Below are 72089 nucleotides of genomic sequence, written 5' to 3' on the forward strand. Positions count from 1 at the left end.
GATGCCCTTCCTGACACACGAAGTTCTCAGCAGATATTTTCTCTTTGTGCCCTGATAGAGAAACATTGGTCTCTGCCTAGGATTGAACTCTCCCATCTTTTGAGTGGGAAGCGAGTATCTTCATATCTAGGCTGCTATTCCCTAACCCTGCTATTTTAATAACTTACCTGGGACAATTTATTAAAAATTCCTGGAAACAATATTCCACTGTGGTTTTACTTGCTCCTGTGTCATTCTGATCCTTAGGGAAAAAAAGCCAAGGCTAGTATGTGTATCCTAAAATAACTGATAAAACATAGATTTTACCTTTACTATAGTTAATGTGATCCTGTTATGCAAACAATACATTGTTCCACACAACCAATAAATACAAGGAAAACAACATAAATATTAATCAATTTTTTTTTAAAAAAAGACTCGGTTACTAACTTGTATGCCTAACATTTCCATATAATTTGTTTAGTACTGGGGTTCCTTGTTTAACAATTATCTCATTTAGCAACCATTAACAGTGATTTTTTTTTAAAAAAATTAATCCTCTCATTTATGATCTTTGCAGGTTTGTAAAGCAAAGGAAAATAAGATCGTAAGCACAATCCCAGTTTCACTTAGTGACCTCTTCAAGTTTTCCTGATCTTTGCACTCCTGATATTTTCTGTTCCTTAACCTCTCTTTTCTAACCCCTCCTTGGTTTGTTTTTGGTTTTTTATCTTTTGCTTGAAACTTAAAATTTCTGGTTACTAAACAAGGACTACCTATATGTCCATCCATCAGTAAATACCTCTCTTAACACTTCCCTGATAAAAAGGGTGGAAAGAATTCCTGAAGCCATTCTCAACTGTTTTCCCTATCACATTTTTCAGTAAGCTACAACTAGCTGGGGAATTCTAGGAGTAGAAGCCCATATACCGGTATCTTAAAAGTAGATGAATTTGACAAACACTAATTTAGTTGTAGCTCTTTAAAAAGAATAAACTTGCTAAACCAATATGGTAAAGTGAATATCAAAAAAATTATTACCTGATTGTCTTATGTTCATTTGAATAGAAAGATGAAACATCAAGCTAGATATAGCATTTTTCTATGAAAAAAGCATAATTTGAATTGAGAAATTCAGACAGGAAGAAGAGATTTATCTTCACTCTGAGGTTCTTGTTTATCTTTGGAAGCAAAGCATACAGTAATCATATTAGTTCTTCCTTTGTCAAATAAAGGCTAACCCTAACCTTTATTTTAATTAGAGGTGGGGGGAGTTCCACTCCTCACAATATGTCATAGCCATAGCCAGGATCCCTCGGTTTCTCAGCCTCTAATCATCATCAGTTTAAATGCAATCAATGACTTCTTGCCACATCTGGAAACACAGCAACTAAGTAATTACAGCTTAATTGAAAGAATTTATGCTAGTCCTCAAGTTTTTATTAAGCCACTAACAAGCATGGCTTGAAAGATGTTAAGTCCTTCATTTCTCCTATCAGCCAGGATAAGGTCATCATTGTTAGATTTAATTATGAACTCTTAAACAAATTTTATTGCCTCGGGAATTAGATTTTAAAAACTGGCATTTTATTCCACTGCATATAACTTAGCAATATGAATCAAACTGCATTGCTTGCAAATATTGACCCATTCTCATGTTATGAATATCTACAAGCTTCAAGGGCTTCCTTATTAATTTGCAAAACAATGTTCTTGTGTAGTGCTCTGCTTCTACAGATCGAATCTGCCCACTGAAAAGAGAAACTCAGATGGTTTAGAGAACAGTGTTGTGTGTAAAAGCAGAAATCATTCAGGTTTGCAATGCTAATGGGCAAGGTCCATTTAGATGACGTGATTTCCATTGGATACTCCCTCAAGCCTTTTGTTTTGAGCATCAGATAGGGTCACCATATCATATGGCTCCAAGCTGGCAACAAAGAGGTACTGGAAATTCTTAACGCTTTTTTGGTTAATATTATAGAATAACTTAGCTACTGCAGGTCTGAATTGGAAATACTTTCAAATTATAGAAGATAGAGCAAGGTCGAGTAATACCTGTGCAGAGTTGGAAGGGACCTTGGAAGTCTTCGAGTCCAACCCCCTGCCTAGGCAGAAACCCTATACCATTCCAGACAAATAGCTATCCAACATCTTCTTAAAGACTTCCAGTGTTGGGGCATTCACAACTTCTGGAGGCAAGCTGATTAATTGTTCTAACTGTCAGGAAATTTATCCTCAGTCCTAAATTGCTTCTCTCCTTGATTAGTTTCCACCCACTGCTTCTTGTTCTACCCTCAGGTACCTTGGAGAATAGTTTGACTCCCTGTTCTTTGTGGCAACCCCATAGATATTGGAACAATGCTATAATGTCTCCCCTAGTCCTTCTTTCTATTAAACTAGAGGTAGCCAGTTCCTGCAACCGTTCTTCATATGATTTAGTCTCCAGTCCCCTTTTTTATTATCTTTGTTGCTCTTCTCTGCACTCTTTCTAGAGTCTCCACATCTTTTTTACATCGTGGCGACCAGAACTGAATGCAGTATTCCAAGTGTGGCCGTACCAAGGCATTATAAAGTGGTATTAACACTTCACCTGATCTTGATTCTATCCCTCTGTTTATGCAGCCTAGAACTGTGTTGGCTTTTTTGGCAGCTGCTGCACACTGCTGGCTCATATTTAAATGGTTGTCCACTAGGACTCCAAGATCCCTATCACAGTTACTACTATTGATCAAGGTACCACCTATACTGTACCTCTGCATTTCGTTTTTGTTGCCTAAATGTAGAACCTTACTCTTTTCACCATTGAATTTCATTTTATTTGACTGAAGGATCAGGATTACTCAACAAGTAGTCCCCGTCTCTGTGCATTTAGTGATATTATCCACTAGAGAGCAGTAGTGCACTCCAGTGCTAAAATAAATCCTATCACAATGCAAAACGTTGAGCTAATTTCTTGAATAAATTTGTCTATGTTGCTTTTCCAAAGCTGAAAAATGCTAAATTCTTCATTTCTCCTATGAGCCAGAATAATCTGTTTCTTGTGCATGTAATTTAATTTAATCACCTTCCTTCTAGTACTGTTTTTGTTAGATTATCCACGATGATGATCATGTCTGATTCTTGGCAATTCTGTGGTCCAGGTCTTCCCACATCTTCTGATCTTGCAGAACTTATCTAAGGTTTTCTATGCACTGGGTGGTATCAGCTTTGACGGGGTCCAGCCATCGTGTTCTTTGGCAGCCCAGTTTCCTTTTACAGATTATTCCAATTCCATATCAATTCCATTTTCCTCTATTTTTCCCCCTCCTTGACAAATGATATGCAAAAGAGGCATTTACTTACAAGATCTTTCACATATGAAACTACATTCTTATAGGGACACTTGTGGATTGATTTGTTTATTAAACACTTTGCATAACCTAAAGAATTCTCAGCCGAATATATCAAAAAGAAAATTAAAAACATAATAAGTAAATCACAACTTTTACTGTAAAAAGTAATCACAAACAGAGATAACATCAAAAAAGCCATGATAGGTGCCCACAGCCAGTCAATTAGATTCCAAAGCATGTTGAAACAGTTTTGATATTTGATGTCTGCTGTTTCTTAAACTGCAACAAGGTGGGAGCTGCACATACTTCTATGGGGGAGAGTATTTCATAAAGTGGCAGCAATAGAGTGTAATGGCTGAAATCAGATATAAATTTCTTTCTAGGACCCCTCTGGCTTACTTGCAAACATAACTGGCAGGGAGCAGGTTCCTCACCTGACATCACCCTGAAAAATCCAAAGGAACTTAGCAAAGAAATTTTGCTCACCACTTACAAGGATAAAATGAAATTGAGTAGAGACAGTTGGTTCCTAAGCAACCAACTAAGACAAAATCTAATAAGGAAATTGCACAAACTAATTTGGAGATAAGCACTTAATTGATCAATATTTCTCACTTGCTAACAAGAAAAAAATGATTATTTCCAACATCTGCATGCTCAAGGAAATGACCATTGTCTTACCTGAAGGGTCCTTTTCAGGGTGCTGCAACGGAGAGTCCAAAGAAGGGGTTAAACACAGCCAATCTGCCCAGAACTGAATTGAAAACTTTAAGCCACGCCTCTGGTGCCGACTCTCCTCAGATTTATTCAATGAAGACGTGGAACAGTTGCGCGCTGAAACTTCAACTGGAAGTCTAATATGGAACAAGTCAAAAATAGTCCAACAACAATAACAGAAACAACAAACAACACTGTGATTTCACAAACACCAGCGGAGAATAGACCCCAGGGCGGGGTGGACTCTCCGTTGCAGCGCCCTGAAAAGGACCCTTCAGGTAAGACAATGGTCATTTTCCAGGGCGCTGCTCTGGAGAGTCCAAAGAAGGGACATGCCCAAGCTAACTGTCACTAGGGCGGGAAGGCTCAGCCATCAGGGTCGCTCTGCTGGTATGGATGCCCTGAAGAACACGCCTCCCAAAGGCCCCTTCCGCCGATGCAAAACTGTCCAGTTTGTAATTTCGGACAAATGGAGACAGAGAAGTCCAGGTGGCCGCCTTGCAGATCTTTTCAATCGGTGCCTGTGTAGACCAGGCAGCTGTGGTGGCGGCGCTTCTAGTCGAATGTGCTGTGATATTGCGAGGCACAGGAACGGACTGTAAAACGTGGGCAAGCGCAATGCAGGCTCGCAGCCATCCGCCGATGGTAGATGAAGAGACCTTCTTGCCTTGAGAAGCTGGTTGAAAGGAGACGAATAGAGATTCGGATTTCCGAAAACTGGCCGTGCGCTTGATGTATCTGCGAATAGTCCTGCGCACATCCAGCATGTGCCAGCGCTTTTCCCTCGGGTGCCGAGGATGCAGGCAAAAATCCGGAAGGACCACCTCCTGCGCCCGATGAAACCAGGAATTGACCTTCGGAATGAAGGAAGGGTCCAGCCTCAGGATTACTCTGTCGTTACGAATGAGACACAAGTCCTCTCTGACTGACAAGGCAGCCAGTTCCGATATGCGACGAGCAGACGTGATAGCGACCAGAAAAACCGTCTTGAATGTGAGGTGTCTGAGACTGGCCGTCTTAATGGGCTCAAACGGGGGCCCGATGAGGGACCGCAACACTACATTGAGATCCCAAGATGGGTATCTGTGGACCACTGGGGGTCTCAGGTTGGTCGCTCCCCTGAGGAAACTGCGGATGGTCGGATTCCGGCCAAGAGATGCGTAGCCCTCAACTGAGAGGATGGTTGACAGGGCTGCCGCCTGGCGCCTCAGGGTGTTAGGTGCCAGGCCCTTGTCCAAACCTTCCTGCAGGAAGTCCAGGATGACAGGAACCGAAGCAAGGGGCGCAGACGTACCATGAGCCGTGCACCAGCTGGCGAAGGATTTCCAAGTGGCGTCGTAGATGCGCGTCGTGGACTGCCGTCGTGACGCTTGGATGGTACCAATCACCTTGTCTGACAACTTGCCTCTGCTTAGGAGATCCCTCTCAAGTGCCAGACGGCCCACTGCAGCCACTGGGGTTCTGGATGTTGAAGGGCCCCCTGGCTGAGAGAGATGTCCTGTGGAGGAATCCGCCACGGTGGTGTGATCGAAAGACTCACCAAGTCTGCAAACCAGGTTCTCCTGGGCCAGTACGGTGCTACCAGCAGCACCTCCGCCTCCTCTGCTGATCTTCCTGATGACTCTGGGAAGAAGAGGTAGCGGGGGGAAAGCGTAAAGCAGACCTTTCGGCCACGGGCCGTGCAGCACGTTGACTCCTTCCGCCCTCGGGTCGTGGAACCTTGTGAAGAACCGCGGAAGATGCGCGTTGGCCGCGGTGGCGAACAGGTCCACCAGCGGGAGGCGGAACCTCTGGGACAGTTGCTGGAACAGCAGCGGATGTAGACGCCACTCCGAGTGGTCGACTGTGGATCTGCTCAGCCAGTCCGCCTGGGTGTTGCTCGTGCCCGAGATGTGCTCCGCCTGAAGAGAAAGGAGATAACTCCCCGCCCATCGACCCAAGAGCTCCGCCTCCTTCATCAGGGATCTGGAGCGCGTTCCCCCCTGTCGATTGATGTGCGCCTTGGTGGCGACATTGTCTGTCATGATGCGCACGTGGTGGCCCTGAACGGTGCTCTGGAAGCGCTTCAGCGCAAGCCTGACTGCCCTCAGCTCCAGCCAGTTGATGCTGTGAGCGGCTTCGGAAGGGGACCACCTGCCCTGTGCGAGCTGGTTGTGGCAGTGGGCCCCCCAACCGAACAGGCTGGCATCCGTTGTGATGGTGAGCCTGACTGGCTCCTTGAATGGCGACCCCTTTAACAGGGCCGGAGACAACCACCACTTTAGAGAGCGACGTACCTCTGCTGGAACTGGAATCAGTCTTGTTGAGCTGTTTTCGTTTGTTCTTTGATATGGAAGCAGGAGCCACTGTAGGGGACGGGAGTGAAGTCTCGCCCAAGGCACGATTGACAGGCACGAGATCATCTTGCCGAGGAGCTGTGAGAGCTGAACCACCTTGACTAGACGTGACTGCTGCACCTGAACGACCATCTCCCGAAGGCTGGCCACCCTTTCCGGAGACAGGGATACCGTGCACGAGGTGGTGTCGATGACGGCCCCTAGATGCTTCTTTCTGGTCGTGGGAACGAGATGACTTTTTTCCAGGTTGATGGTGAACCCGTGGTCCCGGAGCGCCTGCATGGTGTGTTCTAGGTCGCTGACAGCTTGTTGATGCGATGATGACAGAATGAGAACATCGTCTAGGTAACAGTGGAGTCTGACCGGACGTGACCGTAGAAAAGCCGCCACGGCTGCGAGAACCTTTGTGAATGTCCTGGGCGCCGATGACAGGCCGAATGGCATTGCCCGGTACTGGTAATGGAGGCCCGCGTAAGAGAACCTCAGGAACTTGCGGTGGGCTTTGGGGATAGGGATGTGGAGGTAGGCCTCTTTGAGGTCTATGGACGTTAGTATATCGCCTGGCCTGATGCACCCCAAGATGGACTGGAGGGACTGCATCTTGAACCTGCGATATGTCACGTGGTGATTGAACCTCTTTAGATCTAATATCCCCCTCCACCCTCCTGAGTTTTTGGGGACCAGAAACAGGATGGAGTAAAACCCTCTTCCTTCCTGGCCTGCTGGGACAGGTTCTATGGCCCTGATCTCCTTGAGGTGCCTTATCTCCTGTTCCATGAGGGATCTTTTGACTAACCCTGAGGGAACTGGACACCGGATGAAGTGGCGGGGAGGGGGGGACCAGAATTCTAAAGTGAGACCCATGCGGACCGTTTGAAGAACCCACTGGTCCGACGTGGTCTGCTCCCATTTGGCGTGGAACAACTGCAACCGCCCTCCTATGGGAGCTGACCTGTGATGGTCATTTATACCTCCTAATGGGTCGGGAGCCGGAGCCCCCCCGAAATGGCCGCTTGGAGAAGGGCTGCTGGCGACCTCTGTCTCGAAAGGACTGACGGTCCTGAGACCGCTCACCCTGCTGGGGATACGCCCGATGATAGGGGGCGGAGCTGGTGGAGGGCTCATTGTTCCGAAAGGCCTGCCTCCTGTAAGAGCCAGGACCTTTACGATCAGGCTTTTTGGTGACTGATGGCATCACTTTCTTTTTGTCCTTGTTTTCCACAAGGACTGGATCAAGGACCTCACCAAATAGCTTGTCCCCTTTAAAGGGGGCAGTAACAAGCTTCCATTTGGAGCGCATATCCACATTCCAGCTTAAGCCACAGGAGGCGTCTGGAAGTAACATTAGACGCTAGGGCACGCGAGGCAAACTTAGCAGCATTCAGAGTGGCATCAGCAGTGTACTCTGTGGCTGCCATGATTTTATTGATATCCTGCCTGACTTTAACGTCCTTGGCAGGTATCTTCCTCAACAACTGCCTCAGCCACAGGAGAGCCGCCCTGGAGAAAAAGGAGGCTGAAGCGGAGGACTTAATGGCCCATGCAGCTGCCTGATGGGTCTTGTGACAAGCAGTTTCGGTTCTCTTGTCCTCAGCCTTGAGCCCCTCCAACAGGTCAGGAGGGAGCACAGAAGAGGAGGTAAGAGCCGCTACAGGGGGATCGATAGGAGGGAGCTTGAGCAGCTCCTCCAGGCTGGCATCCACCGTATATAGCTTCTTGTCATGGCTGCTGGGGGTAGCCATGGTAGCTGGCTGCGCCCACTGTCTTTGAACTAAATTGAGGAACATCTTGGGTACAGGAACTATTTCCTGGACCGAAATGGGTTCCTCAAAGAGATCCCCAGATAGATCATCAGGGTCTACAACCACCTGAGCTGGGGGGGTGGACCCCATGTGAGTTGAGATCTTAGCCTTATCTAAAATGGTTTTGAAATTATCCAAATTAAATAAGCCTGAAAAGGCCGGCTTTTTGGCGGGGCTTGCCTCATCCCCAGAGAATTCAGCTTCCTGCCTAGGAAGAAATTCCTCTTCTTCCTCCCAGTCTGACTCATCGGAGGCCACTGAAGAATGCAGGGACGGAGGTGGAAGGCTAGGAGTCATCTCTCTGGAATCCTCCTGGGGTTGCAAATGGTGGGTCTTGCGAGTGCGCTTGCCACCTTTTCGCATGCCTGCCTCAATGCCCTGGGAAATGGCCCTGTTAATTATTTCCTGCATTTCAGTGGATAGGTTAGGCCCTTGGTCCTCAATGGGGCGAACCCTTTGAGTGGGCCCGGGGATCGGCTGTTGAGGGGCTAAGGGCCCCATTGGAGCTGGTCCCTCATCCATATCAGAGGGACAGGCATAGAGATCTGCCTGATCAGCCATGGAATGGCCTGGAGAAGTTGCCATGGCCAAGGAATCCCCTTCCTCTTCACTATCAGAAATGGGGCCTCCCTGGGCTGGAGGAATTTCCCTGGAGGGCTCCCCAGGAGACACCGAAAGGGAAGATTGGGCCTGCTGTTGGGCTTTGGAAACCTGTATTTCTAAGGCCTTCTGTCGCCTTAATGGATCTTTGTCTAGGCCTGAGCCCTGCTTGGGGCCATGCCTGGAGTAAGGCTTACTCCCTCTAATGGCCTCCCTGGCAGCTTTCCCGGCCTGTCTTACAGGGGCTCTGGAAGAGACACCCTCAGAAGTCTCAGGGGCCTGATCTGCCATGGTAACAATCACTGGTTGGGACAGTAGGGGGATGGGAAAACCACCACTCACCACCTCCAGAAAGCCCACCGCAGCACGATGCTCCTGAGGAGACAGAGAAACTGCAAGGCCTGAAGTAGCTTGGAATTTCTTAGGCGCGAGCAGAATTCGCTCCTAGCGCCTGCAGGAGAGTAAAGGAGGCGACCCAGCAGGCCACGATCCCACGCCGCTATCACTTGCTTGGATTGGGGCCCAGGTCGCCGGTCACACCGGGCAAGTCTGACTCCACACGGCTCCTGCAAAGAGCCAGGCACCAGGCAGCTGCGGCAAAAAACTTTTAAAAGTAAAGCCGGAAGATTGCGCAATCCAAAATGGCGGCCGGAACTCACCGGAGCTTTTGCGCGCCAAATTTAAAGAGGGAAGAAGCCAAAATGGCTGCCCTGGAAGCCCACGCAGCAATTTGACTTGCTAGAAGCACAAATTGCAACGGAGGGCTTCCAGTGGGAATCGGCCCCCAGTAGGGGTGCCCCAACAGCGCTGGCGTCGGCACTCCGACCCACGCGCTTCCCCCAACAGCTGCCTGTGGCTTCTAGGAGCCAGAGCAAAGCCCCGGACTCCAGGAGAGCCGAAAGGGTGAGAAAAACCCAATTAAAAAGGGAAAAAAACAAACTTAAATTTAAACTCACCAGCCTGCTCTAAAAATCCTTAAATATGCTGTTTTAAAAAATTATTCTTCCTCTGGAGAGTCCAAGGAATCAATCTTAGAACTGGAGAAATCTTAAAGCGCGTCTACTGGGCTAGCTGAATTGAAAAAATCTGAGGAGAGTCGGCACCAGAGGCGTGGCTTAAAGTTTTCAATTCAGTTCTGGGCAGATTGGCTGTGTTTAACCCCTTCTTTGGACTCTCCAGAGCAGCGCCCTGGAAAAGCACGATTTCTTAACAAAAAACAAAAACAAAACAACCCCTGCTCGCTCTATGCAGCCAAATTTATCCAGTTTTTCCTGCATGGTTCAAGATCCTGACAGTAAATCAGAGCCCTAGAATTTCCCTTGTCACAACTCAAAATCTTCATATAAGATTTTCCTTTCTGTTCTCTGTTTCTCTTTCTTTGCAAGTTAGAGCTCAACGATCATTGTTCCAATAAAGTGAAATCATCTTCCTGGGTATGGGGCTCCATCTTTTGCATTTGGGGCAAGAGAAAGGGGAGGAAGTTCTTGATTTCACCAGGTGGGCAATTCGTCTCAAGCAAAACTATTCAGGAGACTATTCTTTGCCTTGAAGTATGTTCTGAAAAATCTTAAGACAAGATTTAGGCTGCGTGTTCTTTTGTAAAAAAACACTGATGAGGTTATTATCTTTCCTGGCATGTTAGAACTGGAGGTAATATGCAATGAAACCCCCCCCCCAAAAAACACCAACCCTTACTGTAACTTGCAACATTTCTTTGCAATCTGTGGAATGTCCAAAAGGTGCTTTTTCAAAAGGCAACTGGACTTTGTTTTTCCTTGAAGATGTTTCACTTCTCATCCAAGAATGAGAAGAAAGCATCTTCAAGGAAAATGAAGCCCAGTTGCCTTTTGAAAAAGCACCTGACCTGGATCACTGAGAATCTCCATAAATATTCAGGGAATGGCATCAGCCTACTCTCTTGGAGTCATCTAGTTCCTATAAGCTTTCCCAACCTATCCTTTTCATATCAATAAAAAGCAGCTTTTCTTCAAAACATATTCAGTTTCCTATATTTTTGGTGCTCCTGTCCCTGTTTTGTTCCTTCAGAATTTTCGTGTTTAATTTTTTGCTATTTAAGTGTCATAAATTTATATTTTCATTAAGAAAACCATTCTAAAAAATTTTACCTTCCTTTTTATATTTAAAGAAAAATGGAAGCATTTTTATTGAGATAATTTTATTCATTTCAATGTCTTGAATATATAGGTAAGAAGAACATAAATAAAAATGGTTAAAGTTGCCAGGAGATTTTAAAAATTACCTTGGGGAAATGTCTTTTGTCCTCTGACTTTAAGCAACAGTATGAAACTTACAAAAAATGCCCTGCTTGTCTGCCTGCACAAAAAAGTAAAAATGTTTTTTTACGAAAGGAAATAGAAATTGTATGGAACCAATGAACAGTCTAAATGTGTGGCCTGTGCTACATAGTTCTTCAGACTAATGGTATAAACTTCCTTTTTTTTAATCCCCTGCCTTTTTTTAATTCAAAAAGTGTAAATAATTCATGGCAATCCCATCAGTTTTGGCATACAACTTTTTACAGAATCAGGCCATAAATATATAGTCTTCCCTATGGAATTTGCAGCAAAGTATTTCCCATTACAGGCTATGAATAGAATAGAATAGAATAACAGGGTTGGAAGGGACCTTGGAGGTCTTGTAGTCCAACCCCGTGCTAAGGCAGGAAACCCTACACTACTTCAGACAAATAGAATAATTGGGTGTTGGGGACAGGAGAAGAAAATCCTTGGTTATTCCATTGTGCCAATGTTCAATAGTACCTATCAATTCCATGTTTTATGAGCAAGAGTCAGGATCTCTCGAAGTGTATTACTGAACTGCAACTCTTGGATGAGTCTTTACTCTTCTGTACCATTTGGTGTCACTGTAATCACTACATTTGAAAAATTGAGCTTTCAAGTATTCCTAGGTCAACAGTGATATGATACAGAATGGAATATAGACACACATTCCCAAGCCCTGTTATCCTGAAATTTGAATTTGAGCAGGAACTTGAAAAAAAAAGAAAATTGGATATTTCAAAACTCCTTTTCTGTCTTCTGTCCTTTCCACTGATATGAGCACAATTGTGACTTATTTTGATCTATTAGGCATTAATATTGATTATGCTGTTTAAAATGGTCCATATTTGCTGATCCATTATGAATGAAGTTTGCTAAAAGGACTTACCTTTAGTAGAGCAAAATTCACTCTAAAGAGACTGACCTATAAAGCTGGTGCCACAAACATGTACAATGCATACATTCTCAACAACCCTTCCCACTTCCCCACCCATATCCCAACATGCAAATCAGGCACAGACGCTCTGAATGGTTTAAATGACACATATTTCACAAGGCCTGCACTTTTTAGTGATGCTTCTTAAGCAGTAGCCATGACTAAGACTCAAGACTGTCTCTGTGTATATGTGTTATCACAATGATGACAGTTTAAACAGACCTTATCTGTGTATATTCAATCAATATTTATGAGGACTGATAAAGCTGTGTTCTGTGTTCAAGGAACTATTGCTTAGATGACACAAGGTTGATATTAATATTCACTGGCTCTTGTTTTCTTAGTGTGCTCATGAGAAGATTTATCCAAGGCATAAAAATGAATCTTTTAAAAGCTGCTAGACCAGGGGTGTCAAACTCATGTTGTAACAATGGCATCACGTGACGTATCAGGACTTCTCCCCCCCTTTGTTAAACCAAGTGTGGGCATGGCCAGCCTGTGATGGCTCGCGGGCTGCGAGTTTGACAATCCTGTACTAGACTCCCTGTACTAGACAACCCTGTACTAGACTACATTTAGGCAACAAAAATGAAATGCACAGGTACAGTATAGGTGGTACCTTGCTCAACGGTAGTAACTGTGAGAGGGATCTTGGAGTCCTAGTGGACAACCATTTAAATATGAGCCAGCAGTGTGCAGCAGCTGCCAAAAAAGCCAACACAGTTCTAGGCTGCATCAACAGAGGGATAGAATCAAGATCAGGTGAAGTGTTAATACCACTTTATAATGCCTTGGTAAGGCCACACTTGGAATACTGCATTCAGTTCTGGTCGCCATGATGTAGAAAAGATGTGGAGACTCTATAAAGAGTACAGAGAAGAGCAACAAAGATGATTAGGGAACTGGGGACTAAAACATGAAGAACGGTTGCAGGAACTGGGTATGTCTAGTTTAATAGAAAGAAGGACGAGGGGAGACATGATAGCAGTATTCCAATATCTCAGAGGTTGCCACAAAGAAGAGGGAGTCAAACTATTTTCCAAGGCACCAGAGGGTAGAACAAGAAGCAATGGGTGGAAACTAATCAAGGAGAGAAGCAACTTAGAACTGAGAAGAAACTTCCTGACAGAACAATTAATCAATGGAACAGCTTGCCTCCAGAAGTTGTGAATGCCCCAACACTGGAAGTCTTTAAGAAGATGTTGGATAGCCATTTGTCTGAAACGGTATAGGGTTTCCTGCCTAGGCAGGCGGTTGGACTAGAAGACCTCCAAGGTCCCTTCCAACTCTGCTATTGTATTATATTACTCAACTCATTGCTTTATCTCAGCTGGTTTCCATATTTACATTTCGTATTGAACTTTTGTGTCTCCTTTAATGATCTGGAAAGTTTGGCTAATCTATGCTTCACAGAAGCCATGAGAGCAAAACACTGGTCCTGGAAGTTGTAAGGCAGTCACAACCTATGGTGCAGCTGCTTCAAAAGCTTTCCTAGGCCATCTATGTATCATGCATGTGCAGTGATGGCAGCTTTACTTCACGTTCCCAGGAAAAAATGTTGCTGGGATACGCACACAGAGACAGCAGGTGCAATCAGAGAAATGTCTAGCATTATGCTGCTCCTTTCTTTATCTAGAATTTGACTCACTACATTATCTCAAGACTGTTCCTGTGTTGGATGCTTACTTTAACATCATGAATATCTTGAGGACAGAGGGCCTTGGAGACAGGTGGTAGTGGTTATCTAGTTATGATTTGCACTGGAACCTGTTTTGCATAGGAGTGCATTGTATTTTCCTGTGGTGGTGCTGAGACTACATTATCATTTTCTTTTGACAAATGCCTGCCTCTCCATCTATCCAGCTGCTCACTTTCTTTTTCTTGTGGCAACAATTCATAGCTGAGAAGAAAACTTAATTTAAAAAACGTCTGCCTGTTTCCCCCCCCCCCATCTTTTGGTTTGTACATTGCTTTCCTGATGATACTTTTATTTATGTGTTAATGATTTGTTTTTAATTCGGGGAGTGAAAATGTCAAGGTGTCAGTTGCAACCATATAATCAAAATCCTTCCCTTTTTTATTTGCTCTATGTACTGCTCCATGGTTTGGGTTTTTGGGGAGAAGACTTTATATCACTGTTGACTCATGGTGACTGCATGGATGAGTCCCTGTGGTTTTCTTGGAAGTGGTTTGCTGTGAACTGCTTCCTAGGGCTGAGAGACAATTTGCTATTTATTTCATGTTTTACAACTGGGCAACTGTAACCAGCTTAAGCATTTTGGGATGTGAACTGGAAAAGTGGGACAGAAATATCTTAATGAAAAACAAACTCACCAAGGACTTTCTTACAGAGAATGCTCTAAAAGAATTGTTGTTTCTCTCCCCCCCCCCCAATTAACATGCTATAGATCACTCTTCCCTTTGTGACAGGATAGCAACCCCCAGAATTCCTACCTGATATGCAGAAGGAAATTGTGGAAGTTGCTTTGCCAAACACCTCAAGGATGCCAAGCCATGAAAGGGGGTAAAAAAGGTCTAGAGTTTGTTTAACTTCAGTGCTGTTATCCTACCATATTCCCATAGGATAGCTTGCCTAAGCAAGCATGAAGAATTGCGTCTTAAGTTGTTCCTAAATAGTTCCTTGCACCATGCCAGTCATGCATTGAAATTGGCTTGGTTTATGCCTATTAATCATCATCATTATCATTGCATTTTTCCTGCAGGTGCAGGGTCTGCTTTTTGGCTCAACAAGTGCCATCTTGCATGATCAAGCATGACATCTGAGTCCAACTGGGCATTTTTCATGTCTGCATTTATTGTGTCTTCCCATATATGCAAATCCTTATTTCATTTTCATTTTCTTTCCCTTTCTCTCCGTTTCTTCCCCCCCCCCTCTGTTTTTATTTTTAAGTATGTTAATTTTTTTTTAAAGGAAAAAAATTACCCATCACTTTTCCTAATGTGGTTTGAGCAAGGCTATGGTAGTTGACTTCCTAGAATGGTGGGTTTCATCATCTGGAAAACTACTTGACTGAGAGGTCTGAGGCACAGAATGGTATGGGAGATATCCTCTTCTATGGTGTGTTCTCAGTATCTTCCCTTCTACTGTAATAGGTTTCAAGCATGAAACAGTATAGGAGGTGAAGAGAAGGCAGTTCTTAGTCCCCCTGCTTGGTGAAAGCCTTCCTATTATCTATCAGTTGGGTTACTTCTGAACATGGGTCTGTGCTTCTGAAAAAGCTTTAAAACCATATCCAATAATAGTCTACATGACAGGTTGCAGATATAGAGGAGGGGCTTGGGATCAAGCAGGAGGGAGATCTTCTGATATCTGCTCCACACTCATAACCCATCAATCAGGCTGTTTGTTGATGCAGGTTTAGTGCACTTTTGAAAGACGGCTAAACCCTGTACTAAATTGGTGTTTGCAAGGAGCTCACTTAAGACCTCACAGGTACATTGGAAAGCACTAATCCGATATTACTGTCCAGAATCTAGGAGTCTACTCTCTCATGCAACCCAGCCAAAATGGCCACGGAAGACAGCTCTCAGTGCTAGGAGTGTGGGATCATTCCTGCAGGAGCATAAAGTGGCCAGTAGGAATTTGCTAGATCTCACCACCTTATTGGTGTTGTTTGCTAGATCAGTGGTTCTCAACCTTGGCGACTTTAAGTCCTGTGGACTTCAACTCCCAGAATCCCCCAGCCAGCTGGGAGTTGAAGTCCACAGGACTTAAAGTTGCCAAGTTTGAGAAACACTGTGCTAGATCATGTTCATGACAAAAATTATGCCAGAAGAAAACAGGAAACACTATTGGAAAATTGGAACAGCTAAGGATGACCCAATTTGGTGGAGATATGAGTTGAGGATGAAGTAGACAACATCATGTGACACATGACAAAAAAATTGTTATTGGGGCATGTTTGTGCCACCATGAAAAAGTAACAAGGGATTCTTTTAGCAAGCTCACTATTGTGGTTGTATCTGCTTGGTAAAAGCTCTGACAATCGCAGGCAGATTCAGTAAGGGCACCTACCTCAGTAAAACAGGTCAGGTTCATCTAGACCAAGACCATTTTTTAAAAAAAAAATTACACCGATGAGTGAACATCAAAACAATAAGACTCAGTTGAGCTATTTCACAATTTCCTCTCCTCACATTCTCTACAGTGGTGGTTGCTTGGGTTAACAATAGTTGCATTTATAACATGATGTTGTCCTTGTAAATTGACATATAAGGGAGTATCATGAGCTTAGGTCACCTGCTCATACAGAGGAGGTTTCATTCTTTTTGTTTTAATCCTTCCATTCTTTTGGATGTTCACTCAGGAGTCGTATTTGATCATTTGTGGAAAGCAGTACCCTGATGTTCTGCCAAATATTGGCCGTGGTAGAATTACTAGAAGTGGTTAGGAAACAATAAAGGCAGTGTGTCTTCCATTAGATGAGAGAGAAAGAGGGTGGTTTCATTTTTATAATGTAATTATGTATATAAGTCCTTACCTGTTAGAAGTAAGAAAAAAGACTCTCTTTCTCTGTGGAGTGAGAAACTTTATGCTTTGGTTGTTCCAGAGATGGGCCATCTTTTCACTGCTAGAGTTATGGATAGAGTTCCATCAAGATCTCTAGCATGATTTTAAATTCAACAAAGATGCTTATATTATTTCCATTTCCTTCAGCTGATGCTCTTAACCTCCATGAATTTTCTTTTCTCCCACCCTTTCTGTCTCTTGATTACTCTATAGCTGTGCCTTTTCCTCTCTGTCTAATGTGTTGGATCTATAAATTTCAACCCCAGCCAGTATGGGGCAATGGGAATCATAGTCCCATTTGTATGAGTCTGTAAACACCAGGTTGGGAAGCCTGCCAAGCCATATACACATAAATATATTTGCTAGAGGTGCTTTATAACTATAAGGGCATTTGTGGAAACAATTGTTTCATGGATATAATGCACATTTAATCTAGCATGTGAAGCAACCACCCACCACGTAGAAGAGCAACATAAATAACCTTGGCAGAGATGCAAGTGACTCTATTCTCAAATATGGCCAGGATCATGATTCTGACAAGTCAGCTACTAATAGTTGCTGAAACTTTCTAAAATAAAGATGTTATTTGGAATTTTTCCACTTCTACACATATAAGAAACAATTTGGTCAGATGGCCCTTGAGTGGAAGAAAAGCCATTTGGATTGTTGTTGTTAGTTGCAAAATCGTGTCTGACCCATTGTGACTCCATGGACAACATTCCATGACCAACCGCACTCAACATATGGAACTGCATCTACATGGAGGGAAGTATGTAGTGGAGTACCCCAAGGCTCTGTTTTAGGCCCAGTACTCTTCAACATCTTCATCAATGATTTGGATGAGGGAATAAATGGAGAACTCATCAAATTTGCAGATGACACCAAGCTGGCAGGAATAGCCAACACTCCAGAGGATAGATTTAGGATACAGTGGGATCTTGACAACTTGAACATTGGGCACTATCTAATAAAATAAAATTCAATGGTGAAAAGAGTAAGGTTCTACATTTAGGCAACAAAAACGAAATGCACAGGTACAGTATAGATGGTACCTTGCTCAATAGTAGTAACTGTGAGAGGGATCTTGGAGTCCTAGTGGACAACCATTTAAATTTGAGCCAGCAGTGTGCAGCAGCTGCCAAAAAAGCTAACACAGTTCTATGCTGCATAAATAGAGGGATAGAATCAAGATCAGGTGAAGTGTTAATACCACTTTATAATGCCTTGGTAAGACCACACTTGGAATACTGCATTCAGTTCTGGTCGCCACGATGCAGAAAAGATGTGGAGACTCTAGAAAGAGTGCAGAGAAGAGCAACAAAGATGATTAGGGGACTGGAGACTAAAACATATGAAGAACGGTTGCAGGAACTGGGTATGTCTAGTTTAAGAGAAAGAAGGACTGGGGGAGACATGATAGCAGTGTTCCAATACCTCAGGGGTTGCCACAAAGAAGAGGGAGTCAAACTATTCTCCAAAGCACCTGAGGGTAGAACAAGAAGCAATGGGTGGAAACTAATCAAGGAGAGAAGCAACTTAGAACTGAGGAGAAATTTCCTGACAGTTAGAACAATTAATCAGTGGAACAGCTTGCCTCCAGAAGTTGTGAGTGCCTCAACACTGGAAGTCTTTAAGAAGATGTTGGATAGCCATTTGTCTGAAACGGTATAGGGTTTCCTGCCTAGGCAGGGTGTTGGACTAGAAGACCTCCAAGGTCCCTTCCAACTCTACTATTGTATTGTATTCCTCCAGGCTTTCCTATCCTCTACCATCCTCTGGAGTCCATTTAAGCTCACGGCAACTGCTTCAGTGACTCCATCCAGCCACCTAATTCTCTGTCATCTCTTCTTATTTTGCACTCAATCTTTCCCTGCATTAGGCTCTTCTCCAGTGAGTCCTTCCTTCTCACTAGGTGGCCAAAGTATTTGAGTTTCATCTTCAGGATCTGGCCTTCTAAAGAGCAGCCCTCCAATTCTCAGCTATGACCACACTGGTTGTGGAATTCTGGAAATTCAAGCCCTCCAACATGGAGAGTGCCAGACTGGGAAAGGCTGACGTGTTCAATTTCAGATCCTATCTAGAACTTTGAGACTGTTCTAAATTGATGGAAGGAGTGAAGGAAATTGTCATACCAGTCCTGCTTTGAAGATGCTTTGTGGGTGACTGGCTGGCTGAATCCAAAGAAATTCTAGGTGTGGTGAAGGATGAAGAGGAAGGAAGAGGATTTCTTGGGAAATCAAGAACTTTATTGCTCTTTTAAACCGAACCTCAAGTCCCAGAGTGGGCTATATTGGTTAAGCGAGGTTTAATCCATGGAAAATTGAGAGCGGGAAATGAAATAAATATCAGAGTGCTACAATACAAACAAACAACTCCAGCCCACTCGGTGTTGCAGTTCCTCCCCTGCTGAGAACAAACCCCCTATTGTGGCAGACACATTATGAGGCAGGGCTGTGGCCAAAAGCTTAAGTGGAAAGCTAATCCCAACCAATTCGTGTTCTGCTCACAGCAATGTGTGCCAGACTGCTGGCCTAGTTCAAATGCTGCATCTGAGACATGGAACAGCACGAAGGAATCCCACAAAAGACCTGCACAAGAGAAGCCAACTTACGTGTGCCCAATCCTCGCCTCTCTTAATGTAGGCACACCAGCCCCACTCCCTCCTTTAGGATTGCATTGTTTCTCTTTAATGAAACCACAGCTTAGGCTACAAGCAATATGGTGGAGGATATGGGTGTGCTCAATAACTTTACTGACTTTTGTATTGCCAGCTTATTAATTCACAAGCCTGTTGTAGCAAATCAAGCTTTGAATTTGCTGGAAATGACCATCTGATTCTGTTGAAGCTGACCTTACTATTATGTCATCTTATCACACACAGTAATAGATTTTAATTATTAATCACACTGAGATCAGAATGTTTCTTTCTAGTGAACGTAAGGCCTATCGGTTTACTTCAGAATGTTTTCCTTTAATGCCTCTATCCCCCCCTTTTTTGGGGGGGGAGGGGTTGATTTTCACATTTGAGTTGCATTATATGAGTGTTACAGCACAAAATTAATTTGAAATCTTGCTGCCAACCTTCAAGATGCTAGCTATCTGGATCCATCTAAAGACATTTAAGTGAATCTTTCGCTCACAAACGTTAGTATGCAGAGCAAATATATAGAAGAACAAAAAGCAAAGCACTTGAGTAGGTCTGTGTGCTTTCTCTCTTTCTTTCACATATATTTTCTTTCTTTCTCATCTCCTCCAGAGATGGTAGTTTCTTCTCTATCATAATGAAAACTTGCCAATATTATTGCTGATCTGCAAAGTATTGAAATAAGGATTTCTTTTCAGCTAAAAGATTGCTATTTAATTCCCTATTATTACCATTTCTACTAGCATTTTATACGTACAACTCAAATGATCTGTTGCATATCTTCGCCAGGATGATTATCCCATACTCACTTAACTTCTTAACTTTATTCAATTTCTAGACCGCCCCCCTCTCAAAAGAGACTCGAGGCGGTGTACAGTCATATTAAAATAATTGAACAACAAATATACATAGTATAAATACAAAATCAATAAATTAAATATAGGACTGGAGGAGGTAGTAATGATTCACTGTACAATTTAGTTAAGTTAGATTAAAATTCTAAAAATTATAAAAACATTTACCTAAAAACTATCCCCAATAAAATATCCGCCAGGAGGTAAGAGTAGAACTATAAGTGGGCCAGGCCGGCTAATCGGAACAGGTGAGTCTTAAGTTTTTGTTGGAAGGAGCGGAAGTCGGTAGTAGTTCTAATATCGGGGGGGAGGTCATTCCAGAGGGTTGGGCCCATCACAGAGAAGGCTCTACTCCTAGGCGCCGCCCGTTGGCATTGCTTGGTGGACGGCACCCGGAGGAGTCCCTCCCTGTGAGAGCGAATTGGTCGCAGGGATGTATGTGGTAGGATGCGATCCCGCAGGTAGCTAGGTCCTGTGCCATGGAGCGCTTTGAAGATGGTAATCAACACCTTGAAACGCACCCGAAAAACCACAGGCAGCCAGTGCAGCTCGCGCAGGAGAGGTGTTATGTGGGAGTACCTGGTACTCCCCATGATGGCCCGCGCGGCCGCATTCTGAACTAGCTGTAGTCTTCAGGTACATCCCAAGGGGAGTCCCATGTAGAGAGCGTTGCAGTAGTCCAGGCGAGACGTCACCAGCGCATGAGTGACTGTGCGTAAGGCATCCCGGTCCAATAGGGGGCGCAATTGGCGCACCAGGCGAACCGGGTGGAACGCCCCCCTTGCCACGGCTGCCACATGGTCATCCATCGACAGCCGGGCATCTAGGAGGACGCCCAAATTGCGCACCTGTTCCACGGGGGGCAATTGTTTGCCCCCTATGGCCAGTGATGGAATCAACTGGTTGAACCGAGGTGCCGGTAACCACAGCCACTCGGTCTTGGAGGGGTTAAGCTTGAGTCTGTTGTCCCCCATCCAGACTCGGACAGCTTCCAAACACCGGGACATCACTGAATCTTGGATCAATGTTAACTAGGATATGCATTTTATTTAAATGTTATATGCAGTCAGTAGAGTGATAACAGCACCCTGCAAGGATCTTGAATATGCAGATATACTTGGTATGTTTAGAAGAGATTCAAAGCCACTAACATATCTTTCAACATACTTTGAGGATGGGTCAGTCTCACGAATGAAGGCAAACTCCCAGGAAAATGTTGCAAGATCCAATCTGGGTCGGTCACCAGGACCAGAGGTTTAGTCTTCTGAGCTTTCAGACTTGTGCTGGAGCCCATCCTCAAGGAACTTCTCTCTGTGTGTGTGCTTTGGGCTATTCTATGCATCTCCCAATCTGTAATAACTCTCTGCCTTCCACTGGATCAGTTATAGACCAGTTGAAAGAGTATTTGTTGCAAAGAATGAAATTGGATTCAGAAATTTAAATTAGGAATTATATGTGTATAGAAATGCTTTAGAAAAGTTTTTTAGACCCCAACTATGATATAATTAGATTATTGGACCTATATCAGTTATTTCAATTATCCGGCCTGGCTCAATCGCAATCGTAATTTTCCCATTCCTCCAAACTGTTTTTAAATTGTTCTTAAATATTAATTTTATTGGGTTTTTACAATTGGGGTATTTTAAAGCAGATTTTTAACTGTCTATTGATGTAATTTGCTTCCTCCTCCGTGTATGTATGTGTGTTGTGTATGTATGTACGTTTGGTGTTGTTATATATGTTTCATGTTATATGCTCCATTGTACGCCGCCCCGAGTCCTACTTGGAAAGGGAGCGGCTAATAAATCCAAATTTATTATTATTATTATTATAAACATATGAAACTGATTGATATTGTTTCATAAAGCTGTTGATCCTCCAGCATGCATGTTTATAACCTAAACCAATCTTACATATCCCAATTTTCACCTAGCAAATCAATGATTGTAATACTAACAAGGAAAACAATGGCATAAATAGCAGGCACGTCTGCTGTCTCCAAATCATTATTGTCTATTCCTTGGGTGTTTGTTTGTTTTTTGTTAGCATCTGTATGTTGTTAGCCTGGGAATGCCTATTCTATCATTTAGTTACCTTATGCATGGGAAGGGCCTGTTGTTTGATGTGCCTTCACTTTAATGTAAAGCACACCATTACTAGGTTAATGATCATGAGCCATCACTGAGTCACTTTGAAAAAGTGGCAATGATGAATGGAGCCGGCAGCTCTGAGGGAGGTTGATCACTGAATGCAGCGAAGTTTATTTAAGCTGGGCTTGATAATGGGCCTGTATTTGAGATGGGATGTTTCTAGTCACTATTTAGACAGCAGACATTCCCTGACATGATATTCCCTCCCTGCCCTCTTATCTTTACACAGAGTGAGTAAAGCTAAGGCTGCTCTCTGTTGTAGATCTATGCATAGGGGGTAGCATGTGATATGAAGTGGCAAGCCTCTACTTTAGAGGCTATACTAGAATATGGAAAATATGTAGAAAGAATAGTTGATCTATGCATAGGGGGTAGCATGTGATATGAAGTGGCAAGCCTCTACTTTAGAGGCTATACTAGAATATGGAAAATATGTAGAAAGAATAGTTGATCTTCCATGGCCCAAGCCTCTCTTCGATACATTCACTTTTTCTGGCGTGAAAATTTACAATTCATTTCCTTAGCATACTATTCGAAAAATCCACACATTTGCCAAAACATTGACCAGAGTCCTCTGGTCATTTATGAAACACGACAATATATTTCCCCCTCCCCCCCGTGTGGTATGCTCCATTTCTGAGCACCATCTCCATAATCCATAATCTCCATAATCATAGACTGATGGGGATGAAGGGGTTTGACAACTTATGTATCTGTAATAAACTAGCTTGAAAGAGGCTTTTCGGGATTTAAAAAGAGCGTTTCTGTATTAGATGCAAATGATGTGTCAGCCCTGTGAGGTAAGCCACGACAAGAAACCGACTCCACAAATCAGAACTCTATTTTATTGACATAGGCTAGAGAAATATAAAACATATAAAATAATATAAAAGTCTGACTGATTTATCCTCTTCCTTCTTCCCCCGTACACTAGGTAAATTAGAAAGGAGCCTCTTTCTCACACTTTCCCTGTTGCCCTGGCCTAAAATACACTTCTGATTCTGCCTAATTTTCCCAAGGTTCTCTCTGTGGTTTTTTACAATAACCAATCCAGCATCATACACTTTGATCAGTTATTGTGGTTCAGTATGATTGCCATGTACACATGTGAACCAACAACTACACTACAGTGGATTTTTAACATAGGTATATTCAGGATCACATACATATTGATTTCTTTTTAAAAGTCAGAAAATGCACCCTGAGTTGCTGTTTTAAGCATTCCTTCCACGGTAATGAAAGAAAAGCATCACTTTATTCTAGCTAATATTATAGAGCTAGCTTATGTTTTGCTAAAGATATGAAAATTGGGTTGTAAAAACCTAGATGATCCCTGCATTCCAGTAAAGAGTTGAGGATAACAGTGGCCCTCTAGGGATAATCTAGATGTTTGCAGTAGCCTTCCAGGTTACTGAAGACAACTGATTCTTTCTTCACATAAATAAGTCAGATCAATTTAACGTTGCAAAAATACTACAATCTGGGGCCTGTGTTGCCCCATACTTTTATTATAGGAAGCTGTTCCAACAACTAAATTACAACTTTATAAGACTTGTCCCATTTCTATTCATTAAAGGAAACATTTAAATAGAATAATAAAATTATTATTTAAAAAGAAAGTGCTGCCCGCATTTTGAAGGGAGTTCATACCGGGGTATAAAAATAGTATATAGTAATATATAATCATATGTTTAATCATATATATGAATATATATGAATAATAGATGCAATATGTAATAATAATTACTAAATACATAAATGATATAGAATAATATACATACAGGGTTATAAAAATAATATCTAATTAACTTGGACTTTTAGCTTGGGTTACACATCTGAGGAAGACTTTTTAGAAGGGAAAACAGGGTCAAGTGATTCACTGATCCTCTGCACCAGATGGACCCTCACCACAAATTTGGACCAAAATGAATTTCCAAGGGCCCAGGACTCTGATCTAAACTTACCAGTACAAGGTCACATGATTGATGCTCCCCTTTGGTTAGGCATCAGAAAGCAAGAGGCACAAAAATCTAAGCTTATAAAGCAGAGTGTGAAGCCGGATCGAGTTTTGGAGGCCACAGTTGAATAAATGTTATTAACTTAATACTCCCGGATGCCTTAAAGCTAGATCAGGATTAAATTCTGACTAAGGATTGCTGTAGATTCTAATATGAAGCTCTCTGTCTATGGATAATTCATTAATGGAAGCAAAGTCTACTGGTTAAGTGTGTTTTGAAGCCTCACTGATGCATCAGCGGTGGTATATCAATATAACCTGGTATCACTCTCTTGCCTTTGTTCTCTGAAACACTGATTGGATCTGGACTCGTTTACCTTTCAGCTTCTGGACTGATTTAGTATCTTCGGCGCATTTCTCTAACTGTGAGTAATCCTTTCTGGAATTGTAGCTTGAGCCATGAAATCATACTTTCATTGCTTCTGATATCATCCCCAGGCACCATCTTGGGAGGCTACAAGAAGGCTATTTTAATGAAGGCATTCACTTATTGTGCTGGGAAACCCAGCTACTGCACCAGGATTTCCCTAGAGTATGCATTCTGTGTGTTAAGTGAGAGGGAAACAGCCTCCTAATCAGAAGCCGTGATAACAGAGATAATGGCTTGGCAGTGAGAGGAGTACTACAGATGGAAGGGCTTAAGGGTCCTGACCACATTGGGATTGCTATCATCTTCCCACAGGAATATCAAAGGCAGCAATGGAAACTCAACGTTGCTTTTCTCATATAACTGACTATATGCCTTTCAGCTGTAACTGGCAAATAGCGGCAGGGTAACTGGGAGAGGCAGCCAGAGAAGGCAATGCCTTAGCACTGAGAGCAACAAGGACACAAGATAAATAAAACTGTTGGTGAGAGTGACTAGGGATAGGTCAGGTGAAGGGTCACTAAAAGGCCAAGATGCCTCAGATCTGAATATTTTGGTTGTCTATTTACCCAGTGGAGAAAGACAGAGTGCTGAAACACTCCTTGAGCTTCATATTCCTGGGTATAGATAGACACAGCTTCTTGGCTAGCAGAGGTGAGGGGAGAAACTAAAAAAGAAAAAAAAGGGGGTGTCCATTAGAAATGCTTCCTTTATAGGTTGCATGGAGGCATAGTAATGGAGGGCTTCAGCTCACGAGGAAGCACCAATCATGTATGTATGCAGGCTTCTTACTACAACCCTTGCCTTGATACCGGCATTACAAAGGAAGAAGAGGGAACTGCATGAATGTCTTAGTAACTCAATGTTGGATCACAGTCCTCACCTCAGATTAAGATACTCTCCATTGTTTTCCTTCAATACACATTTTACATGGAATTTTCAAGCCAGATTTTGGGCTAAACTTTATTTTACCTTTATGTTAAAAGGAAAGGCTACATTAAAAAAAAGGTGAATTCACTCTTGTGCAAAAAATTTATAATTCACTTGTACACAGCAAGTATTTATTAATTAATCGGATTTATATACTGTACCTGTCCCTTTCACCATAGGTGACTCTCAGCATGGGATAAATATAGCTATAACTATAGAGAAACATATGGACACAAATACACACATTTGTCTAGGGCAAACACACAAATTTGTATAGGGCAAATTTAGCTGTTCTCATGAATGTCTTAACTCACAGCACTTGAATATTGAACTATTATATATAAACAATAAAGGTCTTTTACATCGATTCTGAACTTAATATCCTTAGTTCATGAACTGAGATATCAGATGTACAGAAGAATTCTTGTTTTGGCAGAGAGCGAGTTGCTATTAATTGCAGTGGAAAAATATTTCCATATATAAAGTAATGCTTTACCAGAATTTATTCATTTAATGAAACCAATAAAGAAGTCATTCAGATACAGTACATACACTGGAGACCTACAGTATGGAGACCTTCTGTATCTGAAATAAACTTTGACTGGTGTATAATGACTTCATGATCACAATAGAGTTATCTCTGCAAGACTATGCCTCCTCAAAATCATATTTTTAAGGGGACTTTGTTTATACCAGACATAGAGGACTTATGACTCTCAAAATGTCAAATTCACAACCATCAGCCATCTTAACCTGTGGTGAGAGACACTGGGAGCAGCAATTTAGCAACATTTTGTAGGTCATGCATATGTCTAGCTCAGTGGTTCTCAACCTGTGGGTTGGGAACATCCCTTTCACAGGGGTCGCCTAAGACCATCAGAAAACACATATTTTTGATGGTCTTAGGAACCGAGACACCAGTTTTATGGTTGGGAGTCACCACCACATGAGGAACTGTATTAAAGGGTCACGGCATTGGGAAGGTTGAGAACCACTGGTCTAGCTCATAATGTTTGTTACAGGAATTCTGAAATTTTTTTAAATCTCCAGCAAAAAAATGACCTTCATTAGGAATTGTTCAATTTATCAATCTGCTCTTACTACCAATACATTTCTCCTACCTGGAACTGAAACCTATGTTCAAATAATGAAAATTCATCAAATTGGTATTGCCCTTCACATGCACTCAAGTTCCAAACTCTTTGATGCTTTTTCCTCCAAGTGGGTAGAAGTGCTTCCTTTACAGTTTATCTCAGAGATTAGTGGTTTAAAAAAAAACCATGCAAAGTCAGTAGAAAGTACTCTCCTTAAAAATATTGCTAAAATATTTACAAACATATAAATACATAAAATCACAGAGCGTAAAAATCATTGTCTATGAGAGTTACTTACCAAAAGACAATATTGACCAAATCAATGGATTCTTCAGATGTTTCTCTTTTGTCCTGTAATATGAATGGTTTAGTAGTATTTATTTAAACTAACTTGAAAATAATTTCCATTATTTGTGGTATGAGGAGCAATCTGAAAAAAATGAGATATCTCAATTAACGTCAAAGTATCCCGACATTGCTGGTGCCATTTGAAAAGAAGGGAAAGAAATGTAATACGATGGAGACACTAATTTACATTTTGTATTTCCTTTTATTACCACCCGGAATCATCTTATCAAGGAGATGAGCAGCATATACATTTAATTAATAAATAATAATTTATATGGTTTGTTATTTATTGAATGTATTACAGTATCCTGGTTCATATAATACTAAAACATAAAATGTAGTTTATAAGATTGAATTCACTTATCATATTGAATTGAACCAAATAAAATTAGATTATAGCTTTGAATGGGGTTTGAACCCAGCTACTAAATTTTCTTTACAAAATGAAATTATTATGTCTGATACACTTTCTGAGAAGTGACTTGCTATCTTGGTAATAGTTGCGTAAAAGAAAGAAAAGAACTTCAGATTAATTCTAATTTTGAAAATTAACTCAAGCACTATTAGAAGGAATTATTATGATGGCTAGGGTTAACTATTTTTATTTTCCTCTGTGAAGGTCTTCAAAAATTTCCACCTGATACTTAGTGTTATGAACAAAAAGGCAGCCCCATTGTTCTGATTTATGACTATCAGAAACTGAGGCAGGATGTTGCCTCTACTGCAGTAGCCCCAAACCCCACCTTAGGTCAATAAGCCATTGAAACAGAAGGCTACAAGTCCTTTGTACAGAGTGGTATTGAACACTCAGACCAACCAAGTTTTATGTAGAAAGGAAAACACTGACAGATTTTTTCCAATTGCAAGTAGATTAACTGTCATTCTACTGTGTTCTCCTCTTTCTCTTTTTCATTTTATCAGAAATGTAAATGCTCCTGTTAGTTTTCTGCTAAGTTAATTTACATATTTGCTTAGGGGTTAAGGTAAAGGTAAAGGTTTAGGTAAAGGTTCCCCTCACACATATGTGCTAGTCGTTCCAGACTCTAGGGGGCAGAGCTCATCTCCATTTTAAAGCCGAAGAGCCAGTGCTATCCGAAGACATCTCCATGGTCATGTGGGTGACATGACTAAATGCCCAAGGTGCATGGAACTCTGTTACCTTCCCACCCCAAAAAATGGTCCCTATTTTTCTGCTTGCATTTTTTACGTGCTTTCGAACTGCTAGGTTGGCAGAAGCTGGGACAAATAGCGGAAGCTCACTCCGTTACACAGCACTAGGGATTCAAACTGCTGAACTACCGACCTTTCTGATCGACAAGCGTCTTAGCCACTGAGCCCCCGCGTCACTCTGCTTAGGGGTTAGAATGAACGAAAAATTATGAACTGAGATGTGGGCACACTATGAATTCTTCACAGTGCAATTAATGTATTTTTATCTAAACTAAATCTAAACTTTTTTAGATTTCATGAAGTTTTATTCACTTTAAACTTGGTGTTTGTTTCCTTTTGTAAGTTTGGAACTAAGATACACAATTCAAATAAATGGTCCTAAACAGAGGTAGGCACTGTTCCCTCTAAGGTGCACGCCTGCGCGGCCGCGCACATGCCTAGAATATGCCACGCAGTAATTTCTAACTGCCGCGCAGCGTCGCGTATTTGCTGTGGACACACGGACTACAGCGGAGCGGATAGGGAATCACATCACAATCGAAACACTCTCCAGTCAGCTCCAGCTAAACGCAGTACATTGCCGCCTGACTTGTGACTTCAGGATTCTCCTTATTCAGTGTAGGTCAAAAATAAAAAAGGGAAAGGGGCACTTCAAAACAAGTGCCCCTTTCCCTTTTTTCTTTTCGACCCACAATGATTAGGGAGGATCCTGAAGTCGGGCGGGGACGAGAAGCGAGGAGGCAGAAAAAGAGATGGAGGCCAAGGAGCTTCCCTCCCACCCCCTCCCAGCAAAAATCTAACCGGGGAGCCAGGTGGGCAGTAGCAAATTAGCCGATCACGCCGCGTGTGCAGTAGCAAATTAACCGATCACGTGGCGTGATCGGCTAATTTGCTACTGCCCGCCCAGCTCCCCGGTTAGATTTTTGCTGGGAGGGGGCGGGGGGAAGCTCCTTGGCCTCCGTCTCTTTTTCTGCCTCCTCGCTTCTCAGCCCCGCACGACTTCAGGATCCTCCCTAATCATTGTGGGTTGAAAAGAAAAAAGGGAAAGGGGCGCTTAAAGGTTCAAAATATTGGAGCAAAATATCGCTTCAGAGGCAACAGTTCTCATGGGGAATTAGGTCAGAGAGCCCTGGAGTTTCACTGCCCCACCCGGTCAAACCTCACTTTCCACGCGTGCCGCGTGATCAGCTAATTTGCTACTGCCCGCCGGCTCCCTGATAAGATTTTTGCGGGGGGGGGAGAAGCTCCTTGGCCTCCGTCTCTTTTTCTCCCTCCTCGCTTCTTGGGGCTCCACCAATGGGGGAGCAAGGCCCGCCCAGCGCCAGGCTTTGGGCTAACACAGGGGTCTGCAAAGTTGGCTGTTTTAAGACTGGTGGACTTGAATTCTCAGAATTCTGGGAGTTGAAGTCCACCAGTCTTAAGAGCCAATTTTGCAGATCCCTGGGCTAATATGATTGATGCCCTTGGTGGACTTCAACTCTCAGAATTCTGGGAGTTGAAGTCCACCAGTCTTAAGAGCCAATTTTGCAGATCCCTGGGCTAATATGATTGATGCCCTTGGTGGACTTCAACTCTCAGAATTCTGGGAGTTGAAGTCCACCAGTCTTAAGAGCCACTGATTTTGTTGTTGTCTTGGGTGACATCTGTGAAAAAAATTCAGGTGCTCAGGCATGAAAATGTGCCGCTCAAACACTATACTTTTCCGCCCACATTGAAAAAAAATTAGAGGGAACATTGGAGGTGGGCCGTACCAGTTTGGACGGTTCAGGTGAACCAGTAGTTCCAACAAGTGGCTGGGCCTGTCCACCCGCCCTGGTGCTATCCTGTCCTATATAATCATCGTTTTTTTCGATGCGCACACGCTCTCACATTTTTGGTTCTGGGTAAACTGGCTGTTACAGTATGTGACACCCACCTTTGGTCCTAAACCTTAAGTAGATGATCTATTTATGGAGCCTTGGAACCTAATCCTATGATATCTTAAGAAAGTTATAGGATGATGCCTCTCTTGTGAGGCTGAAAATATACTGAGTTTGAAGGGGTGGTGGTGGGAATTTGACCTTAGAATCTTCTTCCAGTATGCACAACATCTTCTGATGCAAATTCACTCCAATACTCAAAGAGGAAAAGAATATGTACCAATGGAAGAGAATATATGTAGTTCAGGGTAAAACTAGAGTCCTTGATGATCTCTGTGCTTGGTTCTTTCAAACCCCATTCTTTTCAAGCACTGAAGATGATACTTAGTCGGTAACAAAATGTCTGCAAGCAAATAACTAAGCTGAGAGAGCACCAAGGATTCCACAAGAGGACATGTGGCAGGAAGCGCCACAGTTTTGCTATATTCTACATTTCTGGACAATGACACATGCTCAAACTGGTTTTTCATTGATTGTAGTAGTGAGAATTCCTTTACATCGGTGTTTTTACAAAATTGGAATCTTTAACTTCAACTACCAGCCTTGCTGGCTAGGGAACTCTGGGGGCTGAAGTCCATACGCTTTAAAGTTGCCAAGTTTGAAAACACAGATTTAAAGAAATAAGAAGAATGAAGAGAGAAAGAAACACAATGTTGCTTTTGCTTCTAACTCACTTATGTCTCACATAAGATTATTTGATTATTTAATAACATAGGAACAGAATTTCAGCAGAATAAGTGGATCAGAGAGAGAGAGAGAGAGAAAAGAAAAGAGGAAGGGGGGGAGGAAGAATTATAACAGGTATAGGTTGTTTTTCTCAGCGGTAATTCTTCCCTCTATCTTCAACAATCACACACACACACACACCATTATGCGTGATTTGTATGTGCGTGGCAACAAAATATGTTACAGGAAAGAGAAGATTGAACTAATACAGAATTCACTCACTCCAGACGGAATTGTGTTTTACTGAGAAAATCCGGCATACAAAAGCATTCTTGATAGTGTTGCCAAGCTTTTCCTTTTCAGAAATTGAGGAAGGCACAAGAAACAAGCATGTTTAAAGACTACAATAAAGGTTACATTAAAGAATTTACAACACGTGCTTTGTGTCTCTCTTGAGTCTTCCCTTCTTTGATGGATCACCCAAAGTAAAATAAATCAGAATATAATGAAATGGCTGTAAGTATTTGTATAAGGTCTTGGTTTTTGTATTTGTTCTTAATCTGAGCATTTGTGCCTCTGACTCAGCTATAGAGCAGAGGAGCAAGCATTCAAATTGAAGTAAATATTGGTTTGGTTAAAACAGCATTGCATTCCTCACCTTGCAGCAGCTGAATAGTTGTTATGGCTAGAAGAGAAAATTGGTCAGCCTGTATCATCTTCAAGGTTTTGGTGATGCTCATGAGCAGTAAAACCTTGATAATTGCAACAATGTGGATAAGAAGTAGAGAAAGTAGCAGATGTCTGACCTTGCCCGACTTGTTGCTACTCTGCTTGCAGGAGCAAATTATATCTTTCCAAGGTTGCAGTCTTAAAGTGGAGACAACTACTGAATTTCTGCAGAAATCAATGTCTTGGAAGTATTATGATGAATCAGTAAGGCAACACAATTTCAAGGCAATAAAGTAAGAACTAAAATACCTGGAAATAAAATGAGAATCTCCCTTCTTCAGAAGTTATGAAATTATAGGATAATTCTAAAAAGTTCAGCTCAGTAGCTTGGCTATTCTTATATTGGGAGATGCTTCTTTGGCAGAGAAGCCCATGAAATGTTACATCAGATCTGGCACTTTGGGTGCTCTGTTTGAAACAATGTGCTCCTTCTTTTCTATTTACCTTTTTTACCAACTGTGTCTTCAGTCTTCTCATTTATTGATTCCAATAAATTCATTCATTCTAATGTTCTTATGTTGCATTATGTTAAGCATATTCTAATTATTTTGATTGGGGCCTTTAATTCTGACCTAAGTTTTCATATAAACTAACATTCTCTGACATTTGTTAAGACTGTAAAAAGCAGTAGGATGGTGATTTTTCTCCAGATAATTTATCATTAAAAGTGGAGGGGGAAGCAATATTAGATTAATTGAGAACCTCAGGAGGCAGATAATGATGGCAGTTTTTTGAGGGGAGAAGAGGACTGTCATATTAAAATTGCTATCCTTTTGGGGAAAATTTTCATGGAACAATTTTCATGTTCAATTTGAATTAATAATTTAAAGAATAGTTAGTACTGTCATATTACAGTGATTTATTTAGTGTATTAAGCAGGGGTAAAATCAACTTACCTTTGCTACCAGTTTGCAAATATGAGCGCGTGCATGCGTGTGTGCTTTGCTTGCATCTGCTACCTTCACGCATGTGCAGGACCTTCCATGCATGTGCAGAGCACCAAAAATGGGATATGATGATGTCCGGGTGGGTGGGCAAACCTCCTGCCAGCACCGCTACTGGTTCGCCTGAACTGGATAGAACTGGCTGAATTGCACCATTGGTATTAAGAGATCTATTGACTTTCTAAACTGCATCACTGTTCCATGTAGCCCTATTTTCAAATAATGCTTTGATCTAGATATTGCACTTTGCTTCAGAATACTCTTCCCTCCTGAATTTCATGTAAACATTATGGACTATTTCTTTCATCATATCTTTTTGCCAGTGCCATCTTAAATTCAGAATGCCTAATCTGGAATTGAATTCCATTTATTCCCCTATTCCCAAACATTTATCTATTTGATTATGCTTCATCTCCACTGGCATTATTGATGTAGCAATATTGGAACATGTGGTCTCTATATTATATGGACTCTCCAGAGATTTATTGTTGAATTTATTTACCAAAACCATGTAACACTGACAATGGCATTTACAAGTTGCATTGCATTTATAATAATGTTGATTTTCATATTTTTAACAGCATATATAATTTTTTTAAAAAGCCCACATGACCAGATTGTATACTCTACTAAATGTTTTCCTTCACATTGATAGTTCTAATAAAGAGTGAGACACTTTTATACCACTGACATGTTCTCATATTTAAACTATTTCTGTAGTTAACCCTACCCCCTCCATATTTAGCTGTGAACAAAGTCTTCTCAAAATGTTGAATCGCTGAAGAAAAAATGCTATTTATAGCAAGTGACAAGCATTTAAAACAAAGACTCACATCATAAACAGCAACCAGTGAAAAAAGCATGCAAGAAGATTAATTTACCAATAACAATTCAATAAAAATTCAAAGCATTCATGGATTCCTGTGAAACTTTCCATAGTCATCCCCCCACCTCAGGGATGCGTTCCGGTTGCCATTATTACTGGTTCGGCGCCTGAAAAATTTCACGCATTTGCACTTAAAATGATCTGCAGATGCGCACATTTAAAAAGGAAGAAAAATTACATTTTTTCAATGAACATTGTTCTGCGCATGTGCAGAACAGAAAATCAAGATGGCGCCGCCGAGGATAGAACCAGTACGGTCACGTGTCCACCGGAGTTACTAGCTATTCGGCCGAACTGGTCCGAATAGGTAGGAACCCACCTCTATCCCACCCCAAGAAACATAATTCTATTTGTTTGTGATTTATTAGAAGTCAACAGAACTTATAATGGTATCTAAACTGTCTATAAAATGTTGGACTGGGACTAGGAAAACTCAAGTTTTAGCCCACATCAGCCATGAAAGATTTCTAGGTGACTTTGGATCAGTCACTTTCTCTCAGCCCACTTTCTCTCAGCCTACTATTGAGGGATGATGTTGTTCTGCGTGGAAAATGGGTTGAAACGATGTTATGTGCCACCTTAAGTTGCTCGATGAAAGCTGAGAAACATATCTAATAAATAAATGCAATCATTTATAATCAATATAATTTTGTTTGTAAATGCATCTTTGTTTCTTCTCCCTTCCCAAATGCTATAATTTGGAGCAGGGGTGAAATTCAGTAGGTTCTGACAGATTCTGGAGAACTGCTGGTGGAAATTTTGAGTAGTTCAGAGAACCGGCAAATACCACCTCTAGCTGGCCCCAGAATGGTGGGGGGGGGGGGAAATGGAGATTTTGCAGTATCCTTCCCCTGCCACACCCACCAAGCCACGCTCACATAACCGGTAGTAAAAAAAATGAATTTCACCACTGGGTTGGAGGCACAAATATGTTGCTTGGCGGTAAATGCAAGAATGCCAAATAACAATATTCCTTTCTGGTCTGTATTTAAGATGGCTGCCACCTATGTGTCATGACAAGAGGGTTATAAACATGTATATGAAAGACAGATAAGGTTTCCTCCTGTCAACTGGGGTCCTTGTCCATTCACAGTGACTGCTGTTGGGAACAAGTAGTCAGAAAGACACCAGATACCAGCTCCTGAAAAACATGAGTGGCTTTGATGAATAACTTCGCTTCACAGGGATTGCTGGCTTCTTCTTGTGCTTGAACAGGGTTATATGAAAACAATTATATTAGCAATATTAAAAGAATCAAAACAAAAACCTCAGCCCTAAGAGATATAGCACTGCCCATTAAGTGCAATCTTCAGTAAGATGTTGCTGTTTTTTTGCTTCTCTTGAGATTTTATTTGCTATTCCTATTAAAGAATCCTAGGATACTTTCTTCAAGCCTAATTCCTAGTCTAGGTGACCAGGGAAGCCATATGACCAACTTCCATGGGAACCACAGAAAAGGAAGCTTGGAGCTGAATCATCACTGTGAACTGAAGAACTTTTGCTCCAGAATTGATTATAAGAGACTGCCCAGGAAATATCTGGAGAGTTGCCCCCCCCCCCGTTTTCTCTGGGAAAATATTAAAGTTGTATTCATAATTGCCATCATCGACTTGCTCAAGCCTTTCCTAGACATAAATGTCACATTATTTTGGCATTTAGTGGAAGCTAGAGATTAATCTATTGGAAAGAGATTGACTTTATACTTCTTGCTTTGGGTAGGGGGATTAGATTAAAATTGGAGATAGCAACCTGGGTGATTTCCATCAGCCCCAACCAATTAGCTAATTGCAAACAATTGTGCGAGCTTTATTCCAAATGACTGTATTCCAATTCTCTTGTCCCTGGACTAGATGATCTTCAGTCTTTTGCTAAATGTATCAAAGAATCTCACTATTGCTGTATGTTCCAGAATGGAAACTGCCATTAAACTTACAAGAAAACTTTGTCATCAGCTTGACATATTAGGATTTGTTCTTTACTCACAAACCAGGATAGCCCAGGGCATGCAGGCTCCGTTTGGCTTCCCTTCCAGGGTTCCAAAGCCACCTTCTTATCAGGATGATGCACATTTTTCATTCACTGGGAGTGAAAGCATGGCACAACTCCCAGCACCTTATACTACTGCCAAGACAAAATGAAAGACCGAATGTTTAAACTTGTGTATATAATAAGTGCCTTAAGAATAAAGGAAAAGTGATTTGGGAAGGGAGAAGGGATAAAAGTGGAAAAGTTCTGAGTGTACATTTTTGAAGGGAAAAGAAAAGCTATATGGAGGGGGATAAAGACATATACGGATGCTCTGCCTAGTTCAGCTGGAGGGCTTGGCTCCCTTGAATGTCCTCAGCCCTATCACAAGAGCCAAGGACACAATGAACTGTAGAGAACGTTCACTAACTTGACTACTGGGCCAAAATATATCCTCTGACTCTGACAGGCTGTCAACTCTGTGATATTTGGCCCTCCCACTGACATTGCTCATGTAGCTGACAGCTTTCAGCATTCAGATTTGCCTAGTTTTGCTTTGCTTACTTGGAAATAATAGATTAAAAACTTGGAACTAAATTGCAGAATTGGAGGAGATGAAAAACTCACGCAACGTTGCAACTGCCATCACCCCTTTTGGCTAAAGGCCCAGTTGGTTGTTCAGATAGCATAAAATATATTCCTCTCAGCTATGAAGAACATTCACAAGGATTGTTTAACAATTAATAAGGTTATTGTACTACAAAGAATGGAAATTGTGGCCTAAATATGACATGGAGCCATTTTGCGTCTGCTTTCAGCTAGCCATTTTAAGAGCGGTCTCATTTGCTTCTATCATTTTCCATGTGAGGCAATGCTTCTTTTACTTTTCCGGATATAAAATTAAACCTTGTAGAACTGATTGATTGGAGTGACTGGCTCATTCAAATGTTCATTTGCAGAGGGAATAAGAGAGATGTTCAGTGAGGGAACTTAATTAGATACTCTAGATCAGCGATGGCGAACCTTTTTTGGCTTGCATGCCACAAGTGGGGGGAGCGCGGGGGGGTCGTGTGCGGGCGTGCCGCACCCATAATGCAATGCGCGATCCCCAGTGCGCATGCGCACACAACGCCCCCCCCATTTTTACATGCTTTTTTCGCCCTCCCCAGGCTCCAGAGGCTTTATAGGAGCCTGGGGAGGGCGAAAAGAGCCTCCCCCACCCCCCCGGAGGCCCTCCGGAGGCTTCAGGGAATGTCTGGAGGCTTCCCTGAAGCCTTCGGAACGCTTAAAACCACCCTCCGAGCAAACCGGGTTGCTCGGAGGGTGGTTTTAAGCACTCCAAAGGCATCAGGGAAGCCTCCGGACGGTCCCTGAAGCCTTTGGAGCGCTTAAAACGACCCTCCGAGCAACCTGAAATCACTTCCGGTTTGCTCGGAGGGTGGTTTTAAGAGTTCTGAAGGCTTCTGGGAAGCCTCCGGACGGTCCCTGAAGCCTCCGGGGGGGGCGGGGGGGCTCTTTTCGCCCACCCCAGGCTCCTATAAAGCCTCTGGAGCCTGGGGAAGGCGAAAAATAGCTTTTAAAAAGGTGAACTCAGCTGGCCAGCGCGTGCATGCGCGCTGGCCAGCTGACAGGGCAGTGCCTCACGTGCCCTGACAAATGGCTCCGCATGCCATTTGTGGCATGCGTGCCATAGGTTCACCATCACGGCTCTAGATTTAAAACTCAGAAGATTTAAAACACTGAATCTGGGGAACTCAGACACAAAACAGGCTAGGCAGAAAATAAACATAGGATCAGTCAAAAAGGACTCAAATCCCTATATACCAATGCACAAAGTTTTGATGAATAAACGGGATGAACTAAAAAAATCCAAGTACATGAGGATAGGAGGGTAGATATGATATTGTTGCCATTTCAGAAACTTTGGTGGGATGAAACCAATGAATGGAATTTACAGCTTGAGCCATTTAAATGGTTTAAAAGAAACAGACTTAATAAAAGAGGAGGTGGAGTTGTGCTATACATAAGGAATAACATCTCTACAGAAACACAACAATGATGAAAACCATCTTCAATGCATTTGCTGTATAAAAGAAAAAAAGAATGACATTGTCATAAACATACACTACAGGGCACTAACCAAACAGAGGAAATAGATGAACTTTTTGCTAATCAGTTAACTAAGGTATGTAGGAAGCACACCACAATAGTTATGGAGGACTTAACTACCCTGAGATCAACTGGGGGAAAAACTCTGCACCTAGTGGAAGATCAGATTCCTGACAAACTAGACAACTTTTTCTCCCAAAAGGTAGAGAAGGGAACTAGAAGGTCAGCCATACTGGACTTAATTTTCACTAACAGAGAAGAAATTACAGGAAGCTTGAGGGGGAGTGACCATACAATTTTGGAATTCAACATTATGCAAGCACAAGTAACGGAACAAAGTCAAACTAGGGTCTTTAAGGGAGCTGATTTCAATAAATGTAGAGAGAGCTTGGGAAGGATTCCATGGATGAGAATCCTCCAGGGGAAAACAACCCAAGAAGCTTGAAAAACTTTGAAAAGTGAGATTATAAAAGCCCAGTCTAGCACAATTCCAATGAAGAAGAAAAATAAGAGATCTCATGGCTGCACAAAGAACTCTCTAATAAACTGAAAGATGAAAAGGACAAGTATAAAAAGTGGAAAGAATGGCACATAACTAAGGCAGATTATCTGGTAAGACTTGTGGGCTTTGAAGGTCTTTAAAAGGCAAGCTTCAAACTGCCCTTTAAAGCCACTCCAATACAAGAATGATAATGTTGGCACCATACACTCTGGAAATGACTTTGGAAGCCAGAGACGGGACATGGACACAGAATACTCATATATCAGTGGTGGGTTGCAGGCGGTATGCCCCTGTACGGGCATACCAGAGCCTGCCCAAAGCACTGGGTACCATTCCGGTACAGTGCTCCAGAGGGACCACCCGCCCGCCAGCACTCCTTACCTGTCCTTACCATACAGCGCTTGTGCGATGCTCTGCCGAGAAACTGGAGCTTCGCAGAGGCTTTTAGAGGTGTCACTTGAAGGTAAGCTGCATGCACACACTGCATGCATGTTCATGTGTGCCACGCGTGTTCATGTGGAGGAGGCCAGGCTCCGGAATCCATGCTGCCATATATCTACTCGTAAAACCTTATTTGTTTCATATGCTTGTATTCAAAGAGAACATCCCTGAAAGGGATCGCTATCCTATCATATCAAAGATAATGTTGCTAATCCTTCTCTTTTTGATTCATCTCCAACACTACAATCAAGGTTTCTCATGTGCAATTCCAATCTTGACAAGGCAGTTCCAAGAAATGCAATATTCCCAACACTGAATTTCCTACTTCAAGGAGGAAAAGAAATATCAAAGATCTTTCTGCCATGAAACTACTAAAGGTATCTAAAGGCTGAAAAGAAAGAGACCTGACACAGAGACATGCAACTACTCTGCATTGTCTATGTCAACATTTCTGGATAAAACAACATCATTGTTTTGTGACTCCCAAGGTAACATTCTAAATGTTGCCAAATTCTTAAGGAACAAAAATACATTAAGATTAGGAAGAGAATGTCATATGACAATGATGGACGTGTAGATGGGGGTGAGGGGAAGGGGCAGAGTGAATATTCAGATGGAGAAGCAATGCAAACTTACCTTCAGTTCACTTTAAAAGCCTAGTAAATCATTACACTTTTTATTATTTACCTGGAACAAAATTCCCTAGTGGAGGAGGGGGTACACAACTCTGAGGGCACATTCTTTGTATTTTTTCCCCCAGTGGCTTGTTCAGCACTTTTCCTGAATCTCAGAACAATCCAAACTGATATATTAATAAATTAGAAATATCCTAAAGTTAGATTTTGCCTATATGATGGGCTTATTTTCTAAGGCTCAAGGTGCCAATGCCAGGTGGGAATTTTGAGAAAGGAGGTAATTCTCACACAGCTTGAGGAAGACAAAGGTTGCATTTACACCTGGCCAGAAGGTTTAATCATCTACTATTTCCAAACATTGCAAGCTAACAATCTGCTGTGTCTGAGATCATAAAACATATCACAAAGTGGAGACAGAAGAATTGAGGCTCAGTTGACCAGAGCTTATCTTTTCAGAGATGCAAGCTGGTTGGGAAATTCTTGTCCAGTTTTGCAAATGCCTCTTAAAGCAGCTTTTCTTTCTCTTCCCCCCCCCCTTTTATTTGTGACTTTTTTTTTTGAGAAAACAGGCATCCACAGAGAATTTTGCTCATAACCTGAATGAACAGGTTAAGGTAACTTTAAGTTTAAAAACTTCAAGAGAAGCAGGCAGAACGCATTTGTGTGAAGAAAAGGTGAATAAAATGCTCTTGTTGGTTATTTCCCTGAAGTGTTTCTATAGCTTTTGTATAGATATGCCAGAATTTGTCACTTCCCTGAGCATATCAACTTTTTTAAAAAATCAAGGGTCTATTAAAATGTTAAAGCTGCCATTGGATCTTTATTTTCTTCTCTCCAGCAAGCATTCACAAATCATTTCCATTCAGTGATTATTTCAACCAAATACAACTTGTGTTCTCTCTAGTAGTCCCCTATCTGTAAAATGGGAGTGTAAATATATTAAAGATAAGAAGGTGTTCCAGTGTTTTCAGACTGGATTACATGCCTAAAGTAGCTGGGTAGATCTAGATGAGATAAAAATTATCTGCTGTATATTATTTGTTAAAAACGCATGCCATATTTGCTGAAATTCATGTTCATTTAATGAGTTTCACATTCATTGGTTCATTGATTGCCCCAATCTACAATATATATATTTCCTTTTGGAAGTACTTCTGCTCTAGAAATGACACATTTATTTTATCACTGCATTGAGGTGAATGGGCAATTATAATTATTCTCGTCTGAACACTTCTTCATGCTTGAAAATTCAAGCTACCGATTTTGAACATAAAGGTCCTTTTGAGTTTAAAAAAATATTCTTTGTTCAATGCAGGCTGCTCTGATCATTCTGGATGGGTTCCAAACACAAAAACAATCCTGCAAACAGTTGGACTAAATAACTATTTTGAACTCAAAATGAAGTGTCTGAATCTGAAATATTTTGCACGCTTCTCCCGTGCATGCAATTGCTATTTTTAATCTTTTCAAAAAGTGTGGCGGTCTGGGGGCCTGCCACGCTGCCTTGATGAAAATAATGTTTCAAGATCTCTCTTGATTGGTTCATCACAGCATATGCTCAGAATCTGTGGTTGTCATCAATTTACAGTGCAAATAGAACCAAAAGTACAATAAAATCCTATTCAACTTTAAAATAAAAAACAAGCAATAAAATTATTTGGATAATAAAATAATAGAGGTGGCATCCATAGCACCAACTTTACACTGCAGTGTGTTATAAGTCAAAACCCTCTGTTAGATTCCCCCCCCCCCCAAGCTTTTCTAGTAGGATGCCAAAATGGGTGCCAACCCATCTTTGGATGAAGTTGTTCTGCAGGGATGGGAGCCACCATAGAGAAGCATTTTCAGGCTTCCAGCACTTTTATCTCAAGAATAGATGGAATAGTTACTAAGCCACCCATGCATAAAACAGGCCCCTTTCACTTGGAAACCTATCGCAGGTGCAATGTGGCCACAACAGTTCTTTTTCCTTACACATGGATTGCTAATTTTGCAGGAATTGCAGTTCCAGAGTAGTCTTCAAATGCAATCTCATGTAAGAAGTATTTCAATCCTCTAATGATGATAGGCATGATGAATTGTCAGGACCTTCCATTGTAGCTAGTTCTGCAACTGGTGCACTTATTGAAGCTGAGAAGTCTCCCAACCAAGGTTTTCACCAGCAAATCCAGCATTACCAGTGAGTTTAGGATAGCTCTGAAATTATGAACTTGCTTCTCCAGGGAAATGCCACCCATCCAGAGATAAAACTGAAGCAGAGAACCATATGGTTTCTTAATAAACAGAAGCTCTTTCTTGTTGGAGTTCAATTGCAGTTTGTTTGAACTCATCCAAATCCCCATAGCATTTGGATTCTGGGTTAAGGCTTCTACAGCATCTCCAATTTTGCCGTACTTACTGATGAAACCTCATTGTAAACCAACAGATGAATTCTCCAATTGGTTTAATATACATTAAAGAGTAAAGAGTAAAGGTGAGATAACTTAGTCATGCAAAAATGAAAAAGGAACACCCATTTCCTTTCCTCTACACTATAGCCATTTATTTTAGTTTTTGCTGTTTATGTCTTCAAGTCAAAGTTGACCTCTGGCAACCACATTGCCAAATCCATTCAATCTTCTTGGCAACTATTTGCTGACATAGTTTGCCACTGCACTCTCACTAGAGTTAACAAAGAATGACTGGTTCAAAGTCATCAAGGTAGCTTTATGCCTGAGTCTTAGCCCTGTAAGGTAGTCCTGATAAGAAGCACAACCAGAAATACTAGCTACAGTATTATTGTAAGGTTAAATTAACAGAATCTTGCAAGTCTGAAAGTATTCCTATCCTTCTTTCATTTTACTGTCCAAAAATCTTCTGAAATGTTTCCTATGCTCTCTTTCCTTCAGTGAGCTGAGATGCCTTTTATATGCTAGTTGTCCAGACTGAAGCTCTCCTTTCTGTCTCCCAAGATCATTGCTAGATACCATTACATGGTATAGGACTAGATCTTGTAATCTCCATAGGACTACATCTTGTAGTCTCCCAAATTCTAGCCCGGTGTCTTTAAAAACCTCATCAAAGTCAGAGGTGGGTTGCTCCTGGTCAACCTCAATCAGACGAACCGGTAGTGGAGGAGGTGGGATGCTCCACCCACCCGCCCGGATGCTTCTCCGCATGTGCAGAAGTGATACATGTGAGCACGAGCGCACATGAGCGAACTGGTAATTAAAAAAATGGAAATCCACCACTGATCAAAGTGGGTGTCACTAAAAGAACCATTGTAAAATCATGCCAACAACCCATAGCTCTTGGAAGTGTGCAGAAGGGTACAATAGTTGATTGTACCAAATGCTACTGAGAAATCAAATATCAGGAGGAACATATTATATCCACCCAAGCCCCAATGAAGGCAATCAATGCTGTTTCCATTTTATACCTTGGTTGGAACTCTGAGTAAAAAAGGTCCAGATAATCAATCTTCTCTTTTGTAAATTGTAATTGCAGTTGCAGCACTTTCTCAACAATGTTCTGTTTTAGGGCAGTAATTTTACATTATAGTTGAATCTAGGAAAGCCATTTCAGAAAATACCACACCATCACTACCTTCATGAAGTAGATGCAACCCCTTCATTTACGGTAGCATTGATTGTTTTTCATATCTAGTTTATTTATTATTCATTGATAACATGTATGCATTCAACTTCCACTTTTCTTTTACCAAGCTGCATTATTTATCTATCCAAAATTTCCTGCGTAGTTTCCCCCTGCAACTATTGAAATATTCTACTTTAAAACTAGCTTCCTCCAAACATAAATGCAAAATCTCCAAAAAGGTTGGCAAGGCTGTAATGAAATAATTTCTCAAATATTATCTTTTTTTCCTGTATGCTCATTCATTATTGGATAGTCATCTTTGAAAAAGGTGATTTGCTATAATTGGGCAAATTCAACCACCAGGGAATAAGTTTTATTTACATGTCTTCAAAAAGGAATAAACCAATCTCTTAGTTTACAAAACATAGGAGAAGTACAATGTATTGATAAATAAAATGAGTTCCCTGAGCAGAATGCATTGGCTTCAGTGGTGGGTTGCAGGCGGTATGCCCCGGTATGGGCATATTGGAGTCTGCCTGGAGCACCGGGTACCACTCCAGTACAGTGCTCCAGAGGGCCCACTCGCCTGCACGTGCTCCTTACCGGTGTTTAAAGTCTTTGGCCCTTCTGAGCACGTGCACGGTACGTACAGCACCTGCGCGACACCCCACTGAGCAGCTGGAGCATCGCTGGATGGCAAGATGCATGCACGCGCTGCGCGCATCCATGTGGATACCACCGGGCCCGTTCCAACCATACTGGTTGGAATGAGATCTGGAACCCACCACTGATTGGCTTCCTTCTCAATCCCATCAAATCTCACAGAACAGATCCCTTTTGAAATCACTAGGATGATTAGGAAAGAATATATTTTAATCCATCCTCATTTAGACATTTGCCTATTTTAACAACCATTCACCATTACAATAGTGATGAAAAAGTAACTTTGTGACCAGTTCTCGCATAATGACCTTCAAAGGTCTATTAAAAAAAAGAAACCTAAAGCAAGAGACAAGCATTGCTGCAATTTCACTTAGGAACTGCTTTCACTTAATGATCAAGTCGCCAGTCAAAATTGTGGTCATTAAATGAGGACTACTTGCATTAGCAAGACCTGTGGGTAGTATTTAATTATTTTATTAAATTTATATGTCACCTATCGCACCATGAGGGATGCAGTGACGCTGTGCATGTCGATCAGAAAGGTCGGCAGTTTGGTGGTTCGAATCCCTAGTGCCGCGTAATGGAGTGAGCTCCCATTACTTGTCCCAGTTTCTGCTAACCTAGCAATTCGAAAGTATGTAAAAATGCAAGGAGAAAAATAGGAACCACCTTTGGTGGGAAGGTAACAGCATTCTGTGTGCCTTCGGGGTATAGTCATGCTGGCCACATGACCACGGAGATGTCTTCAGACAGGGCTGGCTCTTCGGCTTTGAAACGGAGATGAGCACTGCCCCCCTAGAGTCAGGAACAACTAGCACATATGCGCGAGGAGAATCTTTACCTTTGCCTATCTCACCATCAAGGATGTCAAGTCAACTTACAACAAGATAAAAACTTGTTTCTTTGTCGCTTTAGTTATCCAAGCAATGCTCAGGAACTTTCTCCAATACTACAGTTCAAGCCCGTTGATTTTCCTCTTATCTAGTTTTTTCATGGTCCGCCTTTCACAACACCTCTTCTACTATAAACCATTATCTTTAAATGGAAAATAATCTTTTAGCTCAGTTTTCACTGTATTCGCTCTGTCTAGGATGGTGTAAGTAAATATTCAGAGACTTCCTTCAAGCTATTTGCTTCTGAGTGCTTTTATAATTATTTCCCCTGCCTTGAAGAGAACAATTTTAAGTCACATCTTCTTAGAACTTCTATTTATTGATTTATTATTTACAATAGTCTAAGAAACCATTCTAATGGGATGCCCAGGAAATAAACTTTGCACTACAAGGGCAATCCAAGTTCACCTGTTATAGTACAAAGCTTTACAAGGGCAACATTGTGCAGGGATAGACACACAAACCTGTACAACCAGTTTTAACCACCAGTATGCTCTAAGTACTTACTCCACTGCTTTCCTTTCAGCTTTTCAATAAGAAAAATATAGATAAAGAACTCATTCAAAATCACCTCTATGTTTACTTGGAAGAAAGCTGGCACAAGATTACATCCAGAATCAGTCAAATATTAATAAAGGAATCTGAACAAAAAAGAGAAGTTTTTAAGAACACAATCACACTGGCTTTATTTCAGTATTTAAAAATTATAAGCACAATAAGCACAGGTCAGAAATCAGGTAAAATTTCTATTGTATATAGATTATAGAGTGTCTTTCCAAATTTAAAAGAAAAAAAAATCTCAGTGCCGAATTCACACTGGATCAAATGTAGCACCAATTGTATATCATATCCCATTTCCGCCTAATGATTAGAAAACAAACTGCCATGTGACAGAAGAAGAAAAATCTTCATAGATTGGACTGCTAGGCTGACAAAGTCTGAGATTCAAAGGGAGGACCAAGTGACATCCCAAGGAAGGTGTCACAATATAAAGATTTTTTGAAGGACAAAAGAAAATCTGGTGCTGCTTAGGTCAGAAATCAGTAATAATGGGGGGGAAAAACATAAAGTCAAAGAGCCAGGAAATGTGAGGTAGGAGAGGAAATCAGCCACCATGTCCAAAAGCCAAAGAACATTCTCATGAGTTCAATATGGCAAGCAGAGCAGTCAGCCTGAAAATCAACAGAAAACGATCCAAAGCTTGCAAAACCAGTTCTGCCCATGCCATGAAATAAAATCACATGATGAGCCAATAGAAAATATAAATTCTGACATCCACCTTGGCCATAGCGATCGATGCCACGCAGACAGTTGACCAAGAAGTATCATGCTTAAGAACAGTGCATGTTCGATTTTAACTCCATATAATCAATCTTCCAACAGGTGAAAAACACTAAAGGAAGAATGAACACCATCAACACCATAGTACTTAAATCATCAACTGACCTACAGCTGCAGAGTGTGGAGTCTAACAAAGCTGGAAGAGAAGAAACTGTGACAGTGCGTGTGCCAGCAGAGAGGGCTCTGAGTGCCACCTCTGGCATGCGTGCCATAGGTTCGCCATCACGGACCTATGAGATGGAAAGATAAAATATAGAAAAACGTTGGCCCCAGTTGGAATACTCTAGCATTGGATCCTATGTAATACAGACATCTATATTGCTTCAGACTTCAAAGCTGGTTGAGGAATTCTGGGAGTTGAAGTCCTCCAGGCTTCAAGTTGCCACGGTTGGAGACCCCTGTATTAGCCTATTGAAAATAACCAAATGAATACAATAACCAAAGTAGTGAGGAACAGCTGTTAAAATTGTTTCCGATTTTACTGGAAAAATATTTGTCTATCAGAATAAGTAAGTCGCTGCCTTTGTCAAAAAGAATTTTTAAGGAGATTGATTTGACTAGCCAGAGATATTACAAACATTGGCAATTACAACTGCTGTTTAATTGGAGCAAGCATACTTCTTTGAAGCTTTTCCAAGAGTCTTAAAAGAAAAACAAGCCGCAGATGCTTTAAAACAAGCATTAAGAACACATTGCTTTCATAATTTGGTTCATTACTGTAGCACACTCAAAATCATGTCCTCAAACACAAGATGAAGGAAAATAGCCGAGTCAGCTCAGAAAAGGCAAGATGGTGTAAATTCACTGTAGAATTTAATCTCCCCTCCTTTTTTTTTACCTGAAACGCCATTAACAACAACAAAAATCTCTTGTGGGTGTTCCTGAAAGTCCTAATGACTTTCCCAAGTGTTTTTCTGCACATTCATACTTCATAACATTCATAACACATTGTTGAAATGTCTATTCCACTGGATCATGATGAAGATTTCAACAATAGCACATATTGCATTGACTTAAAAACTAACAGCATCTGTTCTTTCAAGTTAAAGTATGCTTGGAAGAGACAATTCTCCTCGAGATATGATCAAAAGCAACTCACAACAATTCAGCAGCATGTGAAATGGCATTACAATTAATAGGGTGCCTCAGTATTCCCTTTTGTGTATCCCATCAGCCCGCATCAGTCCCTTCTTCACAATTTAATTCTGCAGTGAAAGGTGAGAAATGCCCCAAAGCTACATTGTTAGATTTTTCAAAAGTGAAGGTGAGAATATGTATTGGACACACTTGTCCTGTTAAAGATAATCTGGCATGTCATCCTGGTGCCAACATTCTCTGAAATCCCAGCAACAAGAGGCCACTATAATCTTACCTAATGTGATTTTACTGCTTTGAATCCCTGCCCAGGTCCTCATGGCATTCCATCTTACCACATCATTACAAGGGAACGACCTTTATCTTGAAAACTTTAAGAGTGTTTGTTTTAAAGATGATTTACCACCCTTGACAAGGACTTGATTTCTTAAATGAAGGCTGAGCTATTGTTGCCATTATGCATCTCACCGAATGCAGAGCCATGCCTAAGACCTAGACCATATATTGTAAATCCTTCAGTATGGATCAAGTTGCTCATAAAACAAGGAGCAGAGCCCGGTCTCCTAATTGGATTTCTGCTGCTCTGGATGTCAGCATGGGCTTGAAAACTACCTGATTGAGAGGGTGAGGAAAATAGAACTGGCGCCCGGCCGGTTGAAGCTGAGGCACATCTCTGAGCCTAGAAATTATCTATCTTTCTGCCTCATATTCAGTCTGCTCAACCACAAATACTCAATTGACTGAAATAACTTTTTTTCCATTTAGCTTTTTAGCTTAGAAACAGAAAGAACTGTCTACTGGGAGTGCATCTTATTTTTATTTTTTTATAAAGTAGATCAATCTTGATATTAAACTTGATGACTGTAATACACGAGTACAAAATACTGTAAATTCATTGATCTAACAGTCTTGTGAAAAGCCTGTAGCATTCAGACGCTCAGAATATTAGACAAAACAAGATATTCACATGTAGATGTACAGCACAGGTATTGTATATATGTACAGGTTGTTAAGCAGGACCATGATAAAAATTGTTGTGGCCAAATTATTAAACATCATCTGTATGTGACAAGCAGAAAAATGAGTATTATCAAAATATTTACTGGAGAATAAATGCATTTATGATGCAGTCAAGATACATTAATCAGATCAACAGCTCAGTAATTTATTCCTACTACACATACTTAGGAAATTTTAATTCACAGACTGCACGTTTACTCTAAGGATTTTATTATCACAATGGTTGCTTGTGGAGATAACTGGATCAGGATGACTATGCAATTGGGAGGAGGTTAAATTAAACTGGTTAATTTATAAGTTCTCTGAGCTTAAAAACAGAAAAATGATCTCTCACAGCACAGAACTGTGTGTGAAATTCAGAAGGGAAAAATAACGTTAAGCATTCCCAAATTTTACACAGTACTCCTGATCCAGATAGAGCACCCACAAAAATCTTTTTAAAATCAGCTACACTCTGTGTACCAAATTGTGTAATTTGTGTTTTGTCTCTATAATGGCACTGCAAGGCTACCATCTTATATAAGCATATAAAGAATGACCTCTTTGGAGTAGAAATCTTTATTTTTGAGTAGAAATGCAAAAGGTTGCATTGTTATTAATCAATAATTACATTAATTGCTATCAATCAATCAAATAATTAATTACATAATTGTTTTTAATTAAAGAAGATATTGGAGAGTTAGGAGAAAAAATGGGTAAAGAATCTTATTGAGATACTTTATGTTGATCATTCTCATTTGCTGTACTTCAAATCCCATATCTTTGGATAGCTCTAGACTCAGGGATGTGGCTTTCACCAAATGGCTAAATTTGGGGTGGAAGGATTTTTCAGAATCCCTTATCTTCATTTTAGATTTCTTGCTTTAGTGGTATTGTTGTTATATTATTTTCCTGAAGGTGCAAAGATTCTTTTTTTTTTTAGAACTTGGCTGCCTTTATCAAATTAAAAAAGAAGTACATCAAAAGTAATAGTAGGTGACAAATGTTAATATTTGTCAAAGGCTCCTGCTTTGATCTTTCATTTTTATTTCTTAAGAGCTTGACAAATGTGGTCTGTGGTTTGGCTTCAAACATCTTCCGTCCCTAAAGTGCTTTGCTCAGTGTCTAATCCATTTGATCCCCCACTTGCTTTCCTCTGTCAGTCTATGGGGGGAAGCAGAACCAAATTTCAAACACTGCTGTAACGAAACAATTTCAGTTAAAAAGGAAATATTATTTTGTTTCTTTTCCAAAAGATTGGGTTTATTTGTTCGTGTCCTCCCAGCAACTTTTAAGTAAAAGCTTTGTTATTTATTACTGACGGCTTGATTTCGTCTGTCTTCCTTTTGTGCAGTGACATTTTCATCTTTTTTTTTTAATCAACAGAGAAATTAGTTTAGAAAAATGGTTTGTCAAAAGATCTGGTATAATCTGCGAGCAAAATGAATAAAGCAGAGTCCAATGAGGTGAAGTGTTCCACAAACATGTTTAGCTATAAACAGATTGAAAAAACTATAGCAATTATGGTTATAAAATGATAGCTCAAAAAATATCTTGAGTAAACATTAGAGCAGGTGAGAGGAAGCTTGTTAGAAATGAAAACCGTATTGAGCAACAGTAACTTCTTAGTAGAAAAAATAAGAAGAAGGAAATCTCCCTGCTTCCACATGCTTGCAGTGTCAGGCAGAATAACAGAGTTGGAAGAGACCTTGGAGGTCTTCTATTCCAAACACCTGTTCAAGTAGGAGGCCCTGCACAATTCCAGACAAGTGGCTGTTTTCTTCTTAAAAGCCTCCGGTGATGAAGCACCCACAACTTCTGAAGGCAAGTTGTTCCACTGGTTAATTGTTCCCACTGTTAGGAAATTTCTCCTTAGTTCTAGATTGTTTCTCTCCTTGATTAGTTTCCATCATTGTTTCTTATCTTGCCTTCTGGTGCTTTGGAAAATAGTTGACCCCCTCCTTGTGGCAGCTCCTCAGATATTGGAACATTGCTATCATGTCACCTCTAGTCTTTCTTTTCACTTGGCTAGACATACCCAATTCCTGCAATTGCTCTTTTGGCTGCCGCCACACACTGTATGTGAATTTTTGAGTTCATATGAAGGCTACTGTATATTAACCCCAAAATGCTAATTTACTCTGGATTTTAATGGCCCATGTTCTTAAATGTTTACAAAAATAATAGAAATTAACTTTTGTCTATTAACCTTTTATGTATTCATCTATTGTTGCTGTCGACATGAATAGAATGGAATGACATAGAATAGAATAGAATAGAATAGAATATAAGCTGAAAGTGACCTTGAAGGTCTTCTAGTCCAGGCCCCTGCACAAGCAGGAGAACCCATGGTATACCATTTCAGATAAGTGACTGTCTAGTCCAGTGGTTCTCAACCTAAGCATCTCTAAAATCCTGATGCCACCCGCCCTCCCCCGGGACATATAATTCTTACTTTATTCAAAAAGTGAACTTACTCACGCAGATGAAGTCTAAAAGGCCATTAACTTGGTTTAAACAAGGTTCATATTATCCCCATTAAAAATTAAATTGACCCCCTGTGTTCCCAACGTTGGCCCCACGTTGGGAACCATTGGTCTAGTCTCTTTTTAAAAACCTGCAGTGATGGAGCACACACCATTTCTGAAGGCAAGCTGTTCCACTCGTTAATTGCTTTCACTGTTAGGAAGTTTCTCCTAAATTCCAGGTTGCTTCTCTCTTTGATTAGTTTCCAACCATTGTTTCTTGTCCTGCCTTTTGGTGCTTTGGAGAATAATTTGACCTCCTCTTCTTTGTGGCAGCCCCTCAAATACTGGAATACTGCTATCATGTCACCCCTAACTCTTCTTTTCTTTAGGCTAGCCAAACCCAAAATCTGCAGCTGTTCTTCATATGGTTTAGTCTCCAGGCCGTTAATCATCTTAGTTGCTATTCTCGGAACTTTTTTCCAAAGTCTCAAACCATTTTTGTAGTCTGGGTGGGGCTGCAGTATGCCGGGTGTGATCTTACTAGGGTTTTATACAGCAGCACTAATGTTTCACGTAATCTCAATTCTAGGCCCCTGTTTATGCAGCCCAGAATTGTATTAGCTTTTTTGGCGGCGGCTGCACATTGCTGGCTCATATTTAAGTGATCATCCACTAGGACTCCAGGTTGGACCGCATATGGGGGAGGATGACCTGTTTCTACACTTTGAAGAAAATAGAAATAATACCGTTTACCATTTGAAGACTACCTTTTGGTGGGGTGGGGGGTAAGAATAAATAAAACTTGTTGCCCTGATTGCTAAACTCTATTATGCCACAGTAATAAGGTCATATAGTGTTCTATTTACTTATTGTACAGTAAATTAAGAAAGTGATTCATGGGTTTTGTTTTCCCTCTTACCAATTATTGGCTTCCCATCAGAAAACTATCACAAATCACTCTTCCTAAATGAGTGGCGCAATTATGAATAGGTGTGTGATGGGCATGTTTAAGCCATCTATGTAATTGGCTAATGGTTTGCAAAGCCCACCCTTCCAACCTGTCTATTGAGCTATTTCGACATACAGCTCTACAGGTAAGTCCTCAACTTACAACCACAATTGGGACTGCAATTACAGTCGCTAAGCCATGCAGTTGTTAAGTGAGTTGTCATGTGACCGGATCTACTTTTATGACCATTTTAACCACTCTCATTGAACAAATCACCACAGTTCTAAAGCAAATCTTGTGATCATTAAGCAAATCACATGGTTGTTAACAAATCTGACTTCCCTTTATTCCCTTTGCTTGTCGGATAACAGCTGGAAAGGTTGCAAATCGTAAGCACTTGATGCAAGATGCTGTAAAAGTGAGCTGGTTGCCAAGCATTATTATAATCAGGTGACTTTGGGGATGTGTGTGATGTGATGGTCACATAACCTTAAGGAGTAGTTGTAAGTTCCTTTGTTATGTATCATCTTAAATTGTCATTAAACAAAGGGTCATAAGTTGAGGATTACCAAGAGTGTTCCTTTGAAACAGCATTGAAACCATGTCCAAAAATAGCTTGGCTAATAGGTGCAAGCTTAGATAATGGACTCAAGATAAGAAAATATAAGATAACCTTTATTGTCATATTTTTCTGTGAACACACTGGCAACATTAAAAAATGAAATTCTGATGCCCATCTCAAAAGAATGAATACATACAGATCAGGGGTGAGTTCTTGCCAGTTCTAACCTCTTCTATAGAAGAGGTTCCACAAATCTACCATGCCATTTAGAACCGGTTCCAGCTCCCTCCCCCCACCCATCCGTACCATGCTTGCCCCTCTCACTAATTGGCTGGCTCACCAATCGCCCCGTCTGCCTCTAAGAGTCCTATCTAAACCTTAAGGTTTGTAAAGCTGTCAAGTTTGAACATCCCTGGGTTTTTTTTTCTAAAGGGTTAGGGGTGCAAGGGTCTTGTAACTTGACAGCTTTAAGACTTGCACACTTCGATGCCAGAGTTCCTGAGCCAACATGACTGAAGGAGGAATTCTGGGAGTTGAAGTCCACAAGTCTTAAAGCCGTCAAGTTTGAACACCCCTGGGGTTTTTTTCTAAAGGGTTAGGGATGCAAGGGTCTTGTAACTTGACAGCTTTAAGACTTGCATGCTTCAAATGCCAGAGCCAACATTTTGGTTGCTAAGCAAGAGCATTGTTAAGAGAGTTTCACCACATTTTACAAGTTGGCCATGCCCACCCAGTCACATGACTACCAAGCCACTCCCACCCGGTCACATGGCTGGCAAGTCACTCCCACAAAGCAGGCCACACCTAAAGAAGAGGTTCTAAAAAATTTTGAAACCCACCACTAATACTGTATATACATATTGTGTGTGTGTGTGTGTGTGTGTGTGTGTGTGTGTGTGTGTGTGTAGTCAGTGGTGGGTTTAAAAAAAATTCACTACTGGTTCGGTGGGCATGGCTAGGTGAGGGGGGCATGTGACTAAGTGGGCGTGGGCAACTTGACATCACTCACGCCCACTCAGTCACATGACCCCGCCCCCAAGCCATGCACACAGAAAAAGGTAGGAAATTTTTTGAAGTCTTTCTTTACAAGTGACAGAGGGGGGGGCTGCAATGCCGGCGGTTTTGGGAGACACTGGCCAGTGGGGAGGAGGGGCTAGGCTAGTGCCAATGCTTACCTGTGCGTAGGCAGGAGGAGACAATTCTGTGGATCCACGTGGCGAAGGCGAGGCAAGCACTATGTATAGAAATCACCATTGATTGAGAATACATAGTGGAAAAGAGAGTCTTGAGAGTTAACAAAGTTGATCCTATAAGATGTAGCAAAAGGGAGCAGATGTAATATGTGAGTTCTACCTTTCACTATTGCTAGATACTGGTGCCCTTTCTAGCCTTGTGGTCAGCGGCACCGAAAAGGAAACTGGAGATGAAATGGAGTAGCAAAGTTATGTTCCTCCGAGTCATTAAAACAGTGAAAAGCAAAACTCCCTTTTGGTAGCAGCAGTGGACGGCCTCAAAGTGCAGGGGTTGTATGCATTTACCTTCCCTACCGGTTCACAAATGTGAGCACATACGCCACTTCCACGCATGCGCACAGCCTTCCGCTCATGTGCTTTCACGGGGCCACCCGCAATTTCCACTACTAGTTTGGGTGAACTGGTCCGAACCGGTAGAATACCATCAGTGTCACAGTGGAGAATGAATGGACAATACACAACTATGAGACCTCATTTTCAAAAATCAGGTGTTGCACTCTTTCCTTTTTATAAGGAGCACACAAAAGAAATGGGATTAAAAAATATAAATAAATAAATAACCCAGTAAATTCTATGGAAACTGAGGATCACACATCATATGAGCTGATGACTGCAGAAGTTAAGCGCTGGTCCCTCTCAAAAGGCCATAAGTTTGCTGCAGCCTAAAACATCCATGGGAATAGGGCAGGTTCCTTCCCAAACATATCTTTGGCCAGATTGTTGGTAAAACATGCCTGCAATAGACACAAGGAATAACTCTGAGGATCAGGAGAAAGAGAAAGAACTACAAACACAACAAGTCTGATTAAAAAAAAAAAAACTGAGTTTGGGCCAGAACTGTAACTTGAGAAACCAAGACCTAATTACTAAGCCAACTGGGTGATTTTAGCCTAGTCTCTCTCTCTCTGTCTTAGCCCTAAGAAGAAAAATCACTTCTAAAATGCTTGCCAATAAATCTAGAAGGGACTAGCTCAGGCAGTCACCAAAAATCAATACTGACTCAATGGCAGGAAAAGGCAAGTTTAAATTGTTTCAAAATAATGGCCTGGAAAGACTCAAAAGCAACAAGATGAGATTATTGCATAAGAAATGATCCCACGTCCATGCCATGGTTACAGGAAATGAGGGTAGCCACTTCAATTTATATAACAATTTATACTCCTATTGCTTCTTTCCAACATTTTTCGTTTTCTTTGCTTGTTAATCAAATCAAAGTAGGAATTAGTCAGACTTGGCTTTAAACAGGACTGAAGCTTAGGAATTTAGCAATGTATTTGCTTTAAAAGGTTTCTGCAGAGGTGTTAATTTCTATCACTGTTTTCACAGGCATTTCCTGAACAATGCTCCAATAAAACACTGACTTCCATAAAATACTGACTTCGTTGTTATGCAAGGTGCATTACTCTCTTTTTAAAAGCAATTTCAGGGTTGTAGATTTGCAACTTGAATAGATTTGGAAAATGTCTGTGTTAAATGTGGTTGGCAGGCATTCGGCAAGCTAAGCATAGTTTTCAGGAACAACCTCCCCCCTATGCCCGAAGAGAAAAGTTTTCGATCAGTGTGTGCTACCTGCTCTAACATATGCTGGTGAAACATGGACACTAACTTCACAATCAATACAAAAGCTATAAAAGGGATATAGAGCCATGGCAAGATACATGTTCAGCATTACAAGACAAGATAGAAAGATCTGCACATGGATGAGAGAACCAAAGAACGTATACAATATCATCAAGAGAGTGAAAGAAATGGAAATGGGCTGGTCACATAGCAATAAGAACACATGACAGGTGGACCAAGGCAGTCATAGATTGGATCCCACTTGATAAAAAACAACCATGAAAGAGACACCTAAAGCAAGATGGATCAACAACATCAGCAAATATTTTCTTTAACCCAATTGGCTAAAGAAATCTCAGGACCGTATAGGCCCATGATGGTGAACCTATGTCACATGTGCCACAGGTGGCACGCAGAGCCATGTCTTCCGGCACACGGGCCATCAGCTCCAGCACACATGCGTGTGCAGGCCACCTGATTTTCAGCCTTCTGGAGGGCCGGGGGATGCTATTTCCGCCCTCCCCAGGCTTCAGGAAAGCCTCCGGAACCTGGGGAGTGCGAAAAACGGGTCCAATGGGCTAACCGGAAGTTCAGAAAAGATCCGTTTCTGGCTTCCGGAGGGCCTCCGGGGGGGCTGAGGGAGGCCGTTTTTGCGGAGGGCCTGTTGGGCCTGTTTTTAACCTTCCCCAGGCTCCAGAGGCTTTCCTGAAGCCTAGGGAGGGCAAAAACTCCCCCCCCATTGGGAGGGGATCATACCCACATGCGCAGGGGGGGTCATGCACGCATGCACAGGTGGGTGGGGCGCATTGCATTGTGGGTGTGACACACACGCGGTGTGTGCCATCACACATGAATGCACAATTTTGGCACATCTTTACAAAAAGGTTCGCCATCACTGGTATAGGTTGAAAACATGCAGAAGAGGCCTTCATTCTGCAGTGGATAGACAATGGCTAAAAGGAGGAGGGGGAGGAGGGGAGGAGGAGGACTTTTGCAACTGTTCATTATCTTGCCATTTATTTGTAATTTTGAATAACCACACACAGATGTGGGGTGAAGGGGAAGCAAAGTACAAAACCTTTTGAGAAAGGAGAAATGTTCCATTTTGAAACTGGTTCCCAAAGGAATGGCTGGATTGAAGCAATGGATCGTCAGCTAGCAAGGTCAGGCTTCAGCTTGCTTCATTGGGTGCCCTGGTGCTCTTCTAGAGTATATGCAGACCTTTCCCTACTAACTGTAATGGCAAAACTCAACAGAGGTGGACTGCCATACCAACTGACATTAATCATCAACTTATTCTTCTTATTCTCTAATGTAGCTGGAGAGCAAGGATTTCTTTGGCTTGTCATCCTCTCTGCAATTAGGTTTATCTTCTTTCTTGACAAGGATAAGAGGTTCAGGCTCTATTGTTCTCTTTCTGAGATTACTGGAGTAGGCACTTGAGTCATTTGCATGCTCACCTTTTATGTTCTTGTTTGTGTAAGCTCAGATAGAATCGTGATTTGCTCAGTGGTGACAGTCAAGCTGGCTACACTTCAAAAGTTTTAGGCCAGTCTACTAGTTAGTCTTCAAGAGTCTTGCAATGAATTGCTTTATGAACATTCACATTTTCTATGTCCACTGTAAGATACAGATGATCTTCTTTCATAAATCAAGTAGTGTAATAGTGGCTTTAAGACATGATGCATCATAATCATCCATTCAGTTTCACTACCACATAACTGATATAAGAATATAGTGTCAGAGGTGGGTTGCTGCCAGTTTGGCCTGGATTGGCTGGATCTGTAGTAGCGATGGCGGGAGGCTCCACCCACCTGCCCGGATACTTCTGCGTATGCGGAGAAGCATCACATTCACGCGCCCGAACCAGTAGTTAAAAAATTGACAACCCACCTCTGAATTGTGTATATCTATAACTTTATCCATTATAATGAATGATCTATAAGTGGGCAGAATTCAAGGTATAATCTGAAGCTTCTGGTAGAAAAGCAGAATAAAAATTAAATTAAAAATCTGAATTGTTCTACTCCACTGAAATTCCACTACTTGGATGGAGAATTTTCCTGCCCGGTGAGGTAATTTTATTTTCATATTATGTTTCATGGGATATCCTTTATTTACCCAATGCTTTCCTGTCCACTCTTTTCAAGCTCTGCGGCATGCATATTTTATACACACAAAGGTGACTTTTCCTTCCTTTAATGACCATGGCTTATCGGTGCAGGCAACTGATACTGGACTCATAAATATGTCACTCTCCTCCCTCTTTGACTCACAGTCCTCTCCTTTACAAGAAGATCTTTCCTCTCTTCTACTCCCTTGCCCTGGCCCGGGGTATCCCATCATCTATTTGCATCTTCTTTAATCCTGCAAATTCTCCATTGGTTAATAGAAATAAATCACCAATGTAAACTGTCGGTAAAAGTCATTGTAATGAGCCATATACAGTAAATATAAATGCAAGGTCAGTGGAGCCAGTGCCTTCCGTTTCTAATTAAATATTTCCTGTAAGCTGATGCCAACTGTGCATCTTGTAAGAACATTTGAGGCAGGAGCTTGAACTCCCAAGGACCCGGTTGTCTCAAAACCTGTTTCCTGCTTAACAACATTTAACAAGGAGACCGAAACATGCGCCATCAGCAACAAAAGTCATTGTAAGCAGTTCCAATGTGCAAAGGTACTTGGTTTCCTCCCTGAGACATTAAGCTTAGCCTAGCTAGCCGGCCTTTCTGACATGTGGGAAAGTCTTGCCTGGCTCTCTCTCTCTCTCTCTCTTTCTTTCTCCTCCCAGCCCTGGAACAGGTTTCTCCTCAATTATTATTTTTTATCTGGACTTAGTAGTCAAAGTAGTATGAAAAAATATTTCAGGGATTCAGCAGAAGCTTTGCATGAGAAACATGTCCATTTCAAAGCTGGGCCTTTCTCAATCGGGCTGAGAAAAGCGCTTGAAGTCCTTGATCTTGTTTTGGGGGTGCTATGTTGGCTCATCTCACCAGCAAATCCATGAGACAATATTTTTTCCCCTGCCCCAAAGTTCCTGTTTTTTACCCATCATTGGCAGATGAAATAAAAGTTAGCTCCCCCCTTCTTTATATTCTGTGGATAGGGAAGGTGGGGAGTGGCCAAAAATTCCAAAAAGGAATGTTTCTTGATGCTTTTGACCATGCTTTTCAACTTTGTGAACTTTAGGATGTGTGCACTCAGAATACTCCAGCCAGGAGAAGACAAGGAGTCACCACTTTTTATTTCTTCCTATAAGCCAGGCAGTTGTTTCCAAACTTAGGCTGGGATGCAGAGCATGAGGCTCTTGTGGAAGAAGTCAAGATTTCCTCTCTTTCATGCCCAGCCTCCTTGCATCATTCTGCCAGCCCACATGAGAAGCCATCCAGCCTGGGATGGGCAATGCTGAGGTCAATGGATGATATAGTATTAGCATTTAGCAATGGCACTTAAGACTTATATACTGCTTCACAGTGCTTTTACTGCACTCTCTAAGCAGTTTACAGAGTCAGCATATTGCCCCCAACAATCTGGGTCCTCATTTTACCGACCTCGGAAGGATGGAAGCAGAGGTGAAATCCAGCAGGTTCTGGAGAACCGGTAGCTGAAATTTTGAGTAGTTTGGAGAACTGGCAAATGCCACCTCTGGCTGGCCTCAGAGTGGGGTGGGAATTGAGATTTTGCAGTATCCTTCCCCTGGAGTGGGGTAGGAATTGAGATTTTGCAATATCTTTCCCCTGCCACGCCCACCAAACCACACCCACCAAACCACACCACACCCACCAAGCCATGCCCACAGAACCAGTAGTAAAAAAAATTGCATTTCACCACTGGATGGAAGGTTGAGTCAACCTTGAGTCAACCTTGATCAAACTCCTGGCAGTGAGCTGAATTTGCCGGCAATACTGCATTCTAACCACTGCACCACCACTTACTATAGTTCTGATTCAGTGTAACACGTTTCCTAGGTCCCTAATATGGTCTGAAAGCCAAATTACACAGCATACTAAATCTTCAGTGTGTCATTGTTTTTCACTTTTTCCTTTATGCTAATGGAAGCATAAATCTCCTGTGTTCAGAGTGAAAAGCAGCCTTTCTCCTGTTACAGTCATTTATTTTGCAAAACCCTCTCTCCTTATTTGGCCATTTAAAATGAAAAATTCCCACTCCTGTGGGACTGTTGTTCAACTTTTTGGTGTTTTTTGGAGTGGGATATTTTGATAGGCACATGGAGATCATGTCATATATATTTTTTCAGATGCTGTTTTTGAAGTTGTTTTACATAATAGTTTTTTCCCCTGAATCCTCTATTTTATCCAACTGCGCATAAGCTTATTTTTATTTTGTTGGTAGTTACTTTGAGAGCTCTTTCCTTGAAGACATAAAAGTAATTTTAATACTGTATAAATACAACCCCCGTTTTGCATAATTTTAAGTAAACAAAGAATTTTATGAAGAAATGGAAAAGATTTATCTGTCTACAAAATGTACGTAATACTTTGTTAAACTCTGAATGGCACTTTAAAAAAACGTTTTTTTTTATAGTTTAGCTTGACTCTTGAGGCATGCATGGAAACAGTGTCATTTTATTGGGAACTGTAAGAAATAGTTTGTCATTATTTTCCAATTTACAGATTTCCTCATCCAGAACTAAGTAGATACATCGTGATTAACAGTTTCAAGATCAGCCAATGTTAGACGCTGCTTCTTGCTATGACCTGAATGGCAGTACTCCGGGGGGGGGGGGGGAAGTAAAGTCTTTGGACCACAGATTTTTTTCTCTTCAGTTATTATTTCTGTATCAGGCTTACATAGTTGCTATCTAAATCAGTGTTTCTCAACCTCAAAAATTTTAAGATGTGTGGTCTTCAACGCCCAGAATTTCCCAGTCACTGATTTAGACTAATAAATGTATTAATAATAATAATACGATTAATATATAAAACTTGCCTAAGTTTTTATAGATCTCTCATTTAAGTACTTTATGTATTTATAGGATTTCTACAGACTTTGCATGGCAGCATCCAGACTGCTTGTTTGGTGCAATAGGCACCACAGTACAAGTCTCCAGAAGGATTTTTATCTCATGATACATCAATTGTCTTTTTTTTAAAAAAAAAACCAGAACAATGTGGTTTCATTTTGCACCATCATTCCCAATTCTTCTGCCCTTATTTTTCTTTAGTGTGTAGTTCTCAGGTTTGTGTGTGGCAGGATGAATGTGCCTGTCTTTAAAATCTAACCAGAAGATATAACCCTCAAAGAAGTCATATAATGTGAAAGGATACCCCACCCTTCAGATTAAACATACAAGTTATTGCTCATGTTACGGGACTATCCTACACCTGGTATACTGCTTCACAAGATGAGAGAATGATATGGCTAGAAGAGATTCAAAAGTCAATAAATCTAACCCTTTTCTCAAGACAGGATCAACACTGTAGATTTATAATGACACACCTGTCCATTTAATACTTTAAATACCTTGGCAAATAGATTTTGTACTAGTTAACCTCCCCCTGACATTCTCCTTGTGCCTGTGTGTGTTTATGGTTTGTTTTTTTAATGGAGAAGAATTGGTGACTTTTTAAAGACTGAATCCGAGTTCTCCTGTGACTCTATGATAAATCACAAATGTAACATAGGGTGATTTCCAGCTCAGTGGCCCATGTTAATCTTCCTGCAGCAAATAAACAATGGAGCCTTCAGGTCCTGGCAGAAGCTTTCATGGATTGTAACTCTCTAATATTATCTTAACTTGCTAGACTGTTAAGTGCCTATGAACACCGAGAAAAAGCCACTGTACAAGTAGAATAAGGTAGCAATGAAGTGCATGTATGAATATCTGTATACATCTGCAATGGTACATGCTAATGGCAATTCATTAAAAAAAAGTAGCCATCAGAGAAACATCTCAAAAAAGGCTAAGCAGGTGAACAGAAAACCATTGCCTTATGTTTGTGTTCAAATCAAATGAAGAAAAAACCCCATTATTAGTTCATCTGTTTTAGCCTCTTTGGAATTTCTTTGTGGTTATAATACAAATCTTTAAGTCAGCAGAAGAACATCCCAAAAATCTGAAATGCTGCCTCCTGGTTTTGGAAATAGCTTCTATTTTGTCATTTGCAAGAGCTGTGAGAGTTTTCAAGTTATGTATAATTCTTTATTATGCAGAAAGACATTTAAATCCCCCAAAAGACAGAAATCATAAATGTCCAGACACTTACAGGATATAAAGCATTAACATATATAATACAGCACAAAATTAGATGGGTGTAAATCTTAAATTTAAATTTAGATATCTCCCTGTAACATCTCATGTTGATTAGTCATAACCTAATCAATGCCCATTCTAACTGGAAAGAAAGTGAAAAGAAGCTGCCACAAAACTGAAACAACATAAAGTTACCAGTTGACACAACCAAACCCTGTCATCCTGAAAACAGAATGAAGAAAGAGTTTACAAATGTCATCTATGTACCACTAACCATGAAAAAATTGACAGCAGCCACCTTGCTTTAATAGATTATTTACATTTCCTCATATCTGTCATCAGACAGTGCTATCTTTTGTGTATTCTTGCAGTTTGAGATTAAAGAGGCTGCTTCAAGAAGACAAGATTTCTGGAAGCATTTGTTTAGCTGCCGGACTAGTCAGTAGCTGTACTATTTGGTTAAGCCCCAGGTAACCAAGCATGATTTAGCGGATTAAGCAATCCATGAAGATGCTTTTAAAAGCTTCTTCTCTGCATGCATGTGTGTGCAAGTATGAATAGTAATTATTATACTGTACAAACTATCCAGGTAGCAGTGTGTGTTTGAGTGAGATGCCTCCTGCATCACAACTATTCATTGATTAAAACACAGTCTTTCTTGCAATTGTGCTTTCTATATATTCTGAGTTGACTTACCACCCCTTTCAGATAAGGTATCCTTTTCTCAATAAATGAAATTAGATAATTACTCACAAGTAAATACTGTACTGTCATCCTTTCATTTGAAAATGCTTTTATTAATGTTTTCAGCAAAATCAGAATAATATGGCTGAGGTAAAACCCACACAGAATAAAAACAAAAAATAAAAATCCAAAATTTTAAAAAATCAGCCCAGCCAATCCTTGAAAGTACAATTTCAATTAGAAAACATGAACTGCAAACAGTTTGGTCTAGACCAGTGGTTCCCAAAGTGGGTGGTACTGCCCCTTGGGGGGGCGGTGGGATGACTTAGGGGGCGCTAAGAGGCAAAAGGGGTGGCAAAGGGGTGCTAAGAGGCAGGGGGGCAGCAGGGGGGCACTAAGAGGGCAAGGGGGAAAAAATCATGTATTGTGTTGGCTGCAGAGGGTGTCGCCCCTAGGTTGGTAGCTTCCCCTTAGCTAATTCTCAGATGGAAAGGAGAAACTTGCCGAGCAGAAGATGGACTGTTTAAAGCCCATTGGCAATGGCAGAAGGATGAAATTACCCAAACAAACCTAGAAATAGCTGCGGGTTTCCCTTTAAACAATGTCACCACCCTCCCCTCCAATCATTGCCTTCCTCCTAGGAGAGGGGCGTGCGCCCCTTCAATTGCCTGCCTGCCAACACCGCCGTCATCTTAACCGACCGGCTTGGCTTGTGAAAAGGATTTTTTTTAAACGGTCGGTGGGTGGGGAGATCGTGCATGGTGTTGTTGGGGGGGGGGGAAACCATCAATTGAATTCTAGTTGAGCTTGCGAGAGCTCTTTGCCACTGGTTTAAAAAACGGTCACATATTTCATGCCATTGTTCTCCTTTGCATGGAGACGCTGCTGGGTAAAAGTAACTGGGGGGAGGGAGGTGATGAGTGGAAGTGTGGTAGCACCCTTTTGGTGGTGTGGATTTTGCTTAGGGAGGTTTGGATTATCAGCAGGAGGGAGCTCGCATTGCAATCTTCTATTCCTAGCCTTGGAAATACGGGTGTTGTTAAACTCACAGGAGCTTTCTTTGATATAGGTATAGTATATTATATGTATATACTACTATAGTATAGGTCAGGAGTCCGCAAACTTGGTAACTTTAAGACTTGTGGACTTCAACTCCCACAATTCTCCAGCCAGCATAACTGGGAGTTGAAGTCCATAGCTGTCTGGAGAATTCTGGGAGTTGAAGTCCACAAGTCTTAAAGTTGCCAAGTTTGAAGACCTCTGGTATAGGTTCTCCTGCTTGAGCAGGGGGCTGGACCAGAAGACCTCCAAGGTCCCTTCCAGCTCATTTATTCTAAGTTTATAAAAGCTCTACTCAATGCTGGTCGCGGGTGGATTTTCTTTTAGGATATGTGTTTAGTTTTTGAAATATCCCCATTCCCATCCTCTCCTTGTGGAATTACTGGTTTTGAATAGTTGGTTCGGCAAGCAGAAGTTTAGCCATTGAAACCACGTAAGCATTTAAAGGAAGAATTTTTGTGTCGTGCAAAATAATTGGCAATCTGAAGGAGATAAGATTATATTGTATGCCTTTGTATGTGTGGATATGTGCACACATAAATTTTGCAGCAGGGTTAACAATGACCAGAGCACCTCTTGGTTAGCATAGCCAATAAGAAACTTGGCCAATAATATTAAGGCAAGTATGACCAATTATCTGCCCATGGTTGCTTAAAAAAATGGCACCAGAGTTTCTTGCCATTTTTGGATGGGGACTGGATCAAAACAGTAATACAAATCTTAAAATTGAGATTTTTTTTAAATGGAAAAATAGATTGTACTTCAGTTTTGCTTAGATGTGTGTGTGAGTCAACCGTTTTTGATATTTAGACCACCAAATCTTAAAGACTATGCAGATGGTTTGGAAGGGGTTAGTAGCAAAGCTAGTGTTGATATTGTGGAAATTAATGAAACTGAAAATTACATTGATGTTATTGCAGGGATGTGACTATTCAGCTAAAGTTGTTTCTCTGACATTCTAAGACTTAAATGTCTGAGTGATATCAGGATCTTCTTTTGATGGAAATTCCAGATTGGGTGATAAATCCATTTTCAGATACTGAGGAAGATGGGGTAGTGGAGGAACAACTCATAGAGCTCCAAAATGACATTGAGCTGAAGCCAAAGTTTAAGAAATCGTACCAAGAGTTTTGGTTACAGAAAGAAATTTCTGATCGCTATCCTGCACTATGGACAGTGGTTAAGAAGCTCGTTGCATTTCCAACATCATATTTGGTGGAATGTGGCTTCAGCGTGGACATCCAACTCCTCTCCAAGCAAAGAAATCGACTCCAGATTACTGAACGTGGTGATTTAAGATTCCTGCTAAGTGACTTAAAACCAGACAATGCGAAACTGGTATCACTTCATCAAGCCCATCCATCACATTAAGAATTTACTGAACAGTGAAGTAGTTACTAAATTTTACTAAGTTTACTAAGTTACTAGTTACTAAGGTTCTTGATAAATGACTATCAGACTTTGAAAACCTGGTATCACTGGATCATGTTCAACAATTTTGTTGAATTAACATTAACTAAAAGGTTTTTAAATTGGATTTTGAATAAATGTGCAATTAATTGTTGCAGTTTTGAATTTTACTGTTACTATCTTCCTTCCATCATGCAAACCACCCAGTCACATGACTCCCCTCAGCCACGCCCACCAAACCTCACCCACAGAACCAGTAGTAAAAAAAATTGAATTTCACCACTGGGTGGGGGGCACTGAGGATCAGTTTGTAACACCAAGGGGGCGGTGGACTGAAAAAGTTTGGGAACCACTGGTCTACACTAAATTAGTTTTGCACTAAAGACTCATTTAAATTTCTGAGAATTAAGTTAATAATGTATCTCTCTGATTTCAAGATATCAATGTGAAATTAATTTGATCAGCAGCCAAGCTATGAACTCCAGTTAACATGACATGTTGAGATAACAGATTGTAATAGTTTCCTCTTAAATACATTCTAGCAATTGGGGGATCCTGAAATCAGAGTGACTATTTGCAATGAGTATGGTCCAGAAATGAAACACTTCTTCATACCAATAAAGAAAATACAACTCTTTCAACATTTCTGTGAGAGTGATGGGCTCTATAGATCAGAACCAATGCTTAGAAGATTAAACAATTTCTCCTGATATAATCATAGTATTAGTTCCTAAGAAAATCTGGGACTGAATTATGTTCTTTGTTACTATTATTTAATAGAAATGCCACTGGCAATAATCAAGTAGGAAATATTTGAGTGTGCTCTCATAAATCCAGAAAAAAACAAAAAGTTTATACAAGCCACCAAACGCTATTGCAGCTAGTGTGCTGCATCTGTGAGACAGGTTAAGGATTACAGCTTTAGACTGCTTCCATCTTTGCTAGCCGTTGGGAAAATCCTAGAACAGCAAAAAAAAAAAAAAAAAAAAAAAAAAATCAACATTGAAATCTCTCTCTCTCTCTCTCTCTCCTTTCTTCTTTTCATAAAAGCATTTCATTCTCAAAAGCTGAAGTAATTAGTCAAGTACAGATTCTCCCCATAAATCTCCAGTTAAAAATCCAGTTTTAGGAAGCAGAAAAGGAAGGAAACTAAAACTTCTGTCAAAGCACAGAGGTGAGATTAGCATTATTAAAGCATTCTTTTGAGAAAAGAATGATAGTTTGACTCAACAGACATTCCACGACCTCTTCTTTCCATAATGTTTCTTCTGCAGTATATCATTTCTTTATAGTGCTAAATATGGGAAAAAGGCTTGCGAATGCCCTGTTTAAAAAGTTAACTGAACTAGTAATGAATACAACTAGAACAAACAATGATTTGGTGACTGTTTAATAGCATAGTTTTGCCAAATGGGATTTATTGAAGTAGGCATTAATTACGCCCACTTCATTTTGTTTGGAAGGACATATGTGACCAGATTAACAGTTCATACGTCTATTGGTATGAATTATATAGAAGAAAATTAAGTCTTATGTTCTGTTTACTGTATTTATTGGAAAACCATTAGTGACATCAACCAATGTTTTTGAACCAAGAAGAGGCATTTCTATTCTTGTGTACATTTACATTATGTGTTAGAGCAGGGGTGTTGAACTCAAGCCCACTGGCCAGATCCAGCCCACAGGGTGCTTAGATGTAGCCCATGGGGCTGCCCTGGAAACAGTAAAGGCCCAGCCCGTGGTACCTCTGCCAGCAAAATCGGGCTCCCAAGTTCCATTTTCGTCTGTGACGGCCTCCTGCAATCCTCTGCCAGTGAAAATGGAGCTTTCAGCACTCCCGAGTTCCCTTTTCACTGGCAGAGGGTTGCAGGAAGCCGTCACAGCCAAAAATGGAGCTTGGGAGCCCATTTTTGCTGACAGAGCGCTTGGGCCACCATAGGCGCCCACAGGAATGGTGTTGATCTGGCCATGCCTACCATGGCCATGCCTACCATGGCCCCCTGAGGTCAAACACAACCCTGGTGCATCCCTCAATGAAATTGAGTTTGACACCCCTGTGTTAGCGTTTATTGCTTGTTGCACTCCCTTGGGGTTATAATAGTCTAAATCTGCCTGCCTCATCCTGCCCCACTCCAGTTTCTAATCCACTTTTCCCATGCAATCAGAGCCACTGTGCCTGGAGGCATCCGTGCTTCAGGTTCAGCCTTTTTACGTGAAATGTATGGCTCTATAAATGTATAGACATTTATAGGTAAACGTATAGAAAAAGTATGAACAATTTTTCTCCTTCTCTTTCTCCTCCAAGCCAAAAAAAATCAGAAATCTGTGGCGGAGTAGGGGGGAAAAATCTTGTTATTTTTTCCCTTTAGGAATGCAGCACTTCCTTCCCAACTCACACTCCAGAACGATTCATCTCAATAGCCATTTGTCACTGACTGTTTTTCACACGAACAGTGGGTTAAATCCAATAAATAGAATCTAAGGTTCTTAGATGCACTTTGATGCATAAAATAAACCGAAAGACCACCCTCTACACCCTTTTCCACAAGACGCTATATGTGCCTACAGACTTCAAGATAACTAAAACCTGGAACAGAATTTGACCTTAAACTTTCATGTTTCATCGAGATTAAAAATAAAGGAAAGCTCTGTTACAATAATTTTTAATCCCAAAATGGGTCTATCTCTTGTTGCATCAACTCCTGTATTTCCTTTATTTATCCAACCATGTGTTGCCAGGTTGCTAAAGTTCTAAATACATAATAAACAGAAGGAGTAATTAGGTGCCACCTTAGGCCTTTAAATAATATTATTACAACCTGTCTTGTTTTCCACATGGAAAATGGAAAAACAATGGCAAAAAGGTCAGCCTATTCATAGATTCCACAGTAGGTAACTCTCGCCCAGACATTTCCTATTTTGGCAGTTCATTGGCAGGGCTATGTGTAGTGAAAGTTGACTTTTAGACAGCGAATGGCCCTGAATCTAAAGCTTGTATAGACACGTGGAATCAAACTTGGAATTTCAAAAGAGAGTATCAGAATTGGTGCCATGCTTGCAATAATATGTAGTAATGTATAAACAATTTGGTTCCTACTCTTTTGGGTTACTTGGTTTGATGGGGGACTCACAAAAATCTGTGAATATATCTAGGCACCCCCACTCGTGTGTGTGTGTGTGTGTGTGTTTTGAAATAACACAATAGTGAGAAATTCGTGTAATATAATTGTATATATTGTTGCCAGTTGTAACTCAGCAACATTTAAAGGCCAGCCTTTCTCTACCCTATGCAGACTAGCGTATTATTTTTGTAGCCGTGGAGTATAACTCCCTGATCAGCAGAGAAATCCAAATTAAAGCTTCTGGGATAATGGCTATTCAATTTCTATTTAAAGACATCTAGGAAAAAAGAATCCAATCCTCCTAACATATTTGGTTCTTCTGCAATGTTGCTAACACAAAGCAGCAAAAGCTTGCAGAAGGAGAAGTGCACTATTCCATTGTGGAGCCAGCAAACTGGCTGATCAAATTCGGAAATTCTAGTTCTGATTCTCAAACTAGTCATATGGGACATGCTTCCCTCTTCCATCCCACAATCAGACTTTACCTATTCATAAGATTTACCAGTGAGCAAGTTTCACTCAATAATTACAATACAAATCACATTATACCGTTCATTTCCATTAGGGTTTTCACTATTTAGAATTGTCCAAATATTCAGCATCTATGGCACCTTTCTATAAGCTGGCTAAAAAAGTGGATAATGATCAAATCACAATACAACACATAAAACTACAAATATCCACAGCCAAAACATGTAGATTAATTTTCCAAAGCTGCTTTTTAAGCATCTGTAAGTTCTCTACTGTGCTTCCATCATATGCTGAATATTCTAATCATGAGGAGACTCAAAGATACCTTTCCTTAATTTATTTTTAAATTGCTCCCACCTTAATTCCACTTTTAGTGCATTTGGTTCATTCTGTATATATAATAGACCCTTAATTATTTACCTCTGCACCAACACTTAATCCTGCATGTTTTACAGAACATGTACTTCAGTTCAGCAGCTAAGCTTAAACATAATTTCAGCTTTAAAATGATTTCTTTCAATAAAAGTATATTAACACAACTCTTGCTTCAGGCAGCCACATAACACTGTGGCTTCACTCAGCATCCCAGAAGATTAAAACTAGCCACAATTTCAATGCTACCTGCCAGATCTAAGGTCTGACACCTCTACATAATTTATTAAAAGAATCATTTTTATAGCATTATTTTATAGCTTTATTTTTTCAGAGCTAATATTACACAAATCTACATAGATCAAATATTTCTACAAGTAAGGGGTGAGTGGGAAGCATACCTTTTCTTCTGAGTTGTATAAAAAAGAATATATGGCTATCAGTGGTTGCCCCAAAGAAGAGGGAATCAAGCTATTCTCCAAAGCACCTGAGGGTAGGACAAGAAGCAATGGGTGGAAGTTAATCAAGGAGAGAAGCAACTTAGAACTGAGGAGAAATTTCCTGACAGTTAGAACAATTAATCAGTGGAACAACTTGCCTCCAGAAGTTGGGAATGCTCCAACACTGGAAGTTTTAAAGAAGATGTTGGATAACCATTTGTCTGAAGTGGTGTAGGGTTTTCTGCCTAAGCAGGGGGTTGGAACTAGAAGACCTCCAAGGTCCCTTCCAACTCTGTTATTTTATTTTATTCTATTCTGTTTTTGTGAAAAAGCTAGCAATAAATCATTAAGTTTTATTCTTTTTCAATAAATATATTTGAATCCTTAAAGCTGCATAATTGGTGTCAAATTTATTATTTTATTTATTTATAAAATTTACAGGCCACCCATCTTACCCGAAGGTAACTTTACTTCTATAATTATTGCAAACGGCTCTTTTGTGTTCAGGTTTTGGAATCTGAACTCCTCACTTTTAAGGCCTGTTTCATACATTAATGTTTACACATTGTTAAAACATTTTACACATAAAGCCATACTGTTTGTTATGCGTGTGTATGTGTGCGTGTGTGTGTTTGTCTGTAATAGTGAGCAGTAATGAGTTTCTATTCCATCAGTTTTCAAGTAGGATTACAATTTTCTATGATCCTGATGGACCAGGGATTATATTTTGGTTTGGGTAGTTAAATACTATGGACCAGCCTTGTACTCAATTAGATCCGCCTTGTACCTAATTTATTTTCTGAGGATGTGTTACTTATGAAAATGATTTATATTGTTGAAATTAACAAAAAAGTTTATAAAAAAAACTTGTGATAGATTGCACATTGTTTGGGGTAAAGCTTCAGCAAAACCTATTTCTAAGCTGAATGTGTAAAATGGCATTCACAGAGCATTACCAGTTGTTTTCAAACCAGCTCAGGAATTGTATCCCTACCACTAATATTATCTATAAATCCTTAAATCATATTATAGGCCAGCTCTCATCATGCCAGGACTCATGAACTTTTCAAATTCAAATTCAAATTTATCTCATAAACTATCTGCTATGCATGATGTAGTTTTGCACAAATAATTTGTAGAATCTGAAATTATGCAAAGTACCCAGTGACACTTTTAACAGTTGAGTGGAAAGCTTGATTTCCTTCCTGTATAGATCTGGACGGTCTGTTCCCATGTCTGTTATGCCATGCTCTTATTAGTTTTAGTGTTGATGGAGCACATGTTATGCCTAATTTAGACATATTTCTATCTCCTTAAAATAATTGTAGTCAACAACTATTTACAGGCCAAACTCAACATGGATCTGTATACTAATATTAGTATTGATTTTATTACTTGTAGTATTTGTTCTAAAGATCACAAGAGCAAAGGTGACAAGCACCAGGAAAATTAGGAGAATTTACAATTTTCCCAATCACACAGTGGCAGCTGAATGTCCTACAGAATGTATGAAGTAATTGCCATTTCCGCAGCAAGGCACAAAAACTGCCTTCATATGGGATTTGATTTATTTAAAGTGTCATTTGATTCCTAATGAAGAGAATATTTTTTACATTCCTTTTGACACAAAGCTAATGTTCAAAGAGCACTCAGGGAAAGAAGCTCAAAAGGTTATTGGCTGCAATATTGAAATGAAAATAATTTGAATTCTTATTCTCACTTTTGGTCAAGTCTTGAAACCATGACCCACTCCAGAAGGCTCAAGCCTTCATGCAGGATATCTTCAGAACTTTCTTCAGCAACACTTCTTCTCATTCTTTTACTTTTCCAACCACTCAGTTGCTCAGAAGACAATGTGGCATGAACAGATTTAACACACCTTCTGAATTATTAAGACATTCTTCCTCCCCCTGGAATTTCCACTGGTTGAAGTAGATTGGTTTTAGACTTCTGTATAAAAGATGGATGACAGCTGGTGCCCCTCCAGAAGCTACTTTTGTGTATTCACATCATCGGCTGTCTGGGGCTGTGAGGAACTGAACTTTAGCTGTCCCTGGATAACCAAGAGCTCCCCACTCCTGTTTATAAAGAAGAAATCAATCTGAAATTTCCAATAAGAGCTATTTGGAAAGTCATATATTTAGGCACAGCCTATCAGAAGCTATAGAGAATCAACTACTTGTTACCTTAGCATGTTTAACACTGTAATTTTGATGGCAAGCAGTAAAGAAAAATGATTAAATAGCAAAAGCCAGTATTACATCCCTTTCCTTTTGTTGGTGCAGAAAAACCTGGAAAAGGACATGAAATAAGCTCCATCCAGGAGCTCCATTTTTAGGAACTCCAAAGACGAAGGTCACCAGGTGACCCATCTCTGACCTAAACCAAAAAAAAAAATTACCTGGTTATATTAGATGGAAAATCTGTGATTGTATATGTAATCGAAAACACTGATGCAAAAACACTTGTAACCAAACGACATGCTGAATGTAATGGATGAAAATTTTTTAATGTTGTCTTTTATGTTTAAAAATAAAAAAAATGTGGAAAAAAATACCTTTGGTCATATCCTTTAAGTATATACCCTCTTCCCCAAACTCAGTGATTTGTACTGCTAAAAAATAGGCATTATGCATGGCATGGTGAAGTTTCCCACTTAATGGGCATATACCAAGATGCTCAAAGAAAAGGAAGTGCTGCAGGATGGCTGGTGAGTTCCGCATTGTTTAATGACACACCTAGTAATTCCAGGCAGTTCTCAGATGATATAGCTCTGTTGTGTGAACTCTGTGCAATTGACCTCTTCTTTGTATTGTTTTGCAGCGCTCTGTTTTCATTGGATAATGCAGGCACAGATCCAATGTATATTGCAGTCAATATAAGTTGTGCTCTTTTACTGCTTAATAGTTCCTGTTGGATCGAGTAATAGAAAGGCATACAAGGCTAAAGGCAACAACAGCTGTTTATTAAAGTACAACAAGTAAGAACAATCCAGCGAAGGTTGAGTCTGACAGCAGCCCTTTTATAGGGAGCTGTCAGACCCTTCGACCAATGAGATTAAACCTCTGTTCCCGCCGGAACAGAGGATCTTGGTGGAAACCACTGTAGTTGAAGCAAGTATCAAACACCCCTCCCCTCTTGGATGGAATAATCCTACTCGTTACATAGTCACGCAGGTAGGCAGACTTTTGGGTAGCTCTGCCAGACCTGCACAGTTCAGTCGGAGGGTGTTCCTTGGACAGGTCGGACAGACCTGATTGCTCCGCAGCTCCGCTTGGTGGAAGCTCCTGGAACCTTTCACAGGCCGCGGCTGGAGCTTCTAGAGCCGGTTTGCTTGGAGCTCGCTGCGGGCCTGCAACATAACCAGATAAGTTTCCCAGTACCCTCGGGCTTGAGCTGCCTGCAGAAGGAGTGAGTGTTTGCTCCGTTTGGGTAGGGCTTTGGCTAACTTGTGCAGGAATTACCTCTGGCTGTCTAAGAGTGGAGTTAGAGAAGCGGCCACGGAGTTGGTCAATGTGCCTTCTCCAATTCCGACCATCCTCGAGCTCTACGAGATAAGAGCGAGGTCCGTTGATGCCTATCACTGTGGCAGGAATCCACAGAGTTCCCCCGGCGTAATTGTGGGCGTATACTGAGTCCTCTATGCTAAAATTCCCAATCTTGCTTGTGGAGTCAGGGGGCGATGTGGTGGAATAGTTTGGGTGTAGCCAGTCTAAGTGGGACCTTAGCCGGCGAACCATGAGAAGCTCGGAGGGGCTTCTACCTATAGTGGCACTTGGCATGATATGTTGAATTAAGAGATAATGGTCAACCTGTGTTTGCCAATCTCCCGGGCCCATCCTGGATAGGGCCTCTTTTGCAGATCTCACCATTCTCTCAGCCTGACCATTGGAGGCCGGATGGAATGGCGCGACCAGGCATGCCTGATTCCCTGAGCTGCTAAGAAGGTCTCAAATTGAGGCCCCTTGTCAGAGACCAAGACGTCAGGCAGGCCTCCGTAGTACCTTGATGACCGCTTCTGCCATAGTGGAGGTCATCAGGACTACCTCTAGCC

At 41.0% G+C, this 72089-nt stretch overlaps 1 long non-coding RNA gene across 1 annotated transcript; it reads right to left on the reverse strand.

Annotated features, from left to right (window-relative positions):
* Nucleotides 1–1022: 1022 nt before the first annotated feature.
* LOC309390710 lies at nt 1023–31466 on the reverse strand. Its single transcript, XR_014175168.1, has 3 exons — nt 31352–31466; nt 26889–26941; nt 1023–1081 (listed from the first exon to the last, which is right to left on the reverse strand). It is a non-coding gene; the product is annotated as an uncharacterized lncRNA (long non-coding RNA).
* Between the last annotated feature and the right edge of the window lie 40623 nt (nt 31467–72089).

Source organism: Natrix helvetica (genome assembly GCF_964273705.1).
Source record: "Natrix helvetica genome assembly, chromosome: 4".
In the NCBI taxonomy this organism is placed as follows: Eukaryota; Metazoa; Chordata; class Lepidosauria; order Squamata; family Natricidae; genus Natrix; species Natrix helvetica.